General features: G+C 45.3%; 1 protein-coding gene across 1 annotated transcript; it reads left to right on the forward strand.

Moving 5' to 3' along the window:
- The first annotated feature begins 10,434 nt into the window (after nt 1-10,434).
- OLFM4 (olfactomedin 4) lies at nt 10,435-35,945 on the forward strand. Its single transcript, XM_003482903.5, has 5 exons — nt 10,435-10,614; nt 16,637-16,789; nt 22,933-23,145; nt 24,839-24,995; nt 33,859-35,945. The coding sequence occupies exons 1-5, from the start codon at nt 10,468-10,470 to the stop codon at nt 34,653-34,655; spliced, it is 1,467 nt and encodes a 488-aa protein (XP_003482951.3). The 5' UTR covers nt 10,435-10,467; the 3' UTR covers nt 34,656-35,945.
- The last annotated feature ends 35,916 nt before the right edge of the window (nt 35,946-71,861 follow it).

A 71,861-nucleotide genomic window follows, 5' to 3' on the forward strand; every position in this document is an offset into this window, starting at 1 on the left:
CTTCTCTACTCTACATCTTTACTCCAATGTCCTCCTCCTCTATCTCTACATCTTCATTCAAATGTCTTCCCACTGAGCCCTTCCCTGACCATCCTACTTAAACACACCCCCCCCAATTTCCCTGTTCCCTTTTCCTACTATATTTTTTTCTCCAAAGCACTTAACTTCATCTAAATTACTACATATTTTACATATTTATATTGTTTATTGTCTGTCTCATATTAAATTGTTAAATCCAAGATTTAACAATCTTGGCATCTAGAAATGTGCCTAACATATAGGACACAGGTATTAGAGATTTGTAAATAAATGAATGGTCTTACGAACTAAGCATTACTGTGATTTTTCTCCCTTCTGTGAATGAAAGAATTGGGAGCTCAATAAGACCCAAAGTGACACCAAGTTATGCATGCACACCTATAGATACCTACGAAACAAAACTAAACTAAGCACAAATATAACATAACACAAACTTCCTTGGGCGTTGGACCCAAGGAAGAGTGGGGGGCACAGGGTCAGGATTATGCAGAGACTACTTATATTTGGTAATGGTGGGTCTGGTCACCAGAATCTTGTAACTAAGCAATACACTGGAAGAAGTTCGGGTTAATGTTTTATAAATGTTACTTATTTTTAAAATAGTCTTGGAAGCTTTTCATTAAATATTAATGTTCATGAAGACATCAAAGTCACCATCATTCTAACTCTTAAGCTTTGCATCCTAAGCAAAGTTGAAACTGTAAAATGTCATTATACAGCAACCCGAGTGCGAAATTCTTAAAAGCAAGACCAAATTAGAGAAGGCTCAGTTCCTCTCATCACGATAGTGCTGGCTCCTTCAAGTTCCAGTTGCTGGTTGCCAATTGCCACTTGATAGACACAGAGGAGAGTTCAAAGTGTACCTCTTCTACCCTGATGCAGCAAAGCCCATTTTTTTTTGTTTTTGTTTTTGATGATGCAGATTAGAAAGTAAGATTGCAAGTCTCATTTTGGAATTTTACCTCTTGTAGAAAGACTTTCTTTCCTTTCTTTTCCTCTCCTCTCCTTGCCCCTCTTCTCCTTTCCTTTCCTCCCTCCCTCCCTTCCTTCTTTCTTTTTTTTGAATTTTGTGGGCTGCACCTGCATCCATGGCATATGGTAGTTCCCAGGCTAGGAGTCAAATCGGAGCTGCAGTTGCCAGTCTACATTACAGCCACAGCTTTGGGAGAATGAGCCACATCTGCAAACTATGCTGCAGCTTTTGGTAACACCAGACCCTTAACCAACTAAGCAAACCCAGGGATTGAACATGCATTCTCATGAATACTAGCTGGATTCATTACCACTGAGCCACAACAGGAACTCCTCTTTCTTTCTTTCTTTCTTTCTTTCTTTCTTTCTTTCTTTCTTTCTTTCTTTCTTTCTTTCTTTCTTTCTTTCTTTCTTTCTTTCTTTCTTTCTTTCTTTCTTTTCTTTTGGCTACACTTGTGGCATGTGGAAGTTCCTGGGCCAGGGATCGAACTCAGGCCACAGCAGTGACCTAAACCATAGCAGTGACGGTGCTGGATCCTTAACCCACTATGGCACCAGGGAATTCTAGGAAGACTTTCTTAACCCTCTCGAATTGGTTAGATGTCCCATAGTCAAGGCTGGCTTCATGAGCATGTACCCTGTGTGGTTCCATAGGGCCCCCTACTTAGAAGAGTGTTACAGGCAGTTTCATGCTTTGCTACCACTGTCTTACAAATTTTTTTTCCCCCTTTTTTTACCACTGTACCTGTGGCATGTGGAGGTTCACCGGCCAGGGATCAAATCTGAGCTGTAGTTTCGAACCATACAAGATCTGCAGCAATGCTGGATCCTTAGCCTGCTGTGCCACAGTGAGAGCTCCCTATTTTAATTTTTTTTTTTTTTTTTGGTCGTTTCAGGGCCACATCTGTGGCATATGGAGGTTCCCAGGCTAGGAGTGGAACTGGAGCTGCAGCTGCCGGCCTACACCACAGCCACAGCCACATGGGATCTGAGCCACATCTGTAACCTATACCACAGCTCACAGCCAGTGAGCGAGGCCAGGGATTGAACCTGTATCCTCACGGATACTAGTTGGGTTTGTTCACTGCTGAGCCACAAGGGAGACTCCAAAATTTTTTAATCACTTTTGAACAAGGGGCTCACATTTTCATTTTGCACCGGGCCCACATGGGCCAAGCTTCCCTGACAAGTCGTAGCAGAGCTGGGGAGGGAGTGACAAGTGAGGATCAGGAAGGACATGGCAAGAGCCAACTTCAAGTATGTTGAAAGCATCATCGATGAGGTTGGGTTATTTGATAGTTTTGTGATCATATTTGCATAAATTTTCTGCACATGTTTGGCTATTGCTTCCTTTTATGATTCATTAAATGTTGTTCTCTTTAAATTGCAGTTTCGAAATTTGTTCCATTGTGTTCTGAGAGTTTTCCCAAACTCATAAATCTAAGTTTAGTGATATGGCATGTAATCTTTGGTAATACATTTTAACGTGAGGCTGTTCTGATGAAATAGGAGAAATGCAATATCCCAATTGCCATGTTCTATTTTTTTTTTTTTTGAGGAGATTTTCTTTGCCTCTGAAAAGCTGGTTTTTCAAATTTGAAATCGTTAGCACAATAACTGCATATCCAAAAGGCCTATAAAGGCTGGAGAGGTCACACACATAAAGGAAATTGAGCAGGTGTGAATGATAGGAACACGGCCAACTGGGGAGAGTAGGTGTGTGGTTTAAAGGGGCACCTGCTCACAGCTCCAGCTCAGATAAGGGGCATGCAGGTCTGTCCTTCCCAGAACTTTCTTTTACCCACAGAGGAACTCCAAACCTAGCAATTTATGTGAAATCTCTTGGCTTTTAACAGTATGAGCTTGGAATTCCCATTGTGGCTCAGGGGTAATGAACTCAACTAGTATCCATGAGGATGCAGGTTTGATCCCTGGCTTTGCTCAGTAGGTTAAGGATCCAGTGTTGCCAGGAGCTGTGGTATAGGTCACAGGTATGGCTCCCATCTTGCGTTGCTGTGACTGTGACATAGGCTGGCGGTTACAGCTCCAATTTGACCCCTAGCCTGGGAACCTCTATATGCCACAGGTGTGGCCCTAAAATGACAAAATAAAATAAAACAAAAATTAAACTGTGGGCTCAAATAAAACACCATGTGACCCTTCTTACAGAGGTAATTCTCAACACGATTCCCTCATTTTATACCAAAGAGCTCTGAAATATTTTCCTTTCTCCTACCTGATGAACCTTTAAAGATAAAGGAAGGAAAACTGTAATTTCATTGGGAGGTTCTTTAGAGAGAATTTCTATAACATTCGACACTTAGGAAGAAATGTGAAGCTTGAAATACAATGACAGCAACCCACCTGCTTAGCTAAACACCAGTCAGTGGGAAGGGCCCTTTGATGGAACATCTGATGTCTCAGTCTCCTCCAGAAGCTTATCCATCGTAGCTAACAACACTGTAGGTTCCACCATAGTGCTATGCAATAGAAATATAATGTAAGCCCCATGCGTAAAATTTTTCTAAGAGTGACATTAGAAAAACATAAAGAGAGACAGGTGAAATTATGATATAATGAATGTATATCGAAATATAAATATATAATAATGTTAATATATTAATATTATAATTATATATTTTAATTAATTCCATAAATCTAAAACCATAAAACAGGCGATCAAGATAAAAACAAGTAAGAAGATATTTAACCTTCTTTTATACTAAGTCTTTGAAATTCAGTATGTATTTTCTTTTTTCTTTTTCTTTTTAGGGGCCTGTGTGTATTTTATACTTATAACATGCTTTGGTTTACACCAGCCATGTATCAGTTGCTCAACAGACACAGGTGGCTAGTGGCTACCATGTTGGAAAGCTCAGGTTTGACTCGTCCTGCTGTGCTTACCTGTTCAATGTCATTCAGCTAGGATGTTGGCAGATCCCATAGTTTTTCTCCGTATTTTGGACTCCTTTTGCTACATGGCCTTTAAGTGCACAATTCTGATACCTGGCCCAGGCTTGGCATTTGTAGGGTTTGAGAAGATTCAGGCAGGGAAGGAATGGAAACAGAAAAATGAAAGATGAGACTAAATCTGAAAATGCTGCAGGAGTAGCAGGGGATCACATTTAGAATTTCCAGGTGACAGATTTTCAAAGGAGCAGAAATGTGCCTCTTTCTCAGAGAGAGGTGTTACGAGGCTACAAGTAACGATGGGGAAAAGGAGCCTTGCGGAGAAGGCTGGTATTTGTTTCTTTGCTTGTTTTTGTTTTTGCTTTTTAGGGCGGCACCTGCAGCATATGGAAGTTCCCAGGCTAGGGGTCCAGTCAGAGCTACAGCTGCTGGCCTATACCACAGCCACAGCAATGCAAGATCTGAGCCACGTCTGTGACCTACACCACAGCTCATGGCCACACCAGATTCTTAACCCACTGAGTGTGGCCAGGGATCGAACCTTCGTCCTCAGGTATGCTAGTCAGGTTTGTTACTGCTGAGCCATGATGGGAACTCCAAAGGCTGGTGTTATACTTCAGGTGATTTGGATGTGAGGCAGGCAGAGCTCCTGCAAGGGGGCAGATAAGCAAGAGGCAGAAGCACCTTCATCTCTCCTTGGGAAAATCAACTAACCTGGCTCTTTGAAGGATGACTGGGTGATTTACAATATCCAACTGCTGTGGGGAACTCAGGTATTGCTGTGGGATGTGGTGGGCCTCAAGGCAGTGATCAGGAGACAGCAAGAGGAAATTGATGGGGTATACCTTAATCCTAAGTTCAAGAGTCTGTCTGGAGGGGGTCCAGAGATCAACTCGAGTCCATCAGCCCCTGATGGTTGTGGGTGTTTGCAGATGGTACCCTGACATCCAGAGAGAAATCGTTTTGAGCACTCTTGTGGCTCATTCATCCAAGCCTTCTCTTAGAGGAGGTAGAGTTTCTCTTTTTTTCCTAAAAAAATGAGCATATGTTACCTTTCAACACATTTTGGGGGCGGGGGTGGTTGTTTTTGCTTATCAGCATTTGCAAAGAACTTGGGACCAATTTCCATTCGTTGCACTTTTGACAAGTTTGATGTGGCCTTTTGTCAACATTGATGATTCTGCTACAGATTGAAAACAGAAGTATTTGGTTGAAAAGTCTATATTTTGGAGTTGGAGTCTCCTAAACCATGAGGGCTAAATCTGCATCATTCCTGATACAGGAGAGATGTAGGGAAGTAGAAGTAGCATTTGAGTCAGACCAAGGAACACCCTTAGGAATTCTGATCTGAGGGTGGGTGGCTAGGGTGACCACAAGAGATTGCCTGGCATGGGCAACATTATGACCCTGGAGAGAATTCAGGGAGCCTGATTTCTTGTACTCACATAATTTCTCTTGCTGGGAACTCACTTCCTTTTCTCCAACAGTTTTGAAAATTCACAGTTTTTCACCATTCTTATTGCATCAACACATTCATCCATTCATTCACTCGTATCATTGTTTTTTTTTGTGTGTGTGTGTTTGTTGTTGTTGTTGTTGTTGCTATTTCTTGGGCCGCTCCTGCGGCATATGGAGGTTCCCAGGCTAGGGGTTGAATCGGAGCTGTAGCCACCAGCCTATGCCAGAGCCACAGCAACGCGGGATCTGAGCCGCGTCTGCGACCTACTCCACAGCTCACGGCAACGCCGGATCGTTAACCCACTGAGCAAGGGCAGGGAACGAACCCGCAACCTCATGGTTCCTAGTCGGATTCGTTAACCACTGCGCCATGACGGGAACTCCAACTCGTATCATTGTTAAATATGTCCCTTCAGGGTGCAAATGTTTCCTGGGCACCAGGTGTCGGGCACCAGGTGTCAAGCACCAGGCTAAGTGGTGGAGGTTCAAAACCATCAGGGCCTTTGTCTCCATTCTTAAGAAACCCAACAGGTGGCAAATTCTTCCCACATCCACCCACCCAGACTGGGTCGCCATCGTCCATCCAATCATTTCTCGGTATTCGTGTAACTGGCTTTGGGTCCAATTTGTTGTTTTCATTTGTAGGAGATTCTCTGAAGTGGCCTGCCTCCCCTCAGTGACCAGACACATTTTTCTTAGCAAGAGTTATGCTGTCTTCTTTCCATTTTTTTTTTTTTTTTGGTCTTTTTGCCATTTCTTGGGCCACTCCTGCGGCATAAGAAGGTTCCCACACCACAGCCACAACCACGAGGGATCTGAGCCACATCTTTGACCTACACCACAGCTCAGGGCAACGCTGGATCCTTAACCCACTGAGCAAGGCCAGGGATCGAACCCGCAACCTCATAGTTCCTAGTCAGATTCGTTAACCACTGAGCTACGACGGGAATTCCGCTTTCTTCTTTCTTTGTAACTCTTCTCAGGGCCTGATACTCAATACAGAAGGTCGCCTGATACACATGGCTAATGAAGGCCTATACACATCCTTAAGCTTCTTTCCAGGGTACCTTAATGAGGTCAGTTGATTATTCTTTTTACATGTCTAGGATTGCTAAGAGTAATTTGAGGTTACCGGGGGTGGGGGCAACAGACGTAGGAAGGGTCACCCCAACACAGCTTGTATAGGCAGCCTGCTGACTCAGCCTGGCCTCTGTTGTCCTTTCATAGCCTGGATACACTAAAGACACTGTCTTCGGAAAATCCCATGATGTGCTGGGCACTGGTTTTTAATGACAGGGGAATTAAATTAAGGCTTTATCTACAAGGGCATCTTTCCCCTGTGTTGCAACTGTTTGAGCAGTCCAGCTCTAGGGAGTTCCCCTCATTCCATGCACACACAGGACCGCTTCAGTGAGGAATGCAGTGTTTGTCGAGTGAATTTCCGTGACCTCTGACTCTAGAGGGAGCCCGGTGCCGGAGCAAATTTTTATAAATAATACACTGTTTGCTTTGCGGTGCTGATCCTGTCTGCCAGTCTTTCAGGCTGTCAAATAACCAGGAGGCTTGTTGTTTCTTAGGACAAAGGTATTTGCAGAGGAACCGGTGCCACTATTATTATTAATAATCTCATTACTGAGTCATCACCAATTGCTTTTGTGCCTTTGCTGCTACCAAGTTGCATGAAATCTATGGGGGCACACGGGGAACAAAGCCGCTTCTGAGCACAGCGGTGGGGGGTGTCTTTCCTGCCTACGGCACACTTGTGTTTCAGAGAATTGCCACCTCATTCCTGCAGGAATGCAAGCCCTCTGGAAAGAGATCTCCTAAAGGATTGGTCATAGGAGCCCCTGAAGGTAGTCATGACTACAGGCTACCATTGTTAATGAGATTTTTTTTTTTTTTTTTTCTGACAAGGGCACTGACATGCTCCTTGGAAAAAGGAACAAGGAAAGCTCATTATAGCCACAGACAGAGGTTATGAGCAAACACGAAGAGATTTCGCCCTTTGCTTTGGTGGGAAGCAGGAGGAAGAAGGAAATTGCGATGGGGATGGGGTGAGAGTAGAGAAAAGCTCTCTTTATCCACATTCATAGCGCTAATCTCAGGATAATGGATTCGGTGCCAATTTCCATTCTCCTACATGCCCTCTGCTTTTCCTGCCTTGAGCCAGGCATCCGAGTGGCTGGAACATCCCACCAAAGAGGCTGAGGATGAATTGCTTCTCACAGGGTACGGTGGGCTTCAGCGCTCCCACCGTTTCCCAGGAGGTCCTGCCCAGCTGGAGCAAGCAGCCTTCAGGGGTTGGGTCCCCTGCCAAAGAGCAGGATGTCCAGACCAAGTCAAAGGTTTAATAAGCCACCTATAATTATTTTAGCATATGTATGTCCCAAACATGGCCTGGGACATTCATATACTAAAAAATGATTTGTTGGTGTTCCCACTGTGGCACAATAGGGTTGGAGGTGTCTCGGGAGTGCTGGGACACAGGTTTGATCCTTGGGCTGGCACAGTGGGTTAAGGATCTAGTGTTGCCACAGTGGTGGCATAGGTTACAACTGCATCTAAGATCTGATCCCTAGCCCAGGAACTCCCTATATTGTGGGTAAGCCAAAAAAAGAAAAAAAAAAAAGATTATTTACCTGAAATTCAGTTGGACTCAGGCTTTCTTTTCCTGTTTTTTGTTTGCTGAATCTGACAACCCACCAGAGGGCAGGTTATGAGAAATGAGGGCTTCATAATACTCTTCCTACCCCCTCTGTCCCTGAAGATTCAAGTGACTCAATCTTCACTGCACATTGTCTTGGGGCACATAATGTAGGGAGACCCCACTGCTTCCAGGAAGCTCCTGGGAAAATGCTCCTGATCTGACTACCTGGGTCTGTTCTATCTGTCTCTGATCTCCTTGTCACATGAATGTGGGTATAAGGTTGGCCTGAGAAGGCACCCTGTGTGGTTCAACAAGTGTGTTTCAATGGGGAAGCAGCAACGACAACTTGGATGGCTGGGACAATATGGACCCTAAAGTTGGGGCGGGACTGGTGTGAGTAGGGTGTCCACTCAGTGCACTAGGTCAGGGGATGCTGGACCGGGGATAGCATTGGGGTGCCTTGGGGGTACGCTTTCCCTCCCTGTCTCTTCTCCTTTCCTCACTCTTCACTCATTCATTCATTCATTCATTCATTCATATTTTTCTCGCCGGTCCCATCTGCTGCATATCTGAATAGCGTGCCAAGGGTTTGAGGCTCTGTTTCTTTCTTTTCTTTTTGTCTTTTCTAGGGCCACTCCTGAGGGGTATGGAGGTTCCCAAGCTAGGGGTCGAATCGGAGCTGCAGCTGTTGGCCTACGCCAGAGCCACAGTAACGCAGGATCTGAGCCGCATCTGTGACCTACACCACAGCTCATGGCAACGCCGGATCCTTAGCCCACTGAGCAAGGCCAGGGATCGAACCCACAACCTTATGGTTCCTAGTCAGATTCGTTAACCACTGCGCCACGACGGGAACTCTGAGGCTCTGTTTCTCAAACAGGCACAGTGTTCGTTCTGAGAGTTCGTGCAGCCTGTGAAGTAAATAGAGTCTTCAGACCAGGTCTTCTGAAGTGCTCCTGGGATGGGGCTGGGGATGGAGTGAGGCAGGGGCCTTCTTTCCCTGTTTGGAACCCAACAACTTTACACATTGAGCCAAGCTTTAGGAAATGAAAACTGAAAAAAAAAAAGCACAAATGATCTGACACTTGGAGTCCCCGTCATGGCTCAGCAGAAATGAGTCTGACTAGTATCCATGAGGACGCAAGTTGGATCCCTGGCCTTACTCACTGGGTTAAGGATCCGGTGTAGCCATGAACTGTGGTGTAGGTTGCAGATGTGGCTCAGATCCCGCGTGGCTGTGGCTGTGGTTTAGGCCAGTGGCTACAGCTCCAATTTGACCCCTAGTCTGGGAATCTCCATAGGCTGCAGGTGCAGCCCTAAAAAGACAAAAAAAAAAAAAAAAAAGATCTGACATTTTGTAGAGCCCTTCAAATCTTATAAGCATCTTCTTGTACAATATTTCATTTAATTCGGACCATTTAGGAATTGTTACAATCCTAGGGGGCTCAGTGATTTGCCTGAGGCCACTGGCTAATGAGAAAGCTGGTTTTTAATATTCAGGCCAACACCTTTTTCACCCCGCAGGAGGAAGGCAGAGGTCACGGAGGTGTGTGGAATGGTGGCGAGGTGTCAGTGGGGCCAGAAGACCATCGTTACCTGTAGGTTTCACAGACAGCTCCTTGAGCTCTTGAACGCTTGACAGGATCTGGGACAAGGTCAAGATAGAACCTTCTAGAAACTGCTCAGTGGGAGCGGGGGCGGGGAGGGTGGTGTCTCCCCTCTCTAGACAGGGTCTGGGGCAGCCTCCTGCTTGGGTTCTTTCTCCTATGTCAAGCTCACAGTGGTGTGGCGCGTGCTTGATGGCGCAGGACCCTGAGTTTCCAGGGCTGACACACTTGTGTCTCCTTCCAAGTCGGGGCTGTGGAGAGACCTCGGTCTAGAAGCAGACCCTGCAAGAAGGTAGAGGTCAAAGGCAGCCGGGGCAGTAGCTGGGAATTCCTGGGGAGGGGGGCCCAGTCTCTAGATGAAGGGCCCTAACTTTTTCTGGAGGGCAGCACTCAGGACAATGGGGACTTGGGGGGACAACTAGAGATGGCTTCAGGGCCAAGGACTGAGGGTTGCTTTTCCTTCCCACCCTCGCCCCACCTCATACCCCAACCCCCCAGCTCTGCTTCGTCCACAAAGACTACTTTCATCTCTCTCAAGGAAGTGTCAAGTCAGAAACCAGATATTGGGCGTGAAAAGGCACACTTGAGTTAATATTTGGCAGGACATCCCCAGAAGCTAATGGCAGTTGGCAGAGTGGGGCTCGGAGCCCTGGTGTGCAGGTGACTCAGGTTTCCCGGTATTGTCGCCCTCCTGGCTGGTCACGTGCCCCTCAAGGGGCTTCCTCTTTCCCTAAAAACTGCCCTGATGGGGAAGTCCCCACTGGGCACTATAAGAAGCCCCCTGGGGCTCAGGGCTCCTGCAGAGAAGCCAGCGGCTCCAGCCTAGAGCACAAGATGTGGCTGGGTTTCCTCTGCCTGCTGGCCCTTCTGGACCTCCACTCTGCGGCTTTGAGCACCACCCCGAGATACTTCCCCACGTCCTATCTCAGCCGCAGCCCCACGTCCATCTCTAACTGGTCCAGCTCCAGCGCCGAATCCCAGGTGAGGAGGCCCCCAGAGTCTGAGACATGCGTTCCTTCCCTTCCTCTGGCTTTTTGGGGACCTGAATATAATTTCACGGATGGCTAGGCCTGAGCACGCGCAAAGATTTACGACTCCCTTTGTTAACGGCAGGCGCCCTGGAAATGAATTAAAACCCGCATAAAGTAATTAAATTGTTAGCAAGAGAGACGGCTTTTTGCTTCTGCGGCTGGGGGCTTTAGAGAAAGAGGCTAAGCTTTCAAGAGGTTCTCAAACCTGGGAGGACCTTAGAAATGGGGCGGGGTGGAGGGGACTCTTGAGAGAGTGGAGATGAGATGCTTGGCTTCTCTCCTGGATGGATGAGAATGGTTGTGGGGGGGGTACTTGCCACTGGAATCCAAAAAGTTGCCTAATCAATGTGCTGCCCATTAGAGACCCATAATGCTCTGGTTGGAAGCCTGGCAGTTTCTCTGAGCCTTGTTTGTAAGGAGTTGGGGGGCAGAAGAAGGGGGAAGAAGTCACTGGTCTTTAGGAAAGTGCTATTACGCATGCGTGTTTCTCCGTGCAAGGAGTTAACTCTTCATTTACACTCTGAAAATATAGAAAGCTCCATGGAGAGAGATAGTGAAAAGCATGGACAACTAAGTCTGAGCTGTATAACAGGCTAGTTTAGGGACTTCAAGCCAATGACATCACCTCATTAAGCCTCTATTTTCCCATCTCTACAATGGGAGCATTAATCTTCCTTACCTCTGAAGGTTCAGTGAGATAATATGTGTTAGGCACTCAACATCGTCCTGGCATTTATAAGGCACTCAATGAACATGATAGTTGCCCTTTCTTTTTTTCTTTCTTTCCTTGGTCTTTGTAGGGCTGCACCTGCAGCATATGGAGGTTCCCAGGCTAGGGATCAAATGAGAGCTGTAGCTGCCTACCCCATAGCCACAGCAACGCCAGATCTGAGCCATGGCTGTGATCTACACCATAGCTCCTGGCAATGCTGGATCCTTAACCCACTGAGGGAGGCCAGGGATCAAACCTGTATCCTCACGGATACTAGTTGTGTTTATTAACTGCTGAGCCACAGCAGGAACTCCGATTGTTGCCGTTTCTATCTGAGCCCTAGCCAAACCAACTAATTGTCATTGCTGTTGTAGTTCTGATGGGGAAATGAATACAACACACAAAAGCCTTTTCCTTCTCTTCTCCCATTGGCCCTTCCATTCAGATGATCACATAAGCAGAGATCTACCTGTGAGTAGAAATCACAGGGGTGCAGAGGACAGGCTCTGGGGTTAAGAATCCCTCACCCCAAGTCATACCTCAATAATATGGTATAATTTTCCTAAGTCACACCTAGACTTAGGAAAGTCGAGGTTTTGCAGAGCAGGATGGCTACAGAAAGTCCCAGAGCTGACGTGACAGAGGTGAAGGGAGGCTCCGCTTCCTGCCCCCTAACCTCTCACCCCTCCATACCTCTTCCCAGTGCCTCAAAGGAGATCCAAAGAGAACTCATCCCATAGGGGAGTTCCCTGGTGGTCTAACGGTTAAGGACTTGGCATAGTCATTGCTGTGGCTCAGGTCGCTACTATGACACAGGTTCAGTCTTTGGCCTGGGAACTTCTATATGCTGCAGGCATGGCCCAAATTAATTAATTAAAGAACAAAACAAAGAAGACTCATCCCCTAAAGAACTAGGCTCGTGGAGTTCCCGCTGCGGATCAGTGGTTAACGAATCCGACTAGGAACCATGAGGGTTCGATCCCTGGCCTTGCTCAGTGGGTGAAGGATCCGGTGTTGCTGGAGCTGTGGTGTAGGTTGCAGACGTGGCTCAGATCCCTCGTTGCTGTGGCTCTGGCGTAGGCCAGTGGCTAGAGCTCTGATTCGACCTGTAGCCTGGGAACCTCCATATGCCATGGTTGTGGCCCTAGAAAAGACAAAAAAGACAAAAAAAAAAAAAAAAAAAAAAAGAACTAGGCTCGCTATGCATTCTAGGGATGTAGGATAGCTAGACCAGTCCCTTTCTAATGCATGCATTGTTTTTCACTTATTTGTTTTTATGTCACTACTGATATTGTCATTTTAAACTGGAAATGGCTTTTAGGCTTCCTTAGAAAGATTGAAAAAGAGTTCCCATTGTGGCTCAGTGGGTTAAGAACCCAACTAGCATCCATGAAGGTGTGGGTTGGGTTCTATCCCTGGCCTTATTCAATGGGTTAAAGATCCAGCATTGCCATGAGCTGCAGCATGCACTGCAGACATGGCTTGGATCCTGTGTTGCTGTGGCTGTGGCACAGGCCAACAGCTGCAGCTCTGATTCAACCCCGGGGCTGGCAACTTCCAAACGCTACAGGTGTGGCCCTAAAAAAAAAAAAAAAAAAAAAAAAAAAAGAGAAGAAAAAAAAAAAAAAGATTGAAAGTGCTTATTCTGAAAAGGAGAATGGTTTGGGAATCATGAACATGCACCAAGATTCTTTGTAGCCAGAAATCAGGCATATCATTTTATTCCATGATACTAAATGATTTCTGGGGACAATTAGCCCTGGTTAGGACTTTTTTAAAAATAAGGTTAACCGTCATAATATATTTTGCAGCCTTATCACCAACCAGAAACTGGCTTCTGGGTAACATGATGAGTTAAAATAATAGAAAATAAAATATAGGTCAAGACACAGAGAAACCCAAATTGTCTCTCGTCTAGTAAGTATAAAAATATTTAAAAGTCAATAAGGAATGGTCGTTAAATTACACTTAGAAGCTTTCATTTCCTTCCTGGTTTACTTATCTCCCTCTGGTGAGTTAGTACCACGACTACAGCTTCTTCTTTTTTTTTTATAGCAGCCTAGGTGTCACTTCCACCATAAACCCAATTTTCTAGGGCTGGCTGTCAGCTTGATGAGCTCTTTGGAAAGTGGTAGAAAACCCCTCTATAACTGTCATTGAGCGAGTTCCAAACGTATCATTTTCTGTACTTTGCAAATGTTGAGTACCATTATTTGATGCCTTGAATCTTTACAGGCACTTAGACTTGGCTGCTAATTAGAGCCAAGTGCAACCTGAAATCACAAATGGGAGTCACGCCTTCTGCTGGAGTGCTCAGAGCCTGCCGCATGCCTCAGAGTCACCCTCCAAAAAGCGGGCTGCTCTCAGGGTCCTCATTTCACAGCAAAAGCTCCATGCTTCACCCCACACAGCAACTAGTCAGAAGCACGAGTCACGTGCTTTTTTTTTTTTTTTTTTTTGGATTTGTCTTTTTAGGCCCACATCCGAGGCATATGGAGGTTGCCAGGCTAGGGGTCGAATCGGAGCTGTAGCTTCGTGTCTATACCACAGCCAGAGCAATGCAGGATCCAACCCGAGTCTTCGACGTACATGGCAGCTCATGGCAACTCCACATCCTTAACCCACTGAGCGAGGCCAGGGATCGAACCTGCATCCTCATGGATGCCAGTCGGGTTGTTAGCCACTGAGCCATGACGGGAACTCCAGGTCGTGTCGTTTTGTCACCAGGCTAAGAGGACTGTTGAGAACAAAGACACTCAGGCTTTCATAATGACAATAGGCCTGATTCACTGGGAAAGAAGCAGTTCTTATGTGTCTCCCTGATGCCAGAGCCTGGCAGTGGTAGACACCAGTAAAATTTAATTGAACACAGGCTGAGTGAGAATCTATCAGAGGAAAGTGTCCGTGGGGGGTGGTGAACAGGGTCCTACTTGCCCTTCAGAAGGGGGATCACAAACCCTTCCAAAGGCCAAGGGGACAAGCACTCATTTTTTGTCTCCCATTCCCCACCTCGTACTCACATAGAGATTAAGAATTCGCCGCGGAGAGAGACCCATCACCATTAGTTTCATCGTCTTTGAATGCGAGGAGCAGAAATATCTCTAATGGGAAACACTGATCAAACTTATGGACCATTTTGATGTCAGCTGAGCACGCTGGGCTGATGATAAGCAGGACGGGAGTGGGGGAGTCCACAGTGTTAGGACAGAGATGTTCAATGGAAGACAGGAGAATGGCTGTCAGCAGGGCTCGTAATTATTTGCCTGCCTTTCAGGTGAACTTCAGGACCAAAAGTTGTTAGCTAGTAGTTTCTAGTTGATTGTCAAGAGACTGATGATCTCTACAGTTTTGGGAGGTGACAGAGCTTTTTAGAGAACTCTAAGAATGGTCCAACGCTGTCTTGGGCAGCTAATTGAACTCCCTTTGTCAAAATGTAATGCAAGACTCTTGGTTGGTTTTTTTTTGGTAGATAGTTATTATAATAAGGTATGTCTTCAGAAGCCCATGATGTATTGGACCTCCTGCAAAAGCCTTGCCATGCTTGAGCTGGAGTCTTTCTACTTTCAGGGGGAGTGATGAAGCTGGTGCCCAGGGGAGCTGGCCTCTCTGACAGGTTCTTGGTATGGCTTGTCCAGTCCTCATTTGTGCCTGGCAAAGACCCTCCTCTTACCCACTCCCAGCCTTGGTGTTCAACATAAATCTGCTTGTCCTTCCTCCTTACTCCCAATTCTTGCAGGTGTGAGGTGTGATGAGCAAAGAAAGTTGAGGCCAATGTCAAGAATTGACCTGGTATAGAGAGTTTGGGGTATACGTGTTTATACTTGCCCATCTTAAAGTGGATTAGGTTAAAGTAACAAGCTGCACAAGCCTGAATGAACTGGTCCAGATGTCCCTGATGGACTAAGTCTTGATTATAGAAGCATTCAGGTTCAGCTTGTTCAGGAATCATGGAAGCCGGTAGATATTAAGTCACAGAGCACACAACCTCAGCTACAACCAGCTGACCTCTGAAACTTTGAAAGTAGAGCCCGCATCTCTTCAAACTCTGCAAACCATTGCTCTCCCCTTGGTAGTTTTCGAAAGAGATTTCCTTCGGGCTGATGTTCCACAGGTGAGCTTTGGGTTGGCCACTGGATAAGATCATTGAAAGGCACAGCTGGTTGGCTGCCAAGAGTTACTCTGTCAGGCAATGGTAGTAATAAGAAAATGTTAATTGTGCCAGGATCCCCTTGGGGAAGTTCAAAGGGGACAAATGGAGAAAAAAAAAAAAAAGGGATCTTTCAAACCCGTCATTTTAAAATATGCAGTGGCACCAAAGTGTGAGCCTGAATATATTAAAGAAACATCAAATGTTTTAAAATGACTTTTCTGCAAGTGGTAAGCTGGAAAAAATTTTTTTAAAAAAAAATTTGCACAAAACCTTCAAACGCATCCCTTGTGCAGTTTTTAACAAATGGCTGGTTTGTTGCCATTTTGAAGGATGTTCATTACACAATTTCTCAGGTGAAGAGAGGACGTGGAATTGACCCTGGATAGCCCTCTGTAACCCACAGCCTTGATGTATTCCTCCTTTTCCCGAAAGGCATGGGGTTGGGATTGGGCTGGAGGTATAGGAAAGAAAATGAGTAGGGAGAAGGAACAGGGCAATGACATTTGCTGATCACTTCCTATGTGCCAGGGACTTGGTTTGCATCACTTGGTTCCTCCTGGGGACAGCCTATGAAGTAGATTTTCTCTACGCGACAGATGGGGAAACGGAAACTTAAGGAGAATTCAGGTCCAGTAAGCAGTAGAATTGGAATTCAAACTTAGGACTCTCACCACTTCTTTGTTTCTTTTTCCTTACATGGGGACAGTGATAATTCTCTTTAAGACTCTTCCAGAAGGTAATGTGAGAAAAGGAATGCATATCCGTATGTATGTCTGGGTCCCTTTACTGTACAGCAGAAACATTGTAAATCAACTATAACAGAAAAAAAAATCGTTAAAAAAAATTAACAGAAGAAAAAAAAAAAGATCCTTCCAGAAGGGAGAATCAGATGGGTTGCCTAATAGGTGAAGGTGGCTGAGCACTGAGTGAGTTCCTCCTGTGAGACACGGCCGCTGCCATGGTGTGTTTCTACGATTCCATTCATTTATGTATTGGATGCCACTAGCTGGCCGCTAAGCGCTCTTCTGACGAGCCAATTTCTGTCACTCCCCTTGCCAAAAAGCTCATTTCCCGGCTTATCACTGATGTTGAACGTATTTTTATTTACAGTCGGTTTCCAATTTCACTGGCTCCGTGGATGACCGTGGGACCTGCCAGTGCTCCGTTATCCTGCCAGACACCACCTTTCCCGTGGAGAGAGTGGAGCGCTTGGAAATCACAGCTCAAACTATCTCCAAGAAGTTCGAGAAAGAGCTTTCTAAAGTAAGCTGTTTATTCTTTTCTCCTCTTCCAACAATATCTTGATGAGAACAAACAAGGTCCTTTACATTTAGGGCATTATCAGCAGCCACACTTCATTGTATCAAAGAGCACATTTGCATCGAATGGAAACTGGAGCATTTATTTTCTAGCACTCTATGGAGTGCTTTATAGCAGTAAGAGTGAGAGCCCAGGAAGAAGATGGGATCAAGATGATTCCTTCAACATCCTGGTGCTCATGCAGCAGGAAAGAAATTTTGAGTTCTCCTTGTAAATTTCAACTCCACCATCTTTATTTGATTTTGTGGTTTCTTCTTCCTTTTGGGCATCTTCCTGGTCATTCCTCCAGCTTTGCCTTCTTTTTCTTATTCTCTTTGGTCCTCTTTATAATCTATCTTCCTGCCCTTGCATTTTTTCATGCTACTCCTAGTCCCTTCCTCCTTTCCTTTGTTTCTCTTGCTTCAACCCTTCCCGTATCCATCCCTCCTAATTTTCCTTTCCCTTGTCTTCTTTCTTTTTTTCTTTTTCTTTTTCTTTTCTTTTCTTTTTTTTTTTTTTTGTCTTTTTTGTCTTTTCAGGGCCATACCTGAGGTATATAGAGGTTCCTAGGCTAAGGGTCTAATCAGAGCTGTAGCTACCAGCCTACACCACAGCCACAGCAATGCAGGATCCGAGCTGCATCTGTGACCTACACCACTGCTCATGGCAACGCCAGATCCTTCACCCAGGGATCGAACCTGCAACCTCATGATTCCTAGTTGGATTCGTTTGTGCTGCTCCATGATGGGAACTCCTCCCTTTCCTTCTTGTTTTGTTCTTGGCTTTGGTTTTTCACTCTTTTCAGTCTTCTCTTGCTTTTGGTCTTTCCTCATCTTTCTCCCACAGCTCCCTCTTATCTCCCTTCCTTTCTTCCCTTCCTCCTATTTTCTCTTCCCAACTCACACTCTCTTCTTCCCTCTCTCTTTCTGAGTGTTAGCCTCTATTGTCTCAGCAGGGACATCACGTGGGATGCATCTAGCATGAGAACAAAACTGAAGGCTTCCTTGGGAATTTGAATCAAGACTAATAGCTTCCTCAGCCTTAGTAAAAACCCTGACTTGACCCCCTGATTACTGCTTACTGCAGCCAGAGGCAGTTATATCTCACAGGGTTGATAGCCAGTGCTCTTCTCTGAGCTGGCTGGAGCAATGTGACTTGGCATTACAATTTTGACCCCTTTAACCTTTTGAGCCAAGTTAAAAATCAATTAGAAGGGCTCTATTTTCTGCACTGGTGAAGTCCAGGCTAGGCTATAATCACATTATGTATTATTTAATACCACGCTATTAATTTACAGGGAGTTCTGGCTTTCCCACAAGATTCAAAATAAGTTTTGCCCAGAAATTTCAGCTTAGCTCCCTCAACATGCAGCATCGTTATCTCTTAAGACCAAAAAAAAAAAAAAAAAAAAATTTATGATGAGGTTGAGCCCCTGCTTTTCAACCTGAATGGGTAGATAAATATTCTAAGTTTAAGTGGGTGTCCAGGAAAGTGTGTTTGACGACTCCAGGAACCTAGCTTCTTAAGAAATAAAATGTCCTTGAATTTATCAGCAGAAAAGGCACAGCACTAAATTATAAATTCCAGCCATTAATATTCATAGTCTTGTTCCAGCATAATCAAGTACAGATAAGAAGTTATGCATAAAAACATAACAAGCGAAGGAAAATCCTAGGTAAAGATCTTTTCTGTTAGAGTCATTTGCTTTGAAAGAGTGGAAGCTGCTGATTTGCCTGTCCTCTTGGCTGGCAGGAATGTGAAAGGCAGTTTGAAACCCCGTGCCACTCCAGGGAAGGGCTTGTGAGTCTGGGACATTTCATTCCAATCCTGTAAGGGGGGCAGGTGGCCTCTACCTTGCTAATAATTGGCAGGGAAGGGGTGTGGAGTAGGTGGAAAAACGTTCAGTTCTGAAAGTGTCAGGAGCTGATCCTTAAAAAAAAATTCATGATGAAGCCTAAGAAAGGAATTGACCTGCCAGCTGAGATTTGCATAGTGGATTCAGGATGTGACAGGGAAAGGAGAAAAAAAAAAAAAAAAAGCAAAAACCAGTAAGAGCTTCCCTTTGTGCTTTTATTTTCTTCTTCTTCTTCTTTGGTCTTTTTAAGACTGTACCCACGGCATGTGGGTGGTTCCCAGGCTAGGGGTCCAATCGGAGCTGTAGCCGCCAGCCTATGCCACCGCCACAGCAGCGCTGGATCCGAGCTGTGTCTTCAACCTTCAGCTCATGGCAACGCCAGATCCTTAACCCACTGAGCAAGGCCAGGGATCAAACCCACACATCCTCATGGATGCCATTTGGGTTGCTTAACCACTGAGCCATGATGGGAACTCCGCCTTTGTGCTTTTCTAAATGCTTCCAGTTCCACTCTCAAGGCAGAGAGGCCAGTGTCCTTCCCCTCCTTTTAGGGATGGGGACACTGAGGTTCATAAGGGTAAAGAGACATCACGGAAAGGTTGATCTTCTCTTGGCTGGTTAAGCCAGGTCAGGAGTCTGGGTCTTCGGAATCTGGTCTTGGGAATCTGGGTCCCAGTTCTTTTTCCTCTTGGCTGAGATGCCGTAGGTCCGTAACACCTTCCATCCAAAATCGCCTCTTCAGCTGAGGGCTTCTGAGTTTCCAGGTGAATTATTATCGCTGTTCCTAGGTTGCCTTGGAAATCACCGTTTATCTGGAGGCCTGGGGGAACGCCCGCTGGGGGAGGCTGGTAGAAAAGGATTTTGATTGTCTCACAATGATTCATTATCTGTCAGTACATGGAAAAGACCGAGTCTGCCTCTCCACGCGATGCTGAAAGCATTTTATGCTTTCCTGTTGTGTATGAGATGTCCCCTTATGACTGTGCTTAGGAAGGAGATAACACAAAAGGCAGCTCTGAAATTTTGTCGTTATTGTTGTTCTCTAGAGGGTTATGGTCTTTGGGGCGAGTTATTTCTTATGACACTTTTGCTAATAGTTCCTCCTGCATGAGAAGGTTGAGGCAGCCTGGGAGACATTTGGGCAAAGCATAAACAAACAACAATCGATTGAGCGAGGTTTGGGGCAGTGAAATATGAGAAATTAAAAGGTCAGATTGAAAAAAAAAAAACCCTGAAATCACTGGTTCTCTAATTATTGGTGTCATTTGTAGGGCATCCATTACACCCGGCATTAAATATGCATTCTCTCTAGTGTCTCCAATTGTCTGATAAGCTTGATACCGTTACCCCCAGTCTATAGGATGAAATTAAGGCTTAGACAAATTAAGTGATTTGCCCACTAAGCACTGGAGTCTGGGTTGAGCTTAGGTGGGCCTAGCTCTGAAGTGCTTCACAGGACTTAATGGCTAATTCAAGCCCAGTTCATCTTGTTGTTAAAAATCTATCAAAATGACAGTATGTGGCAAAGTACCTTTATTTATTTCAAATGTTCTGGCTATGGTTGTGATCACAGGTTTTGAGGAACTGGCAGAAACATGAGCCAGGCTAATTCTTCAGCTTAACAGCCAGATGTACTGCATCCTTGTCTATTGCAAGACCACACTTACTGTACAGAACAACAACAAAGCCTCAAACAGATGGATGCCTAGAACCCATTCATGACAAGATATGTGCATAACAAACAAAAGAGTGGAAGCTCCGAATGAAGGGCTGGTTTGAAGACCAGCATCGCAGCGTCTTCTAAAACTCAAATTGGTCGTGATGGGGAACCTTGCAAAGTGTTGACACAGGAAGGTATCTGCTTAGGGTTAGATCCATATTCTTGCTACACAGCCCTGGGGAAGTTGGGCTGCCTCTGAGCTGGGATGTTTCCAGAATTGTCCCTGCTGACACAATGCTAGAGATCCCATACATATGAAGGATTCAGACGACCTCTTTAAATTAGTAAAGTTCAGACCATGAAGTCTTTCTGGTTCTTTCTCAAATCCTTTCTTGTCCTCTCTAACTTCATGGATGATTCCAATGTTCCTGAACATTCTTGAGATTTTTTTTCTCCCTGCTCCTTTTAGGACCACACCCACATCAGATGGAAGTTCTCAGGCCAGGGGCTGAATTGGAATCGGAGCTGTAGCTACTGGTCTACACCACAGCCACAGCAACTCGAGATCTGAGCCGTGTCTGCGAGCTACACCACAGTTCACAGCAATGCTGGATCCTTAACCCACTGAGCAAGGCCAGGGATCGAACCTGCATCCTCATGGATGCTAGTCAAATTCATTTCTGCTGAGCCACGACGGGAACTTCCCTCTTGAGCTATTCTTGAAATATCAATGGGAAAAAACTTCAAGATTTCCTCCAAACAGATCTTTAAAGACCCTTCATTTTGTGGCTGAACCAGGGCAGGCACCCCACATGCTCTCCCAGCGCGCTGACTCCAGGGTAACGCCTTGGTTTTTAGTGAGAATCTGGGAGAGCCACATTTTATTCCACAGAAACAACAGTTGAATCACTCATTTTTATAGAACAACAGCTGTGATATGCCACCAAAATGTTCCAGGAAAGCTGAGGGTGTCTCATTTGTTCCAAGAGCTGGCAAAGCCAAATGCCAACACGAATATTCATTTCACAAACTCCATTGCTGCAGTGAGTTGGCACTTCATTATTATTAGTTATTTCTTTTTTTTTTTTTTTATCATTGCCAAGGTTTTATGCCTGATTTTTGTATCAATTGAAACCTGGCTACCTTATATCTGTATTTGTACTTTTGAGGGGGACTTGCTAAGTATTGTGTGTGTGTGTGTGTGTGTGTGTGTGTGTGTGTGTGTACCTCCTTATCCACCAAAATGTCACTAGCCTTATCAGCCTCATCTGACGGCAGAGAGTATCAGTCGCCTGAGGAGATACTCTTGCAACGCCAAGGGCTGCATTTTCAACTTTCATTAAAACCCTTTTTGCCGGAAGCCCTAGCCCTTTAGGTCCGCGGCCTATGAATCTGCTCTAATTTGTACAGTGGGGTTAAGTGGAAGGGCTAAAATGACAGAAGTCAGGACTGCCTTTGGTATTAGAAGGATTAGACGCCAACATCCGGCTCGGCATTCATCCAGCCCCTGTGGATCAGTTACCCGCCATCAGCACCGTTTGGGGGGAAAAGTATTACTTCTCTTCAGATTTTTAAAAAGAATGGCAAACCAGCAACTTTTAATGAGCTGGTCCTTAAAAAAAGCCGTGGCATTTCCTTCAGAGATCAGCTACAGAAAGAAGCACCAACTGTGTTTATTGAAATATCCATTTGGAGAGTCCAATTATACCCTGAGCCACCATGGGAATTTTTGGAAGTATTTTAACTTAATGATTAGACATTCAAATATATGCAACAAATGTGTAATTTAAAGGTCTGATTGCAATAATCAGTTCCTGGGATAAACTTGGAATAAATACGCGGGTGCCCTTAATGAAATGTGCACTTGACAGTTGCACATGCCTTCAGGTATTGTGGAGTAAGTTGGGTCTTTATGTCACTTTGTAGAAGGCAGAGGGACTCACAATTCATTGCGTATGGTGATCAAAGAAGGAATTCTTCTCAGCATTTCTCCCTCTTCTAGAAAACATTTAGAGCACTGGTTCTAAAAGAAGGAAAGTGATGGGGGTGATTTTGCCCCCGGGGAACATTTAGCAATGTCACAGCTGGGGGCTGGGAGGGTGCTATTAGCATATGGAGGCCAGGGGTGCTGCCAAACATCCTATAATACACAAGAAAGCCCCCCTACAAGAAAGGACCATCTAGCCCCCATTGTCAATAGTGCTGAAGTTGGTATAAACCCTGATTTCAAGCTTGTGCATTGAGGGGAGGGGGGACAGGCCAGAGACTGATTCAAACCCATTTCATTTGGAGAGCTAAAGTCTTCAAACATTAAAATGGAGATGAAAATGTTCTTGCCAATGACGATTCGGAAGCAAAATTATTTTTAGTCCAGGCAAGTGCAAAATCCACCCGCTTCCCCATTGTAATAATAAATGCTTTTTCTTTTGTATTTGGATAGATTAAAAAAAAAAAACTAGCCACATATATTTTTGATCCATTTCTTTACTTAAAAAAAGACAGCCATCAAATAGTCCCTGAGGACTTGGTGGTGGATGAAGGCTCTGTGCCATCGCTCTGGGAATTGACTTGAGCTGTTTGATTTTCCTTCAGGTGAGGGAGTATGTGCAATTAATCAGCATATATGAAAAGAAACTCTTAAACCTCACCGTCCGCATAGAGAAAATAGAGCAAGATACCATTTCTTACACGGAACTAGACTTTGAGCTGATCAAGATAGAAGTCAGGGAGATGGAGAAACTGATCCAGCAGCTGAAGGTCGGTTTTGTGGGCAGCACGGTGATCATTGACCAGCTGGAAGTGGAGGTAAGGAATGAAATTCCTTCTCATGGATTAATAATAAAGTCTCTTTGGGGAGCCAGTGCCAGGCTCTCTCCTCCGACGTCTAATTCCATAAACCCTCGTGACCACGTGGCAGGTCCCGTGTTCTGCTTAAGTGCTGGCCTGTCTTTGAATAGTAAGTTACACACATCGGGGACTTGCTTTTTTTTAAGGCCGCACCTGCGGCATATGGACGAAGACTAGGGCTCAAATCAGCTGCCGGTCTACACCACTGCCACAGCAATGTGATGTCCGAGGTGCGTCATCGACCTACACCACAACTTAAGGCAACGCCAGATCCTTAAGCCACTGAGTGGGGCCAGGGATCGGACCTGTGTCCTCATGGATACTAGTTGGGTTCATTACCGCTGAGCCACAGTGGGAACTCCCCATCAAGGACTTGCTGATTGAAAAATAGGTACCTAATGGTCAGAGTGTTGCCCCCAAACCAGATGGCCTTGAATGATTCTAGAAAGGAGATGATATAAGTGTGAACAAGCTAGATCAGGAGGTCTTCTCTTTTTTGGATTTGTCCTCCTGGGACCTGAAAACCACAATTTACCTGATTTTGGACAATGCCAGGTCTGTTTCTTCTTTTGAATGATCCCGTAATCCTTGATTCCTCTCGGAACTCTTCTCCACTTCCTGACAGGCCTCTTTAAAGGAGTTTCTTTCTTTTCTTTTCTTTTTTTTTTTTTTTTTTTTTTTTTGTCTTTTTGCCTTTTCTTGAGCCGCTCCCGCACCATATGGAGGTTCCCAGGCTAGGGGTCTAATCAGAGCTGTAGCCACTGGCCTATGCCAGAGCCATAGCAACGTGGGATCCGAGTCTTGTCTGTGACCCACACCACAGCTCATGGCAACGCCGGATCCTTAACCCACCGAGCAAGGCCAGGGATCGAACCTGCAACCTCATGGTTCCTAGTCTGATTCATTAACCACTGCGCCACGACGGGAACTCCTAAAGGAGTTTCTTGTGACTGTGTTTTAGTGATGCCTTCGAAGCTCTGTGGATAAGGACCGTCACATTAATATTATGCTTGGGTCATTTACCTCAACAGTGAATTGACAGGCACAGACATGACATGGGCTACCATTGAGAATTCCAGTTCCATATCTTAGAATTGAAGCTTTCTTCTTAGTTATAGGCGTTCCTGTTGTGGCGCAGTGGAAACGAATCCCACTAGTATCCACGAGGATGTGGAATTGATCCCTGGCCTTGCTCAGTGGATTACAGTGTTGCTGTCGCTGTGGTGTGGGCTGGCAGCTGTAGCTCCGATTTGACCCCTAGCCTGGGAACTTCCATATGCTGCCAGTGCAGCCCTAAAAAGAAAAAAGAAACTTAATTATAATACAACACGAGATGAGTAAACACCAGCTTATGGGAGAAGGTTATTGGGGATGAACTTGAATGGACATTTGTGGATGCTCAGACCGAGCTGTGCTCTATCATCAAAGCTGTTAAAATCGTTGCCACATTCCTCTTGTCACACACATCTGCCAGCGATCTGACAGGCGTTCACGCCACCCCAGGAAATGTACTCTTCCAAATGAAAGCGTTCGGAGGAATCTCGAGTGTATTCTCTGGCAATGTTTCCCTAAGTGACAAATTCAGCCCTGGAATGTTTATGAAAGCAATTGCACAATCATCTGAAGTCACTCTGAATTTTTATTTCCTTAGATAAGGAATATGACTCTCCTGGTAGAGAAGCTCGAGACGCTAGACAAAAACAATGTCCTAAACATTCGCCGACAAATCCTGGCTCTGAAGAACAAGCTCAAGGAATGTGAGACCTCCAAACTCGAGGATCCTGCCAGACCCCCTCCACCGGCGCCAGGTAAGGACGCCCCATTTGAACCAGGCCGGTGGCGAAGGAGCGGCAGGTGCGGTGGGGGGAGGGGCTCTGGGATTGCGGAGGAGAAGGATGCGAGGTGTGCAGCTCTGAGTGGACTCTTCCCGGGTCTGAAATCTCCTCCCCTCTGCACAGTATCACATTCTGGGGCGCACAGAGGCAAGGCAATGACCATGAGTTGATTTCAAACAAAATCCACACGGTACATGCAACCGCCTTGCGTTTACTAACAGGAAAAACGTCTCGATAGTGATGCGCTCAGGGGGGCCGGGTGATAGCCACTGGCATCTGTGTGGCATCACCTCCGCGCTGTCTCGTGGGTTGCAAGGGCGGACTGGTTCATGTATCTGATGAGCTGGGTTATGCCCTGAATTCTCCCTCCTTCCACCTCTTTATTTCCCCTTCATGCTTTCCTTAAATGCACGTGGAGCACCTGCTGCGTAGTGTGTCCTAGGGTTCGGTGAGGATTTCACGGATGGCCCCTCATGTCCGGCGCCTGTGGGCGTGTCCTGCCATCCCTCCTGGACTGTGACTTCCCGGAGGGCAGGGCTGGCGAGTTGCTGTCTAAGGAATCATCCTTGGAGGCAGTTAGGTATAGTATAGAGGTGGGTGCCCTTAGCGACCTCCTGGAACCAGACGTCGGAGTGCAGGGATCAGGGGCGTGGCTCTGGGACCGCAAAGGGGTGTGGCCATAGCCAAAGGATCCTTAATCCCTCGCTGGTAAATGGGAGAACGGTGGTACCTACCTTGCAGGATTGCTGTGAAGATTAAGGAAACGAGGCTTGGGAAGCTCAGAGCTCTGTGATGGGCATTTATACACCGGTGATTGTTATTGTTATGAATGAGGATGGTTGAAGCAAACACCTTGCTGGCAACAAAAGCAGTTGCTGGGGCCGTGTGTGCTTGAGCAGATCCCTCCAGGCGAACCTTATAAAGACAGCTTCTCAGCTGCAGCAGCATCTAGCCTTGGAGGCGGGTTCTCAGGGATGCTTTGCCTGTTCTGAGAATCTCAGCCTGAAAGGGGACTGTATCTAGTCATCAAATCATACAGCTCTTGTTATTTTCATTAATTCCTTTGTCACAACCTGCTTCCCTTTTAGACCCTGTGCTTCTTGGATCCGGGTCAGGGTAACTGGTTTCTTTAAGGCTTTAATTAAATGCGGCCATCATTCTAAGACTCTCGGGGGTGTTGAGGGCACTTTCTTCCCTCCCTTTGCAGTTGGGCATCTGTCACTGTGTAACACGCAGAGGAGCATTGGGACAAAGGCTGAGCTCTGTCCTCTGTAATAAACTAGGCTAAATTTGGTCTGAGATCAGTGGTGTCAACCGGGTCAGAAATGAGAGCTCCTTCTGTGGGGCCATGGAGGGCTTCTGAGGGCAGGAATCATGCAATGACCATTCCTGATGATACCTGAGCAAGTCTTTCCTCCTAGCCTCTTCTCTTCCTTTTTTCTTTTGTTCTCTCTCTCTCTTTCTTTCTTTCTTTTTTTTTTTTTTTTTGTCTTTTTGCCATTTCTTGGGCCGCTCCCGCGGCATATGGAGGTTCCCAGGCTAGGGGTCTAATCCGAGCTGTAGCCACCGGCCTACGCCAGAGCCACAGCAACGCAGGATCCGAGCCGCGTCTGCAACCTACACCACAGCTCACGGCAACGCCGGATCGTTAACCCACTGAGCAAGGGCAGGGACCGAACCCGCAACCTCATGGTTCCTAGTTGGACTCGTTAACCACTGCGCCACGACGGGAACTCCCTCTCTCTCTCTCTTTCTAAACCTCAACAAATTTTCCTCGGGGAATAGCTTGTTGAGGTGGAGTTTTCTACGCATCCTTTGGAATGAGGACGATTTCGAGCAGGGAAGGTTCAGGACTGTCATGTCTTAGAGGAGGGGACTTAGTAGTGAGGATCCTGATTTTTCCTGAAGCCACACAAGCAGCTGGTGGCAGAGCCGAGGCTGAAAGACAGGGTCTCTTACTCCCTGTCATCTCAGGACCTAGAGAGTCAGGAGCCAGCAACTCCAGGATGATGGTAGGGGAGGAAGTACACTGCTTAGTATCTAAGAAAGAAAACAAGTCAGTGCATTGGATTACTTTTATTAGCTTTTATTTTATTTTTTTTCTCGAACTTTCCCCCAGGTCCTCACACTCAGACCCTTGTGAGCCATTCCAGCCCAACTGTGTTGTTTAAACAAATTGGATCCAGATTTCCTCTCACTTTCCCACAACCTTGGCTGGACCTGGATCCCTGCCAAGCCACTTGGCCCTCCTCCAGCTCTGTTCATATTATATTTATGATGTTTATATTAAACTGACTTTTTGTCATGTTTGGAAATCAATTTCTTTCACTTGCTCTCTTTCTGTTTGGATTGGCTGATAATGCAGAATTGGAAAATCCCCAGGCACCACAAAGTTGTGAGCCTGTGGAGACTTTAATTAAAGTTACTCACTATTATGGGACTTTAAAATCTGGCCTGTCTGCCCCCCCCCCCTTTTTTTTTCCACTGCAGTGCTGCACAGAACAAAAAAGACTCTATGCAAGTTCCAGCTATAAAGTCATTCTGTGCACTCTTGGCCCCTCTGGGCAGCTGCAGTTCACTTATCCCTGAGGTCAGCTTGATTTTAGAACCAGTACATAGAGTTAGGGTTCCATAAAACACACTTGATAGCTGGCTTATGCTGCAAGTGGCACCCTTTTTCTGCTTCATTTCATAGAACTCTCTAAACTAATTGGTCTTACGCTCATTAACTGTTTCTCCTGAAAACAACTGACTTCAGTTTCTCTCTCTTCTCCCCTGAATCTAAATGACTGCAGATGGGAAAATGGGACGAGAATGCCCAGTGGTCCTCACCGCTGTGCTTGGAGAGGCAGGGCTCTGTGTTGGTGCATAGTAGGTATGCGGTAAATGGTCGATGAAAGATGTAGGGTGACCTGCCGAAAGCCCAAGCCTAGAGAGGAACAGAATATTGGGTTGCATGGATCCAATAACTCAGAGTCAATTTTATCTGAATCGTTTTATCATCCTGGCCATTTTAATGACCTAATTCTCACAAGTCAATTGTGTTCTCCTCTTGGCTCAAAAAAGTTTAGTTGCCGAGGTGAGAGAGGGCATTGCCAGATCCAAGATTAAGTTTCCTCTGCTGGTATATAATCGTTAGCTTTAAAAAAAAAAAAAAATTCCCCTAACCATGAGACTTTGAAAACCCAAGATAGGAGTTCCCTTTGTGGCTCAGCTGGTTAAAAACCCGACATAGGGTCTCTGAGGATGTGGGTTCGATCCCTGGTCTTGCTCAGTGGGTTAAGGATCCAGCATTGCCGTGAGCTGTGGTGTAGGTTGCTGATGTGGCTTGGATACCTTGTTGCTGTGGCTGTTGCCGTTCCCTGGTCTGGGAACATACCTATGCTGTGGGTGTGGCCATAAAAAGACAACAAAAGCCAAGTTAGTGTATTTTATTACCATTATTATTATTTTAATCTTGGCATGCGGAAATTCTAGGGGCATGGGTAGAACCTAAGCTACAGCAGTGGCACCACCAGATCCCTAACCCACTGCACTATCTGGGAACTCCCGAGTTAGAGTATTTGAACGTCTCACCATGTGGCCTCCCAGCATATTTTCAGAGCATCTAATAAATTGTATGATGAAGAAGAGATTGATAATCAGGTTATCTGGTCCAGAGGTTCCTCACATGAAATTCTGTGGAACGAATTCAGGCTTTTGGAAAAATTCAGATATGCAACAGCGTAGAGAGCTAGTGTTTTACAGATAAGGTAGGTTTAATCAGTTTTCCATTCCTTTATTTCACAAACATCATTTGGCGCCAGGCTGATCCTGTTCTGGGTCCTGGGGTTCTCAGGATGGGTACAGAAAATTCCAGAAAGCACTGTCTTAGGAAGGAAACGGTCATGAAAACCTTCAGTTGTAACGCGTGATTTTAATGCTGCTCATTATCATTTATTGAGTTACAAGCTCACGCCTTCTGTCTACTCATCCTACCAGTTCTGCAGAGTAGGTGTTCTTAGTTTGCTTTTTTTGGTTTGTTTGCTTGTTTTAGGGCCACACCCGAGGTAGGTGGAAGACCCCAGGCCGGGAGTCCAATTGGAGCTGCAGCCTCTGGCCTAAACCACAGCCACAGCAACTGGGGATCCGAGCCACATCTGTGACCTACACCACAGCTCACGGCAACGCCAGATCGTTAACCCACTGAGTGAGGCCAGGGATGGAACCTGTGTCATCATGGTTACTAGTTGGGTTCATTACCACTGTACCACAATGGGAACTCCCTATTTTGCCTTTAACGTAAGGGCGCTGAGCCTCAGGAAGGTTAAAGCACTTTCTCAAGGATACAGAATTCATAAGTGTTGGAGTCAGGATTTGCACTGGAATCTGCCCGGCAATGTTTTCCCTCTACCAGGCTGCCTCCTATAGATGCTCTAATAGAAAGAGAGCTGCCCCTATGATTCCTGGAGTGACAAGAGGCTTCCAGCAACAACACACCAGCCTGATTCACACCAAAGTGTCTTGGCTTCCTTGCTTGTGGAGTAGCTGAAAGCGTCCTCTTGCTCTCAGGTCTATGGGGGGTTCTTTTCCTCCAGAAAATGCAAGAGGATATGCTGGTCTTTCACAATTCTTAATGGGGCTGTGGGTTGTTCCAGTGGCAGGATAGAGTTGAGAGAAGGAAGGAAGGAATGGAGTAGCTCTATGACCTGGAAATGCAGGGAGGGGCTGGGAAGGGGTATGAGATGAGGAAGGGCTGGGAGAAGCTTGGTGTACAGGGGCTGGGGGGGCTGGGGTCTCTGGTTGAGCCAGATGAGCAGTGGGCACAGGGTTGTTGGTTTCCATATTGTCGTAGGATGGTTTGCTGCCAAGAGCTGAAGAAGCTCACCATAGCCTTGTCACTGGTCTGTCACTGCTTGTAGTCACATTTGTAGCGTTGTTAACAATGCTTAGTTCTCTTCCTACTTCCACTGCTTTTGACCAGGGCCAGAGCTCTAAAAATTGTCCAAAGGAGATAGTGGATAAAGGAGGGATAACAAAAAAAAAAGGATAGGACAGCCTTTAGAAATGGTTGTGGGGTGAGAAAAAAAAGATGGGAATTTCAGGGAGTTCCCATTGTGGCTCAGGGGGTTAAGAATTGACACAGTGTCTGTGAGGATTCCCGTTCAATCCCTGGCCTCACTCAGTGGGTTAATGATCTGGCTTTGCCGTGAGCTGTGGTGTAGACTGGAGCTGTGGCTCGGATCTGGCATGACTGTGGCTGTGGCATAGGCCTGCAGGTGCAGCTCCCATGGGACCCCTAGCCTGGGACATGCCACAGGTGCCGCCTTAAAAAAAAAAAAAAAAGAAAGAAAATTCATACAATTTTAATATTTATATCAGATACAATTTTAATCTCCTGGCCAACTTGTGAAATGATGAGACAATATAATTATCTTTTTATTATTATTAGCAGTTGTAGTGGTAACGGTAATTTTTAAAAGGAGTTTATTTTTGGAAGCTGCGGCTCAGCAGGTTATGAACCTGTGAACAGTGGTGTAGGGGACAGATGAGGCTTGGATCTGGCATTGCCATGGCTAGTGTAGGCTGGCAGCTGCAGCTCCGATTGGATCCCTAGTCTGGGAACCTCCATGTGCCTCAGGTGTGGCCCTAAAAAAAAAAGCAAAAAAAAAAAAAGTTTATTTTGGTTCCTTCATATCTAATGATTTCCGTATATAAGACAGAATAGTTTATTATCTTTGATCCCATAATCCCATGGTAAAGTGCTTGACTATGTTATATGCCTCATAAGTTTTCCTTCAATATTTTGTTGCTGTTGGTTTGCGATATTTCCTTTACAGGAAGGCAAGATTCAATTAAGCAAACAATACCTATGTTTTCTCACCTGCAAGAAAAAAGTGACTTTCTTTCATTTCTTCTGAGTGAAATGCGGTTGAATAAATAGGTTCTTGGGAAGATACTTTAACTAGAAAATCCAGTTGGTAGCATATGGAAACTCAAACAGTTTTTGTTATCATTAAACTGAACACACCGCTAACTTCATTTTAATAATTCATGCATTGTTTCATAAACAAAAGCAAACAAGCATTCATCTGAGAGATCACTTTTAGAAGAGGAAATAATAATTTATAATTTTATTTATTATTTCTTTAGTGGAGAGCAGTCTCTTGGCTGAACACACGTTTTTTTATTTATGAAATGGCACATGCATTATTAAAATAAACCTGTGACTGTGTTCTGCTTAATGATATGCAAAATTATTTGAAGTTGGGTACAGAGCAGTTTCATTTTCTCTACCTGTTGTATGGTTGGCTGGCTTTCCCACCAACGGCCGATTTATGAGAGCATTTAAAGAGCATGTATTTAATTCCGGGACCAAAAAGCCCCAGCAGATTGGAAAAAAATAAAAGCAGGATTTCTAGTAATGGTTTCACCTCTGAGCAGTCCTTGAGTGAGGAGGGGAGAAAGAGGAGGCATTTCCCACGGAAAGAAATGGGTCTTTCTGAATCGGTCAGAGGCAGAGATTCAGAGGCAAAAGCTTTGCCCCCCTGGCCTCCCCGACAATGTTCATCTCAGGCAATTCTTTGGAGCTCTGCTTTTGGCTCAAGTTCACCTCATGTGCTCTCTATGGCTCCCCAATTCCCTCCAAGCATTTAAAGCCAGGTTGGTCCCCTCCTCCCTCACCTGCTCTGTTCATTTGAGAGAAAATGACCTCAAATGCACTTGAAGTTGACTCTTCTTTGCTACTCCGAGAAAAATTTCTGACAGTTTTTTTTTTTTTAAGGGTATTCATTAAGATCTCGGGAAATGTGTGTTCAAGTCTTTAGATAGCCATTATAAAAATACTGGAGGAACTTTATTTTATTTTTTATAGCTCATAAACGGTCTGGGTTGGCAGGCGTTTCAGAGGAAGGCTGTGCAAAGGGCCAACTGCCCAGCCTGAATCATTTACCCAAGCGTTAGAAGGAATGTAGATTCAGTGGACTGGTGAGCCTGGTCCCATGGATGGTACACATTGTGACAATGACAGCATCAGAAAGGCAAAGATGAAGTGCTGTCTGTCATTCAAGTTGTCAACAGCAAGAGCCACCTTGTAACTCTGGGGTGCGATGGTCCCCCAGTGGTCTCTGTGATGGGCTATACTTTGGGCTTCCATGGCTTCTTAAGGTTGAGATCCCACCATTAGAAGGCTATCTTTCTGTATTTTTTTTTTTTTTTTTTTTTTTTTTTTGGTCTGTTTGCCTTTTCTAGGCCCGCTCAGGCGGCATATGGATATTCTCAGGCTAGGGGTCTAATCAGAGCTGTAGCCACTGGCCTACGCTACAGCCACAGCAACAAGGGATTCGAGCCGCGTCTGCAACCTACACTACAGCTCACGGCAGCACTGGATCCTTAACCCACTGAGCAAGGCCAGGAATCGAACCTGCAACCTCATGGTTCCTAGTCAGATCCATTAACCCCTATGCCATGACGGGAACTCCTGTATCTTTTTAAAAAATATATATTTTATTGAAGTAGAATTGATTTACGATGTTGTGTTAATTTCTGCTGTACAGCACAGTGATTCGGTTACACGTATATTATATATGCAACCTTTTTCATATTCTTTCCCATTACGGTTTATCACAGGATATTGAATATAGTTCCCTGCATGAGACAGTAGGACCTTGTTGTTTATCCATCCTATATGTAATAGTTTGCATTCTTGCATTCCTGTATTTTGTTTTTGTTTTTGTTTTTTAGGGCTGCACCTACGGCATAAGGAAATTCCCAGGCTAGGGGTCGAATTGGAGCTGTAGCTACTGGCCACAGCCACAGTCACAACAACGCTAGATCCAAGCCGTGTCTTTGACCTATACTGCAGCTCATGGCAATGCTTGATCCTCGACTCACTGATCAAGTCCAGGAAAAGAATCTGCAACCTCATGGATACTAGTCAGATTCATTTCCTCTGAGCCACGCTGGGAACTCCCTGTATCTTTAAAATATCATGTTTAAAACACCATGCTTTAAAACTTCCTCTTCTGAGAGTAGCTCAGAGCAGCATTGATACTTGGTGTGAATATGCCCTTGGGGTCCCAGGGAAGGACAGAAGGGGGAAGGGAAAAAAGATGTGCCTAGGACAAACTTCATCACAATTCCCCCGACTCTGGTGAATAAGACCTTCTCATTTTATGAAAATGGGTAGCATTCTCACGTGATCTTGCTCTCTTGAATTCTCTATAACAAAAATTAAAATGAAAAATAATATTGGTGAAAAGCTTTCTTTTTCTTTTTCTTTTTTCTTTTCAGGGCTACACCTGTGGCATGTGGAGGTTCCCAGTCTACAGGTCGAATAGGAGCTAGAGCAGCTGGCTGACCCCATAGCCACAGCAACTCAGGATCTGAGCCAAGCCTGTGACCTACACTGCAGCTCATAGCAACGCTGGATCCTTAACCTACTGAGTGAGGTCAGGGATCAAACCTGCAACCTCATGGATACCAGTGGGCTTCGTTACCACTGAGCCACAATGGGAACTCCTTGAAAAGCTTTCTCCTGGAGGAAAATATATTAAATTCACCAAGTCCTCCTTTCTTCTTCCTGGGCCCACAATCCATTTTAAGATGGCTTTGGGTGGTTCATGGTCCCCGTTTTCCAGATTGAAAGCCCATCCACGTACATAGAAGATCATTCTCTCTTAAAACGGACAGTGGGTTTGCTTTGACAATGAAACCAAGCGTAGGTTTTATCTCAGTTGTCATTGAACGTTGACTAGAAAAGTGTTTATGGATTCCTTTGGTTCTTAGGATAGTAAACTCTTTGTATCTTGTCATTCGTTTTCTCTAAGGATGTCCTCTTATGTGTTTGTTCTTCCAGGGAGCTGTACTCACGGCGGTGTGGTGAATGTCAGCAAACCGGCTATTGTTCAACTCAACTGGCTAGGGTTTTCCTATAAGTATGGCGCCTGGGGTCGGGATTATTCTCCCCAGCTTCCGGGCAAAGGGCTGTACTGGGTGGCACCTTTGAATACAAATGGGAGAACTTTGCAAAATTATAGACTCTACAATACCCTGGATGATCTGCTGCTGTACAGGTATAACCAGGACTATTATATTTCCTATGGCCAAGGCAGTGGCATAGCAGTTTATAATAACAACATGTATGTCAACTGGTATAACACCAGGAACATTGCCAGAGTTAACCTGGCCACCAACAGGGTTGAGGTGACACAAACACTCCCTCAGGCTGCCTATAATAACCGCTTTTCATATGCTAATGTTGGCTGGCAAGACATAGACTTGGCTGTGGATGAGAATGGATTGTGGGTGATTTACGCAACTGAAGCCAGCACTGGTAACATAGTGATTAGTAAACTCAATGACACCACACTTGCGGTGCTAAACACTTGGCATACCAAGCAGTACAAACCATCTGTTTCTAACGCCTTCATGGTGTGCGGGGTTCTGTACGCCACCCGTACTTTGAGCACCAGAGCTGAAGAGATTTTCTACTACTTTGACACAAACACAGGGCAAGAGGGCAGACTGGCCATTGTCATGCAGAAGGTGCAAGAAACCTTGCAGAGCATCAACTACCACCCTTATGAGCAGAAACTTTTTGTCTATAATGATGGTTACCTTCTGAATTATGACCTTTTCTTCCAACCCCAGTAAACCTTGATGTGTCAGGGTGAGAGAGAAATGAAATTTTCATTGGAAAAACATGGTCTTTTCACTTGTTTAGATCTCTGCGGAGGGGTAGGAGGAGGCAAAAGGGTCATCTGCTTAGTAGTAATATTTGGGAACATAGCTTTGCCACACCAGGTACTTAGGACTTTGCCCTGATTGGATAAGTGTTCTGGGAAGCCCTCTTCCTCTTGGGTTGCGTTTCTCAACTGAAATAAGGTCCTTCCAGGGTGGGTGGGATTATCCTGGAGTATTATGGTTTTAAGGAAGCCTTCCCTGAGGTGACATCTGGAAATTAAGGAACTCAGAGACAACCCTGTATGGCTTTTGTGGATTCCTTGTACAGGGGAGAGGACTCAAGGATGGGTTCTCGCTCCATATTGCCTAGCTAATTTCTTCCATCCCTGAAAGAAACCTGGGCTTACTTAGGCAGATTAATACCTAGGACTCCTTGAGGGTCTGAATCTCCAATTTTTTCTTACTGGCACCTGGAACGATGTTTTGTATGTAGCAGGAAATTAAATTTAACGTGCTTCTGTTATGTCTGTAAAATGCTCTGAATTTTCTGGAGAAAGGTCCTTTTAGGCATTAAATTGTCTCATCAGTCTCAGATCTGCAGATGAGGCACTTGGTTGTCCTTTTCTCCTGGTGTCTATCTTCATAAGAGTCAGTAGAAGATTCCTACCTTAAACTTCCTTTCAAAGGCAGCTCAGAAGATAAGAACCACATTTACCCATCAATTCCTCTCACCCCCTCCCAACCTCCTACTTACCCCCCCAAAATAGTTTTTTAATGGAACAGATATAAACACAATGAATTTTCTTTAGTCTCATCATGCAATTTTATTTACATGACTCTAAGACTATAAGAAAAGCAAATGACAGTGATAGCATGATAACCTATCTGGCTGTATAATAAAGCCCTTGGAACACATAAAGTCCTTGGAAGACATAAAGCCCTTGGGCTTGTATGAAGTCATAGCCATTGCTTCATGCAATTTTTGTCTTTAAGCCCGAAACTTGTAAGAAAATGAAATTTCAACTTTTGTCAAGGAAGTAATGTTCAAAAAAAAAAAAAAAAAAAAAACACCATTGAATATAGGTGGTAAATCAGCACAATTTAAAGACCTGGCAGGTGTGTGTGCGTCTCTGCTTACGGATGCCTTTGTAATCTGATCTTGGTCTATTTTCTTTTGATGTTCAGGAGTCCTAGTTTATAGACTCCTTAAATGCTGTACTCTTTCCCTTTTAATAAATGATTAAAATGGATTCTGAAAAAGTGCTGTCTTTGGGTTTTTTGACTTTTTTATTTATTATAACCTCCCCCCCCCCTTCCTAGGGTAGTCCACACTTTGCAGTGAGGGAGAGAATGGCTACCTCCCAAATGCCAGTCCAACTAACAGTAGATAACATCAATAGCTATTTAAGACACCAAAGTCAGGGCTGGCTCTGTAGTTTCATTTCCCTTTAAAATCCATTCTTTCTGGTAGCTTTTGTTGTGTGAGACTGCGCTCCTTTCTTTGGGGATATGACCTTATGTACTTATTAATTTGCAGGCCTGATCTGATTATTTCCAAAGTTAGACTGTATTTGCGTGGCTTATGTTCCTTTTCCAATTGGGCTATTAACACGGGTCAGAAGCCTCTGGATCTTCTACAAACAGGAGGTCTTGGATAGAAAGCAAAGGGACTAACTGGCTACACTGGGGAGAGAAATGCTTTACCAAAAAGAAACGTGTTGGGGCATGAGTGACCTAGAGCTGAAAGGACAGATTGGGTAGGCTAGTGAGGTTAGTCTCACTGAAATGCTCATTTTTAATCCATGCCAAGTTTTTCGAGTATTTTTAGCAAGACCCCACCCCCACCGCATCTTTCCAGGCTAAGCAAAGAGACAGGTATGGCCTTCAAAATGCAACAAGATATGAAGATAAAGACAGGTATGTCACGTGAGATAGAAGTTAAAAACAGTGATGTTGTATTTAATCTGGCTCTAGGCAATTTTCCAGATGAATGTTTCTACCAAGTACATGGTATGACCTCTGAAGATTCGGGAAGGGAGGCAGGAAGCCAAAGTAACCCTGGCAATCAGCTCCTTATTTAAACTGCTAGAGAAACATTTGCATGAAAATTCCCTTCAAAGCCTCCTTGTCTCTGGACTTGGTGTATGAGCCTGCAGTGGCTGCCTGCAGGAGATCTCCCGCTGGGAAGGTTGAACAACCAAGGGATTCTGCTTCAAGGGTTTGCTGCAATGCAGCTACACAATGGAAATTTCAGCTCAAGATTCATCAGCTAGCACTCTTCTGGGTGGAAAAAAGGTGTATATATATTTATTTAAAAATTTTTTTGTATTATAGTTTTATAGTTGACTTAGGATGTTCTGTCAATTTCTAGCTGTATAGTAAAGTGACCCAGTTATACAGACATATATATACACACACACACACACCTTTTTTTTTTTAGGGCCGCAGGTGCAGCATATAGAAGTTCCCAGGCTAGGGGGTCGAATCTGAGCTACAGCTCCCAGCCTGTGCCACAGCCACAGCAACGTGGGATCCAAGCTGTGTCTGTGACCTGAACCACAGCTCATGGCAATGCCCGATCCTTAACCCAATGAGCGAGGCCAGGGATCGTACCTCATCCTCATGGATACTAGTGAGGTTCATTTCCACTGAGCCACAATGGGAACTCCTATATATACATTCTTTTTCCCGTATTATCTTCTATCATGTTCTATTACAAGTGATTGGATATAGTTCCCTGTGCTGCACAGCAGGACCTCAGTTGCTTACCCATTTAAATGTAATAGTTTGTATCTACTAACCCCAAACTCCCAGTCCATCCCACTTCCCACTCCCAGCCCGACCCCTTGGCAACAACAGGTCTGCTCTCCATGTCTTCGAGTCTGTTTCTGTTCTGCAGACTGAGGTGTAATTTACATGTGGTAAAGTGCATGATTAAATGAGTTTTGACAAATGTAGAGTTAGGTAAAGGTTATGATCATTACGATATAAAACCTTACCATCACCCCCCCCTTTTGTGCCCTTTTGTAATCAACCCCTCCCCGCATCGCCTAGCCCTTGGCAACCACTGATGTGTTTTCTCTCTCTATGCAATCATGCTGTATGAAGCCTTTCTTTCTTTTCTTTTTCTTTCTTTTTTTTTTTTTTTTTTTTGTTGTTGTTGTTGTTATTTCTTGGGCCGCTCCCTCGGCATATGGAGGTTCCCAGGCTAGGGGTCGAATCGGAGCTGTAGCCACCGGCCTACACCAGAGCCACAGCAACGCGGGATCCGAGCCGCATCTGCAACCTACACCACAGCTCACGGCAACGCCGGATCGTTAACCCACTGAGCAAGGGCAGGGACCGAACCCGCAACCTCATGGTTCCTAGTCGGATTCGTTAACCACTGCACCACGACGGGAGCTCCTCATTTTCTATATACTGGGCTAAAACCACCTACCTCAGAGTCCTGTTGGGTGGATTAAAAGAAACCAAGTATAGAAAGCTTTCGGTTCAGTTTTTGGCACATGGTCTGCCCTCAGCCATGAGTTATTATCCCTGTTTCTCATCTTGAATTTTAGATTCAGAATGGTCATTGGGTGGACAGGATATAAAGCTCATTGGGATCAGCGTTTGGTTTGCATCTTCTCCACTATCAGACTTGAGGCAAGGGGTAACTCTTGAAGCAGGTGCATCTGGCTGGAAACTGTTCCAGCCGCTGGGACACCCTCTCTTTGTCCTCAGCTGGAATGTTGGTCCTCAGAGCTGATGGTTTCTATCTTCTGACTCCAAGAGATGGACTGACATGAGCAGCCCAAAGTGAGGCTGCTTCATTTTTTGAGCCACTGAAAACCTAAATGAAGGCTGGCTTTCATCAAGCCCCACGATGGGACCCAAATAGATGTACATGTTCTCCAGCTTGCTTTGCCATAGTCAACAAGCACATCCATCTTCTCAGAACACAAATGGGTATTTATTTGGAGCTCCATTCTTAGCAAAATATATTTATCTTTGGGGGGTTGTTTTCATTGCTGGCTTTAGGGCCGTGTTTTCCTCTCTTCTTGATTCGTGAACCACTGGAAGAGAAACGACAATGGGTGGACTGAGGGTGTCTGTATGGCCGCCTTCAGGATGATGCAGGGAGGTTCTGAGCTTGAGTCCTCTGTCATCTCGAGCAGATGTCTCCTGTGCTCCAGAATGTTCCGGAACAACGAAAGGGTAAATTGTGACACATCAGAAAATGACAGGCAGGCACGTTTCTGAGGCCTGTTCCCAGCCAGTGGAACAGACCAGCTGGCCTGGCTCATCCGAGAGAGATGCTATTTGAGTCATCACTTTAGTTGCCAGGCCTCACATCTGTAGCTTTGGATGCACCCCACTTGTCTCTGAGATCCGCATCTGCCCCTGGAACCTGTTCAAAGGGAACGGCCCTTGGAATCAAGGTCCACTGTGGAGAAGATGGCCTTCAGCCTGTCCATGGTGGTGTGTGTGTGGGGGGGGGTCCTTCCTGGGCATCGTCCCTGGACTCCTGGGAACCTGGAGCTCTGCTGTGAGGATGATTTCCCAGACCTCGACTCATCAGGAATGTTAAAGAAAGACCTACGGTTTATTTGGGGGCTTCTCTGTATTTTGTCTTGAGCTCAGAGCATGTGTGGGTGACGGAGGATGAGGATGGAAGGATGGACAGAGGCCGGGGTTTGTATGACATCAAAGGAATTTCATTCCTGAGCTTCCACTCAGGAACTTTGTTCTGACTTCAAGTCTCTTTTTTCAGTTGGATGCTGCCAGCACATGTTTTTTGTTTGTTTTTGCCTTTTTTTTTCACTGTGACCTATAATGTTTTCATGTCAGTCTTATCAGGGACTTACTCTAACTTTCACCCAAGAGGCTGTTATCAATTAGAGTCTAGTGCAGAAATAGAAAAGCTTTAACTGGGGTGCAGTTAAAGCCATTTTATTTTATTTTATTTTATTTTACTTTATTTTATTTTATTTTGCTTCTTAGGGCTGTACCTGCATCATACGGAAGTTCCCAGGTTAGGGGTCGCATTGGAGTTACAGCTGCCGGCCTACACCACAGCTCACGGCAGCGCCAGATCCCCAACCCACTGAGTGAGGCTAGGGATGGCACCTACATCCTCATGGACACTAGTCAGATTTGTTTATTCTGCACCACAGCGGGAACTCTCTGTTAATGCCATTTTAGATAAACCTCACCCATCCCAGGAACTCGGCACAAGAGCAGATTTCTCCCTTGCTTTGGCAACCACTGCTCTCACCATTTTGTCCTTGGTTCTTATATCTGGGACGTATTCCTCCTCTACAGCACTCTTTTTCTCCCTCACACACTACTTGCGGTTTTGGCCTGTTGCCACCCTGATGGGATAGAGCTTCTCTTCCAAGTTGACGCTCTTCCAGTGATTCAGGGACCCAGACTCATTTCATTCCATCCTGTGGCTCTACCATCTCCACCCATAGCTTCCAAGGTCATTGTTCTGGTCTGTGTCAGACAAGTAGAAGGGAGCAGAGTATGGAGGACCTTAGGTGGTGGTTGTTCAGCTCAGGTCTGAAAGAGCTGTCTAGTTGTGATGGATTGTGATGGCTCACCACCCATTGACTTGGGGCCACACCCAACTGCAAGGGAGTCTGGGAAACATAGAGTCCAGGTGGGTACAGAGGAGAAAAAAAAAATGGGTTGCAGAGCAGCCAGCCAGGCTGCCTCATCATTCTAGGTATTGCAAGGAGAAAAGGACTTAGGTGATTTACAGATTCACTGGAAAGGCTGGAGACATGGCAGCCAGAGGCCGCCATGTAATATTTGTTTTTGAGGTCACACCCCTATCAAACACCCCAAAATTGAGAAACTGCATTTGCTACTATCACTGGTGTCAGGCCCACCTCCTTCAGACTGGTTCCAGACATTGCCACATGGAGTCCACTTGCTGCCAACTCTAACTTCTGCTGGAGCCCACTTATCCACCTGCACACCTGGAAAGCCTTCTGCCTTCCAAAGTGGATCTCGATCACTGAGCCTAAATAAACCCAGAACTGTATCTATACAAGAGGCTGGGAAATTTAGTTTTATTCTTCCTTCACCTGTGATACAGGGAAGATGATAGAAATGCTTGGAAATTAATGTATTGCCAATATCTGCACAGCCAACCTCATCAGGTGGCCGCTGGTTTCACCATTACTGCTGCTCCGATTTGGTCTCTGGGGATGGCTTCTTTTAACACATCCTTCATCCCCTGGCCATTCGTCACTATTATTTATTTACTTATTATGCTCACATTCACCCTGAGCTTTGGCTGATGTTGCCATAATGGGCGAGTTTCTCCTCCAGCAGCTCACTTTGAATGAGCTTATGAAGGGGAGCTGACTTTTATAACTCGATAGCCCCTCAGCCAGTCTTCATCAGAGACACTGGAATGGAAACCCATGGTGAATCCCTCTTGGGGAGCCAGCAGTGCCTTAAAAAAGCCTTAGACTCTGGAGTTCTCATTGTGCCTTAGTAGTAACAAACCCAACTAGTATCCATGAGGATGGTGGGTCAATCCCTGGCCTCACTCCGTGGGTTAAGGATCCAGTGTTGCCGTGAGCTACAGTGTAGGCTGTGATGTGGCTTGGATCTAGTGTTGCTGTGGCTGTGGTGTAGGCTGGCGGCTACCCCTTCAATTTAATCCCTAGCTTGGGAACTTCCACATGCCATGGGTGAGGCCCTTAAAAAAAAAAAAAAAAAAAGGCTTAGGCTTTTCAATTCCCTTTTGAGAATAAGAATCTCTACTATTTCTGGAACCATCCAGAAACTTCCAGAATGGGGGATAAACCCATGTCCCTCATTTTCGCTTGTTCACCTCTGAAGTATTGGCAGGCCTAGAGGATCCTTGGGCTGAAAAGCTGCCTTTGGGAGGTGATGTATTACCTGGAACTTCTGAGGCGACAGTGCAGACAGGGACACCCCAGAGCCTTCTGTAGGCTCTGATCTGCTCCTGAAGAAAATCCCATTAAGTGTGAATACATTAGCTTGGTTTTCCTTCTAACGCTATCACACAGTTTGTAGCTTTTCTCAGACCCATCCTGGAAGGGGCTGCCCCAATACGAGTGTCACAGTTCCCTCGAGAGCATCTGCTGCTTGCTGGAGCCCAGGCGGCAGATTTTCTAGCGGGATCTCAGAAGTCAATGCGTGAAGGCAGAACTGCCCTGGAGAGGAGGAATTCTGGCAGCTTCAGCTCAGGGAATTAGTTTGGGAAAGAAAGTTTATAATAACAGTGTTCCAGCTCCTGCTGAATAAAACATTTGGAGAGCTTTTCTTCTCCCAGCAGAAAAATAAAATACTCTGGTGGCAATAGAAGTGTTATACTTTTTAAATGCTGTTTTTAATAAAATTCAGATGGTTGCTGTCATTCGCCCCCTACACGGCCCTCCCTCCTGACCCCGTCCCGGGGATCGTGTGGGAACACATGGGACCCCATGGCCCGGGGCTGTATCGCGCTCTCTCCTATAAGCAGATGGGGACACAGCCATTTCCACGCATGGGGCATGAGCCCAGAGAAGGTACAACCAGCTGCAAACAGACCGGTAAATATGGTTGTTACACATCTGGTGGGTAGTTCTGTAGCGACTCAGCTTAATGGTGCTGGTATTTAAATGGCGATTAGTAGAACTCTGGATTCCATGCACCCAATTAAGAAGTATCCTGGAAGCTCTCTCTTGGTGCTGTTCCACTGTCATTTGGCTGCAGACCGGGCCAGCAGCAGAACTCCCGTTTGCCTGGCTGTCATCACTGCCTGCAGGGAGAGAAACTTCATTTTTACCAACAGAAGAGAGGAGAGGCTAGAGGAGGTCGTTCTCTGATGGAGCATCTCAGAGGTGACACTTCTTAGAGGTGATACATTCCCTGGCCCTCTCCAGCCTGGCATAGTATGCGTGCCCAGCGCCTGTACCCATTACCCCTGAATCAACAAAACCCAAAGCCAGTTCATCCCAGGGATTCAGTACCCAGGAGGGCCATGTTATTCCTTTTAAACCCTCTGGCAAAGCGAAGAAGAGGAGGTGTATTTTTATTCTGAATGTACCTCACCTGTCTGGCGACTCTTGGCCTTAGGGATTTGTTCTTGGTTAAAATGCAAATGCAGAGGTCCCGTCGTCGTGGTGCAGCAGAAACAAATCTGACTAGGAACCATGAGGTTTCAGGTTCGCTCCCTGGCCTTGCTCAGTGGGTTAAGGATCCAGTGTTGCTGTGAGCTGTGGTGTAAGTGGCAGATGCGGCTCAGATCTGGCATGGCTGTGACTGTGGTGTAGGCCGACAGCTGTAGCTCTGATTTGACCCCTAGCCTGGGAACCTCCATATGTCGTGGATGTGGCCCTTAAAAGCAAAAAAAAAAAGAAAGACAAAATGTAAACTCCTGGGCCAAGAGAATATATTCAGAGTAATTTGTTTGGAGTTCCCTGGTGGCTCAGTGGGTTAAGGATCTGCTGTTGTCAGTGCTTTGGCTCAGGTCATGGCTGTAGTGTGGGTTTGATTCCTGGCCCAGGAATTTCTGCAAGCCATGGGCATGTCCAAAAAAAAAAAAAAAAAGGGAGAGAATAGTTTGTGTTTTCACACCTTGCTTGATAAGTTTGAATAACAGAGAGCTGAAAGACTTTAAAGGTGTACATATGGGAATATCGGACAGTTTACAGGATGGGGGAAGGAGAGAGCGGCAGAAAACATATGCTTAACCTATCTTTGCTAGCCCCACCCCAAACTCCTGCTTTTTTTCCTCTTCTTTATTTTTCATCTTTTTAGGGCCAGACCTGCAGCATAGGCAAGCTCCCAGGCTAGGGGTCAATTGGAGCTGCAGCGGTTGGCCTACCCCACAGCCACAGCAATGCCAGATTCAAGCCGCATCTGTGACCCCCACCACAGCTCACAGCAACTCCGGATCCTTAACCCACTAAGTGAGGCCAGGGATTGAACCGTGTCCTCATAGATACTAGTTGGGTTTGCTAATGCTGAGCCATGGTGGGAACGCCTCTTCTTGGTTTTTATAGGTGGTATTAAAAGCAATCACTGTCACTCTGAGCACCTCCCAATATGCCCCGTGCTGCACAGACGAGAGTGGAGATCTGGACCCTGTTCACTGAGACCTACATTCTGCCTGCTCATCTGGTTTCTCCTGGCCAGTGGGTTTACGCTTGGTGCCAGGCAGTCATTGTGAAGAGTGGGCCGCCTTTCACTCTCAGAAGGATCTAGTTTGAACAGTCATATAGCCAACCTCTCTGTAGGCATCTCATAGGAAAATTATCACTCGTTTTATCTCTTTTGTTTAATCTCTTCATTTACTTTTTTTTTTTTTTTAACTTATTTGGGGACACAGCAAGGAGATGCATGCTTCTACTTTCACAGCAATTTAGGTGACAAGCAGAAATGTGAGTTGATTGTGATGGATGATACCAAGGCCAGCCTAAAGGAAATCAAGCTTTATTTTGACCCTTTTCATAGCTGAGTAGTATTTCACTGTATACATTTCCTACATCTTCTTCTTTTTTTCTTTTTTCTTTTTTTTATGGCCAAAATCATGGCATATGGAAGTTTCCAGGCTAGGGGTTGAATTGGAGCTGCAGCTGCTGGCCTACACCACAGCCATGGCAATGCTGATCCAAGCCACATCTGTGACCTATGCTGCAGCTTGTGGCAACACTGGATCCTTAACCCACTGAGGGAGGCCAGGGATCAAACCCACATCCTCACACAGATGATGTCAATCCTTAACAGGCTGATCCACCACGGGAAATCCATACCACATCTTCTTTATCCATGCATGTTGATGGGCATTTAGGTTGCTTGTGAGTAGTGCCATCTTGGCTCTTGTGAATAGTGTTGCTGAAACCATAGAGCTGCGTGTATCTTTTTGACTTACGGTTTTGTCCGGATATATGCCCAGAAGTAGGATTGCTGGATCAGGAACATGGATGGACCTAGAGAGTCTCATACTAAGTGAAGTAAGTCAGAAAGAGAAAGATAAATACCATATGATATCACTTACATGTGGAATCTAAGATATGACACAAAATGAAACAGAAACTGACTCATAGACATAGAGAACAGACTTGTGGTTGCCAAGGGGGAGAGGGGTAGGGGAGGGATGGTTTGTGAGTTTGGGGTTACTGGATGTAAACTATTGCGTATAGAGTGGATAAACAATAAGGTCCTACTGTGTAGCACAGGGAACTGTATTCCATATCCTGGAATAAACCATAATGGAAAAGAATATTAAAAAGAATGTATATATGTGTATAACTGAGTTACTTTGCTACACAACAGAAGTTAACACAACACTGTACATCAACCATACTTCAATTAAAAAATAAATTAAAAAAAAAAAAGAAATCAGGATTACCTGTCACGGTTTAGCAGTAATGAACCTGACTTGTATCCATGAGTTGTGGGTTCGATCTCTGGCCTTGCTCAGTGGGTTTAGGATCCGGTGCTGCCGTGAGCTGTGGTGTAGGTTGCAGACGCAGCTTGGATCCCGCGTTGCTGTGGTTCTGGTGTCGGCTGGTGGCTACAGCTCCGATTGCACCCCTAGCCTGGGAACCTCCATGTGCCGCCGGAGCGGCCCTAGAAAATGGCAAAAAAAAAAAAAAAAAAAAAAAAAAAAAAAAAAAAAGGAAAATAAGAAACTTTAATTTGAATAAACAACAAGGACCTAATGTATAGCACAGGGAACTATATTCAATGTCTTGATAATCTACCATGGAAAAGAATCTGAAAAAGAATATATCTATATACGTATATATATATATCTATACAGTATAGTTCTAAACTATATAGTATACATACCTATATATGCAGTATACTATAGATATAGTATATACTAAAGTATGTAGATATATGGCATAGCTATAGATATAGATGAATATAGACATATACTCTAGATATGGATATAAATAGATATAGATGTATATACATCACGGACATATAGTAAGTATACACTATACGGTATATAGATATAAAAGTACACATACTATAATACTATATATATACAAGTATTCTACAGATATAGTATATTCCACTATACTATAGATAGCTATATTTATCTATAGTTTGTTATCTATATATCTATCTAGTTATAGATATGTATAGTTATAGTTATATCTATAGTAGGTATTTATGTGTATATATCTACAGTAGTTATGTATTATATCTATATAGTTATCTATAGCATAATGATTCCTTATCTATATACGGAATCACTTTACTGTACACCTGAAACTAACACACAACATTGTAAACCAACTATACTTCAGTTAAAGAAAAAAAAAAACCTTTAAGTTGAGCAGGAGAGGCTTGCGGGAGAGGCTTGCAGAGGAGGAAAGTGTGCTTGTCTGGTTAAGGGAGTTTGCCCATAGTCAATCCTTGATTTCGTTGCAACTCACCTGACTTCATACATTGCATTGGGCCAGTGGGCCTGCCCCTGGCTGCTCCGTGGGTCGTTATTGCTGCTGAATGAGGGAATGACACCGGGGAGGGAGCAGGGAGAGTGTTTGGGGTAGCAGGGACCCGTGCAGCTTAGAGTTGTGTCTTGGTGCTTTGAGGTCCCTGCGGGTGGATCCTGCAGAGATTTTACGAGGGTGTTTGCCTCCTCAAGTCACTGCCAAGGTCCTGCTCCTCTTTCTGGGTCCTGCTGTCTCCCGCCAATGAGGGTAACGGAATCTGTCCCCCAGAAAACAGCTTGCACTTGGCCTGCTTCTATTGTGCACCATCTGGGTTTGGCCTTGACTCTCCTGTGTTCTGTGCTGTGAGCGGAATATCAATTGGAGTGGAGGAGAAGCTAGCCAGGTGCTGCGGGCCCAGTGTCAGGAGGGAAATCACGCTCCATGCGCAGAAAACGACTTCCTTTTCTCATTTTATAAATTAGCTCCGTGATCCTGGGGATTATGAACCTTAATTCCCATAGATGGTGTTTAAAAAGGAAAAAAGGCACCCAAAAGCAAGGAAATCAGAATGCAGTGCTCTTGGCAGTTCCAGAAAAGAAGCATGGGTCCGAATGTGATCTTTAGAGCCCCCAAGAGTTCTCCACCTGCCCTGATCCCACCTTTTCGCTATAGCATCACCCCTACTTTGGCTGCGTTATCACACAAATCCTTGGTTAAGGCTTGTGATCTCAGCTGGGGCTGCCAGGCTGTGGAGAAGGGAAGAAGGGCATCCGCTTTCTTGAAGGAGGTCAAGGGATGGATTCCTGTGCTTGGTAGATACATTGCGGGTCTGTCTGTCTTTCTGTCTGTCTGTCTATCTATCTATCTATCTATCATCTATCTATCAGTCTTCTCGGAGGAAGGTCAAGGGATGGATTCCTGTGCTTGGTAGATACGTTGCTGGTTTGTCTGTCTGTCTGTCTGTCTATCTATCTATCTAGACATATATAGGTAGATATATTCCTGGCTTTTCAGATACAGGTTTATCCTCTATACTGATTTTGTCCTAGAAACATGGACAGAGCAAGAAATGAACCAAAGTGTCATCTCAACCATCTCCTTTGTTCTACAGACAAGGAAGTTGAGACCCAGAGAAGGTGACCCCCCACCGCCCCCCACCAAGTCTTTACACAGCTGTCTGGGCTGGACCCCAGGCCCAGGTGAGCCTCCTCGTGCCTTGCTTTGACTCTCAAAGAAACAGACTCAGGTTTCCCAGGGGGGAACGGGTGGCTTTTTCCCATTTCATTTCATGTCATTCCAAAGTAAAGAACAGAACATTGTGGGAGTTCCCATCGTGGCTTGGGGTAATGAACCTGACTAGTATCCATGAGGACACGGGTTCGATCCCTGGCCTTGCTCAGTGGGTTAAGGATTGATCTGGTGTTGCCGGGGGCTGTGGTGTGGGTCATAGACACAGCTGAGATCTGGTATTGTTGTGGCTGTGGCTGTGGTCTGCAGCTGTAGCTCCAGTTCGATTCCTAGCCTGGGAATTTCCATATGCCTCAGGTGTGGCCCTTAAAACAAAACAAAACAAAAAACAAAACAAAAAAACCCCCAGAACATTGTAAATCAACTATAATTAAAAAAAAATAAAACACACTCCTATTTGTTCTTAATCTACTTATAAATGCTAATGACTTGTTCTAGTGTTAACTCCAGGACATAATTTACTCCACTAGCTAATAGTTAACAAGGAAAAGTAGTTTTCTTTGACCTTTTCTAATCCAGGTTCCTCCCACCAGTCATCCATGTTTTGGTGACACTGGCTTAAAAGGTTGGGGGGAAAACCAGAGTCTGGTTCCTGGCTGGGGGGGTGGGGATGGAGGTTGGGGGTGGGGGGGTGGGGGTGGGGGTGGCATGATTTCCTCTACTCAACTCCCTCTACTCCCTTATACAGTAAAATGCAGAAGGAAAAAATAAGTATTTTTTTGGGGGGCCACACCAGTGGCATTCAGAAGTTCCCAGGCCAGGGATCGAATCTCCCTACAGCAGTGACCATGCTGGACCCTTAACCTTTAGGCTTCCAGGGAACTCCAAGATGGATAGCTTTTAGTTAAAAGCATTACTCACACCTATTTATTTGCTGATCATAGAGGTAATGAATGTGGTCAATTCGTGTAGGGAGATTGGAGCCCAGGGGTCTAAGCCTTGTCTCCACTGGCTCTTGGTTGGATACCTTTGAGCAAGAGCCTCTCTCTAAGCCTCTGTCTCTGCAGCTATAATATAGGTTTGCTAAGGGTGTGTATTTTGTAGACTGATGAGGATTCAGTGGGTCGATGTCTAGGTAAAATTCTGGCACAGAGTAAGTTTTCAAGAAGTGTTATTATTATTGTTTTTTACACATCCTTGTAGAAAAATCCTCAAGTTCATAACAGTAGGAGGAAGGAAGCTGCCTCAATCTGATTCCTGAGTTTGCTCTTCTCCCCTGTGAAATCATCACAGCATCATAATGTTTGTATAATTTAGTAAGCTGTTTTTTTTTTCTTTTTCTTTTTGTCTTTTTGTCTTTTTAGGGCCACACCCATGGAATATGGAGGTTCTCAGGTTAAGGGTCGAATTGGAGCTGTACCTGCTGGCCTACACCACAGTCACAGCAACGCCAGATCCGAGCCGCGCCTGCAACCTACATCACAGCTCACAGCAATGTAAGATCCTTAACCCGCTGAGTGAGGCCAGGGATCAAACCACAATCTCATGGTTCTGTTGGATTTGTTTGCATTGCACAATGATGGGAACTCCTGTTTTTGTTTTTGTTTTTGTTTTTGTTTTTTTCATTTAGAAGTCTTTGGTGAACCTCTTCCCTTATGCTCCAAACACATGATTTTTCATGTCTACAAAATATTTGGGAAATACACACATCATCGTTTATTTAATTATTGCCCTAGTGTTGCAATTTAGTTTGTTTTCTGTCGTCTCTTCCCCCTACCTCCACTTCCCTTATAAATATTCTGGCGTCTGAATCGTTGTCTGCACATGTGATCATTCTCTTAGACTAGATTTGCGAAGTAAAATTTTGGGGTCCACATATAAGCGCATGTCAGAATCTTGATACGAACGGCCAGATGGCTTTGTGAAAAAGAAGCAGCGATTTATTTTGTAAAGCTCATTCTTCTAAGCTACCCTTGTTGATGTTTCCCATGGGGCTGATCCTGTGAGTGGGGCAGTCAATTACCGAAGTCACACCCTTCGTCAATCAAGAGTCTGTTTTCTCCTTCTTCTGCCCCTGGGCTGCATATGGAACTGTTGAAAATGTCCCCAGTTTGGAGTTCCTTTGGAATTTCCTCCTGGGGGAGCACTGTGTGTGTGCCCCAATTTAGATAGTCACCCAAACCCCAGCAGATCCGAGCCAGACTTCTGACCATTGGAATGAATGGCACCTGCCATCTTTTGTGTGTGTGTGTGTCTTTTTGCCATTTCTTGGGCCGCACTCACGGCTAGGGGTCCAATTGGAGCTGTAGCTGCAGGCCTATGCCAGAGCCACAGCAACGCGGGATCCGAGCCCATCTGTAACCTACACCACAGCTCACTGCAACACCAGATCCTTAACCCATTGAGCAAGGCCAGGGATCGAACCTGCAACCTCATGGTTCTTAGTCGGATTCGTTAACCACTGCACCACGACGGGAACTCCAAGCACCCGCCATCTTTAAAAGCTTTCAGGGACTTCCCTGGTGGCCTAGCAGTTAGGATTTTACACGTCCACTGCTATGGCCCCAGGTTCAATCCCTGGTCCAGGAACTTCTGCAAGCTGCAGGAGCAGCCGCCGACAACAAAATAAAACACCAAACTTTCAGAATAGCAAGCCCATGGGTTGTTTGCTTAGTCTATTCGTCACTGGATAACACTTCTCATGTGGTAGAAAGTTACTGCTTAAGGTTACCTCCCTTGACTAGTTTGGTCCTATTAAGCAGAGCGCTGAAGGTAGACAGCTTCTCTCCACAGCCTGGGGATGGCCATCACGTCACAGGGTCACAGGTGTGCTTGGCTGCGACCTCTCTGGGTCCAGCACAGGGAATGCTTGCCACTGGGCTTCATTATTGCAGCTTCTCTTCCCTAGATTCAGAATCATTATCTTTCCTGGAATTGCCTTTCTGTTCTCACTGCCGCTCCCTCCAATCCTGGGCACCCGTTCTTCGTGCCTCAGGGCCTGCATCCTTACCTAATTGGTCTCTCTGCTGCCAACCTCTTCCTCCTCCAGCCTGTCCCACTCACAGTCACCAGATTAATCTTCCTTATGCCTAGTTCTGGGGGGAGTTCCCATCGTGGCTCAGTGGAAACGAATCTGACTAGCAGTTTTGATCCTTGGCCTTGCTCGGTGTGTTAAGGATCTGGCCTTGCCGTGAGCTGTGGTGTAGGTCGCAGACGTGGCTTGGATCCTGCGTTGCTGTGGCTGTGGTGTGGGCTGGCAGATACAGCTCTGATTGGACCCCTAGCCTGGGAACCTCCATATGCTGCGGGTGTGGCCCTAAAAAAAAAAGGCAAAAAAAACCCTGTAGTTCTGAGGCTGCCACTCTTTACTGACCAGATCAAGCACACTCTCAAGGCCATTCATGGTGTAGACTCTGTTTCCTAATTTCCTGGTGGCCCCATAACACTTTTCAGCCAAACTGCATTTCTCACTGTTCCTGAATGGATAGGGAATGGATTTAGTCCTTGTCAGATTCATTATTTTCTATTTGCTTTATTTATCTTTTTATCTGTGCCCATGGCATGTGGAAGTTCCCAGGCCAGGGCTTGATCCCGTGTCACAGCAGCGATCTAAACCACAGCTGCATCAAGGTTGGACCCTTAACCAGCTGAGCCACCAGGGAACTCCTTCCCTTTACTTGAACTGCCCTTCCTTTTCCCATGCCTTTCCTTTTTTTCTTTTTTTCCCCCCACTTATTCACCTCATTTATTCATTTAACAAGTATCTATTGCCTACTATGCACCAAGCACCGTTCTAGGTCCCATGCCTTTCTTGAAATTTCATCTCTCAGTGCCCATCCCAAACACCCGTATGGGAAGCCTATCGTAACACCCTTTCATCAGAATGAAAGCTCCCCCACCACGAACACCTGTGCACATTACTTTCCTTTTCTCAGTTTCTTTCCTTACACAATCATTTCTAATCTTCCCTTTGTCCCAGTCTTGGTAGATAATAAAGATTACCTACCTTTATTACGTATCTTTTATCATCTAGTCTTCCCTTTGTCCCAATCTCCATAGATAATAAACTCCCAGAAGGCAAGATGGCGCCCGCCCCCTCTCTGCCCCCTTATATCCCCATTGCAGAGAGTTTTGTACATGCTGGACCCTCATGTTCTGAGGCAGACCTTCTCTGACACAGCCTGGTTCTCATGCTGCTTCAGAGTGGGAGCTGCACAGCTGCCTGGATTTATTGCTTTTCCCTGGAGAGGCAATTATAATGCTTTATCTTCCCCCTTTGGCTTTCAGCCAATGGCTCTGCACCTAATCTCTAATTTTCTTTTGTTTAAAGGGATGTTCTGTCTACTTAGTCAAAGCAAAAGGATGACGGCCACGAGAGTTGCTGTTGTGTATCAAAAGCCTACTGTGTGCTGGACACTGTGTTTTACACGTAAGATCTCAGTAATCTTCATAAAAATCTTAGAAATTAGATATTACTATTGGACTTTATGGGCGAGAAAATTGAAGCTCAGGTTAAAAAAAAAACCCTGCACCTTGAGCCCAAAACACGTAGATCAGAGGTGGAGTCAAGCATTGAACCCAGATCTATTGGCCTAAGTCCTTTCCAGAAAGTCCCACTGGAAAGGGTGAATTAAGGGTGGGGTGGATGCAAGACTCTGACTCAATGCTCCTGGAGCCAATACCCTGGAGGAAGTGCATATTTCTACTGGGTTTCCTTTTGCTAAGCACTGGTTTCTCTTGATGCCCTTGCAGGACCTAGGAAAGGACAGGGAAATGGAGGGACACCCCTCCTTGGATCTGACTACCTTTGGTGAGCAGCACATATTTCATAGGGATCCAAAGATCTTGGACCTCTGTGCTACTTCCAGAAATCTCCAGAGCTCCCAGACCCATGGGTGCAGTAGGAAAAATGATCTCTTAACACTAAATTGTGGGAAACCTGACCATTGCTACACTCTCCAGATCGTCTGCTTGCTGGGGGAAAGATGGCCTAGTCTATGCCAAGAGTAAGACAATTTCAAATGTCTTACTTCAGGTATCAAAACTGGGTAGATTGGGATAATTCACTGCTAATTTTTAAAGAGCTCTAGAAAATATCATCCCAGCATAGTGCTTGAAGCACGATAGTTTGAAAATAGATATTAATTGAATCAGTGAGTGAATGACTTCAAGAATATAGGAATGAATGAGAGTATTTGCAGTACTGCTTTTTCAAGCCAAGGGGAGTCGTGGGAAAAATGGTCTCTTCCAGTTATTAGTAGTATGACTTTGGGTAGTTTATTCTCTCTGAGGCTCAGTTTGGTCATGTGTAAAATGGTGATGCTAATACTGCTGTCAAGAACCATGAAAAGTCTAAAACTTTACCTACTTCCAGATAACATGCTAGCGGCCCATGGTTTCAAAGATGCTGGCAGAAGACACGGACTTCTGAGTCGGATACACTGACTTCTTTACTTATGGCAACATAAGTAAACATGAACATTCTCATATTTGCCCAAGTTTCCCTTGCAAATGTCTCAGATGGATGCCTGCACACAGTGAGCTGTGTTATAGGAAAGGAACCTCAGGCTTGGGGATCCTGAATTTATAATGGACAGGAAACCCATGAGCTCATCTCTGCCTTTCCAGGCTGTTTGCTATACACATGTCCTTGAGAAGATATTCTGGAACAAAGGGAGCTATTGCTTTGTTGGTGAGACATGCAGAAATGTATGAGCCCCAAGAAGAACCATCTCCCAACACATTCTCTTAGATTTTTTTTTTTTAATGAGGATTCAATGAACTATCATATTGCATTAGTCAGGACAGTCCAGGTAACAAATGAATCCCCAAGTTTCAGTGCCTTAAGTTCTCCAAAGATGCATTTTTTTTTTTTTGCAATTGAGTTATAGTTGATTTACAATGTTGTGTTAGTTTCTACTGTACAGAAAAGTGATTCAGTTATACAATATTATTTTTCATTTTCTTTTCTATTATGGGTTATTACCAGAATTGAATACAGTTCTCTGTGCTATACGATAGGATTTTTTGGTGAACTACTTTCTATATGGTTGTTTATCTCTGCTAATTCCAAACTCCTAATTTATCCTTCCCTCCCACTTTCCCCTTTGGCACCACAGTTTCTTGTCTATGTCTGTGAGTCTGTTTCTGTTTCATAAATAAGTTCATCTGTGTCGTGTCATACTTTATATTCTGCAAATAAGTGAGATCATGTGGCATTTGTCTTTCTCTTTCTGATTTATTTTGCTTGGTCTGATTATCTCTCGTTCCATCCATGTGGCTGCAAATGATGATATTTTTCATTCAAAAATATATTTTTTGCTAATGTCACTCACTCGGGGTGGGGGCGGGGGAAGGGGGGGATCAGCGGGGACCTCTGTCCCAGGTCATTCTCACTCTGGGTCCCAGGCTGGAGGAGGCTTCGTGATGGGGCACATGGCCTCGCAGAGGAAAAGTGAGTGTGCAAAACAGCAGGCTGGCTCTTAGAACTTCATCCTAGAAGTGATGTGCATGGCCTCTGCTCACTTGTTCTTGTCCAAAGCAAGTCCCGTGGCTAAACCCACTTTGAGGGAGAAGAGAAGAAGAACCTGAAATATGTGTCTGGTGGGCTGCAAGAAATACTGTGATACAAATGCTAAGTTCTTGCACAGGCCTAATACATGAAAAATTGTAGTGTTGCATCTTTCTTTCTATTCCTGGAGCCATGAGATTGGGCAAGGGTCAGAAACGTGGGTCTCTGGTTCAGGAGAAACTCACAGTGGTCATGCATTCAGATGGTTCTCTGGCTAGCTATGGCTGTGGTCAAGACAATTTGCAGAATTCCCAGCTTGAATTTATCTGCCCAAACTTGTCAATCAAGTTAATCAATAGGGATCATTAACGTATATTCAAGTCCACAAGTTGGTTGGTCAACGTTAAAAAAGAAGGAACACAGGACTTCTCCCAATCCCCAATTATTGCACGGAGATAAGTCCATTGAGAAAGAAAAGAAGAAATATCAATTTATTTTTTATTTATTTTATTTTATTTTTATTTTTATTTTTGGTCTCTTGGCCTTTTCTAGGGCCGCTTCCCACTGCATATGGAGGTTCCCAGGCTAGGGGTCCAATCGGAGCTGTAGCCACCGGCCTACGCCAGAGCCACAGCCACGCGGGATCCGAGCCGCGTCTGCAACCTACACCACAGCCCACGGCAACGCCGGATCCCTAACCCACTGAGCAAGGCCAGGGATCGAACCCGCAACCTCATGGTTCCTAGTCAGATTCATTAACCACTGCGCCACGATGGGAACTCCTGATTTATTTTTTATTTATGATACACTGCAATCACGGGCTCAGTAGCTGAAATACTTCCTGACTTGAATTGGTCCCCTGAAACTGACTAGAAATCATGAAATGTCATAGAGTGAAATCAATATTACAGATCATCACGGCCTCCATGCTTTAGAGCTAAAATATGCAAGACAGGTCTTAATTCATTTTTTTTAGGAAATAGTCATCAGAAACCTCCAATCTGTGTTAAGGATTGAGTACAGAGTGAGGAACAAAACAAATGCAATTCCTGACTCCGTGGAGCTTAGAGTCTAGAGGGGAAAAAAAAATCAAAGCGAAAGCTAACTCTTATTCCTGGCTTGCTTACTAAGGATTAGACAAAGGGCTGTGCAATAGGTTAGCAGGTTATAGTGCTTTATTATTTATATTAACCGTTAGTGGGAACCACAGCTTTGACCTGGTGTAGTCAAAGCTGAGAAAAGTAATTTGGCATATTCCGGGGGGGGGGGGGGGACCAGACTTGCCAGGACAGAATTCAGATCTTAGGAGCCCGGTTAATAGATGCATTGCCCCCGAGACATTTTTACTAATCTGCATCACTGGAACCAGACTTGTTCACAGGCTATGGATTCCCTGTCTCCAGGATGAATCCTCTCTTAGTTAATATTCCATTGACGATGAATGAATTATGCAAAGAAATTACCGCACACCTATCAGGTGCCAGGCACTGTGCACCTGCAATTATCTTCCTATAATTATCTGCAAAGATAGGAAGGACTAGCATCACTTTGCAGGTGAAGAAATTGAGAATCAGAAAACAAGAGACTAGCTTGTTATCACAGGGCTCCAAACTGGTAGAGGGAGCCTGGCTTCAACCCACAACGCCTGAGCCAGACGTCCTCCCAGGCGCATGAAGCTGCCCCTTCTGACCACCTGCAGGCCTGGTCAGTGGGTGCTCCCAGACCTATAACCAGGGCTCCTGCCCGACATCCCTAAATCCCCCTGCAATAATGCCGGGTTATGAAATCCAGGCAGCTCTGGCAGAAAGAGACTTGCTGGGGGAAGCCCCACCTCTTGCAGCTTCTACTCACCTTTTTGGACGAACTCTGCAAACACTGACTGAACGACTTCAAAGACGCAGGACCCAAAGGCTAACAGGGTGAGCCCCGTGCCACCCTGCCCTCTAAGGGCTTGAAATCAAGAGCTCGAAAGAAACATCTAATCATAGCAACGATCATGCAAGTAGATTTAATTTAGGTTTATTTCAAATAAAGCCCACCGGGAGGGCAAGGAGAGGGAGACACAAACAGCCCTACTGGGGAATCTCCGAGGCTTTGGGTGGGTGAGGAGAGGGGGCAGTGAGATTTGTCAGGGTCTTCAAGGATGGGTGAGAGACTCAAGTGCTAGAGACAGGCAGGGAGGGGTGTGGAGGGAAAGAGTGAGTTTGAAGGTACCAATTCAGGCAGGCAGAAGGAGGTGCCGTGGCTTCTAGAAACTAGTAAGCTGGAGGAGGAGAAGTTTTTCCAGAACTTGCAGGGTCTGACCCATTTTAGAGGCCCTAGGGAGGAGCAGCTTGGAGGAGGCAGGTGTCGAGGGAGGGGCTGCTTCAGGGTGAGTGGCGGCGAAAGGATGCTGTGGACACTTGGAAAGTCTTATCTGAAAGGGTGCCATCTGGTGCTGAGTACCAAGGGAACTCTGTTTTCTCCAGGTTTCTGCTGCGGTGTCTGATTTGCTGTCCCCCGGGGGGGGGGACTCTGTGAGGGTGGAGGGACCCGCATTGGCCCCCAAGGCTTGTGAAGGGCTGCTTCTCTTGCCTGAAGCCTGACTGGTCCCAGCTTCTGTCACCTCGGCAGAGACTGGTCCCCGTGGTGGGCTGATGAGCTGACAGCTGTCTCTACAGGAGCCCCCTGGGTCTCACCGCTTCTGTGTGCCTGTCCCCTTGCGGGAGAAGCATGGTAGGTTTTTAATCCTGACCAGTTACATCTGGGGAAAACAATCCAAATGTTAATCCATCTGGAGAGGGAATGAATCCATATCTTCTTCTGCTCCCTGTACCTTTTGCTTTTCATCTCCGGATCTCTAAATCTCATTATAAAGCCAGAACGAACCCCCTGCAAGCCTGTCTCTTACCCTTCAGGCAGCCTTTTTACACATTTCTTTGTGCTCCGTCTCCTTCTGCTCCTCACTAACAGAGCTTCTTTCATCTGGATGTAGCACAGCTCTCGAAATAGCTAAACAAAGCCTCACTACACCCCCATGAGGAAAGAGGTGGTCATAACTCGCTTTCCTCCGGCCAGAGAAGAGAGGCGTGAACGGTGCAGGGACTTGGTTAAGGCGCGCCCCCAATCACCCTGAACCAAGGGGAGCGCACTCAACGACCTGCGATCCTGTGCTTCCGCAGGGATGGACTCAAAATGCAACTTGGTGTATTTCTTCCGAAAGCGGCTCCTCCTGCTCCTCTGTGCCCTGTTTGGGAAGATGGCATCAACCAAACCCCCAAGCCTGGAAACTTGAACTCTTCTAGGCTTCAGGGATTTAGCAGATGTCCCAGTGTTCACACCTGTTTCACCTCTAATCTCGCTCTCTCGGAGCTCCCTTCGTGGCGCAGAGGAAGCGAAGCCGACTAGGAACCATGAGGTTGCAGGTTCGGTCCCTGGCCTTGCTCAGTGGGTTAAGGATCTGGCCTTGCTGTGAGCTGTGCTGTAGGTCGCAGAAGTGGCTAGGATCTGGCGTTGCTGTGGCTCTGGCATAGGCTGGCAGCAACAGCTTGGATTCGACCCCTAGCCTGGGAACCTCCATATGCTGCAGGTGTGGCCCTAAAAAGATAAAAAGACATGCACACACAATATAAATAATCTCGCTCTCTCCAACACGTTAGGGCACCCCGTTTGCCTGGACTGCAGCTTGCTCTCTGCCTTCCCTGTTCCTACTGTGTTTTCCTCCTAATCCAGCCTTTGGGCTGCTGCGGAGTAATCTTTCTAAAATATGCACTTAGTTAGGTCATGCCTTTGCTTAAAACCCCTCTCCTACAAGATATTTCAACTCTTTAGCCTGGCATAAAAACTCCATGGAGTTCCCGTCGTGGCTCAGTGGTTAACGAATCCGACTAGGAACCATGAGGCTGCGGGTCCCATTCCTGGCCTCGCTCAGTGGGTTAACGATCCGGCGTTGCCTTGAGCTGTGGTGCGGGTTGCAGACTAGGCTTGGATCCCGCGTTGCTGTGGCTCTGGCGTAGGCCGGTGGCTGCAGCTCCGATTCGACCCCTGGCCTGGGAATCTCCATATGCCATGGGAGCGGCCCAAGAAATGGCAAAAAGACCATCAAAACCTGGGGCAAAAATGATCTTCGCTCTGCACACCAGATAGAACGCTTGCTTCTTTGAGTCACGTTGTATCTCCACTGGTTTTCTGTTAGAGCACATAGTAAGGGATCATGCTTATTATCATTTTTTTAATGATTTATTTAATGATTTATTATAGCTGGTTGACAGCATGCTGTCAATTTTCTACTGTAATGCTTGTTATTTGCTGATGGACTTCCTCCTCTGCCTCCAAATCGTCTGTGTGTTCCTTCTCCACTAGTGGTGTGTCTTCCTCATCTTAGCCTTGCCGGTACCTGGTCCAGGGCCTTGCAAATAGTTATTCAATAAAGTTTGTTGAATGAGTAGTCATTGTATCGGTTCATGGGAAAAGCAGAGCTAGCAGGGAAACTGAAGCCAAGGGAAGTTAAATGATTTCCCAGACTCATGCTGTTAATTTAAGTAGCCATGTAATGACTAACACCCAAATCTTCTGGTTTCTAGGTCAGGACAGCTTTCCAGCCACTCACACTAACAAATCTAGCAAGCTGCTTTAGGACAGATTTTGTTTTCCTCTACCTGTTAAAGATAACTGTCGTTCATGTATTCAACCAGTATTTTTGAGTATTTCTCATAAACCAGGCACCATACTAGATATGGAGATTACAGGAGAGCATATGAGACAGAAAGATATTCTTTTTCCACCACAAACATTCTACTGGAAAGACATACAAAAATCACCTAAGGGAGTAAATAAATAAGATATGAGGTAAGCAGATCAGGTAGAAGCTTGGATGCCATCAATAGGAAGCCTGGATTTTATTCTAAGAACAACCACTGCCTTTTCCAGGCAGGGAATTTGATGGCTATGGGGACAAGGGTTTGGAATAGAGTGGATACAGGGAGATGTATTAAGTTAGTGCACTATTCCTGGAGAGATACAATTATGGCTTGGACCAGTATGGTGGGAGTGGTGATAGGAAAAAGAAGGGTGATTAGTTTTGGAGGAAGCCTCTCATTACTTGGCAGTGGTTGGCTGTGGTCAGACTCTTTGGCCTGGAAGAATGGTCCTAAGTCACTGCTGTCATGGGCCTGTATCAAGTTGATGACTTCAGAGTCAGTATGTTAGGATTCTTGAGTCACTGAGAGATTTGAGAATTTGGTCATTGCTAGCTGTTTCTGTGAAGCACCCCAGAATACTTAATTATGTGAAAAAAATTATCAAACCCTACTTCAGTGGTCAGATTTTTTCTCATACCTCCTAAGGCCAAGGATAAATGGTAAAAGACCCTGGCCATGGACCAGTCTGACTTTGCATGTGGCCTTTGACTCTTGCCTTTTGGGGCTTGATATGAGGGCCAGCATGATGTAAGAAGTATGTAGGTTTCAAAGAATGCTGTGGTTGATTGGTGATGTCTGCCATGAGCAGCCTAGGGAGGACAGGAAGCATGTTGGCTACAAATTGACCATCTCTGGTGTGAAATTCACAAGATTCATCTAGGATGGCAAGAGCTAAATGTGACCTCCACCACAAGGAGACAGTAGGATGTTCAGGCAAGGAGGTGTCCCTATAGGTTCCGCATACTAAAGATGGATAAACTGTGTGGTATAAACCAGGTGATCTGGCTGCCTGTATTTTTTGGTCATTGATTTATCTTTTTTTTTGCTTTTTTAGGGCCGCACCCACAGCTTACGGAAGTTCCCAGGCTAGGGGTCCAATTGGAGCTACAGTTGCCGGCCTACACCACAGCCACAGCAATGCCAGATCTGAGCCATGTCTGCGACCCACACCCCAGCTCCCGGCAACACCGGATCCTTAACCCACTGAGCAAGGGCCAGGGATGGAACCCACAATCTCATGGTTCCTAGTCGGATTTGTTTCTCCTACCCCACGATGGGAACTCCTATTTTATTTTTCTTAAAAAAAAAAAAACCAAAACTTTATTGAGGTATTACTGACATTTAAAAGCTGTATATATTTAGTGTATACAAACTCAATTAATTTGGGGATAAATATACATCCGTGGAACCATCACTACCGTCAAGGCCATAAACATCTTCATCACCTCCCAAAGTTTCCTTCCACTTCCAACATCATGGTCATCATCATTAGCGATAGGAATTTTTTTTTTTTTTTTTTTTTGTCTTTTTGCTATTTCTTGGGCCGCTCCCTCGGCATATGGAGGTTCCCAGGCTAGGGGTCGAATCGGAGCTGTAGCCACCCGCCTTCGCCAGAGCCACAGCAACGCGGGATCCAAGCCGCATCTGCAACCTACACCACAGCTCATGGCAACGCCGGATCGTTAACCCACTGAGCAAGGGCAGGGACCGAACCTGCAACCTCATGGTTCCTAGTCGGATTCGTTAACCACTGCGCTACGACGGGAACTCCCTAGGAATATTTTTATCTCACAATTATCCTAGGAGGTAAATACTACTGTCACCATCTAATCAGTGATGAAACAGACGTTCAGGGAGCTTCAGGAACAGGCCTTAAGTGTCAAGTTCAGCCAAAGGCAGAGCCATCCCCCCCGACTCCTGGGCATGCCAGCCCCCAGGGTGCATGCTCCTCGGCCCCACCGTGCGGCTTGGCCATACAAGACTGTGGGGTTTGTGGTCTGGATGGAGCCTTCTGAGGAGAGTAGGACCAGTGAGGGCAGAACCAGGCAGTGGGGCATCTGGGCCAACCAGACAGGCCTGGGATAGATACCCTGTGTTCTGTGAGCAAGGAAGAGCGCCTTCCCTGCGGAGAGGGGGCGCTGTGGACCAGGTGCCCACAGGGAAATTAGCATCCCAACAAGACTGTGTTGGGGGGTGCCCTCCAGGCTTCTGTCCCTGCCACTGCGCTAAAAATACTTTTAACCATAAGATTGGCTCCATGGAGTTTTAGTAATAAAAATTTCAAAGCATGGCATTAGGTGTTAGCTATGGGGCTCTCCCTGAGTTTGAATGGGAATTGTGCAGCGAAATCCCCTAGTCATGCGTCCTTGTGCGAATGTTAGGGGGTGGGCGGTGGAGCGACATGATTTGACTTGATGTCGCTGTGAATATTTTTAGAGACCTTTGAATCCTCTGTAATTACACTATCTGTGCTTTGGGCCGAGCGTTATTGTTCAGTTGACAAAATACTCCTTGCTAATTACCATAAACAAAGAATTTCATTTCTCTAAAAAAAAGGATTCGAAAGCTTCTCTTTGCTTGTAGCAGCTCAAAATACCTACTCAGATTTTTAAAAATAAATGGCTAAGACAGGCACACCCAAGACAATTTTTAATCACAATTCTATCTGCATTGCTTGCAAACAAGGAAGACTTTCTTCACACCTTTCGTCTGAATGTGGCGATAGAGATGAAGGCTTTTGTGTGCAAAGTTTCAACTGAACCCTGGCATTTGTGTAGCTAAAGAGCCATGCTTATGCCAACATTATTCTCTTCTGGTTTTAGTGTCCCCTGTAGATGGAATGCTGGGAATTTTTCTATGAGTTAGTGGAATAGGAGTTGAGATTTGCAGCCTGCCATTTCACAGATGAGGGAGCAGAGGAGAGAGAAAGCCCTCGCCCGTGAAATTTTAGCTCTGCTGTGTGCTGTGTGACCTGTGGCAAGTTACCTTCCCTCTCTGAGCCTGTCTGCCAAATGGAGAAGACTACGAGTACCTCCCCTCCAGCGTTGGTGGAAATGGATGGAAAACACTCAGCGCCATGTGCAAAGGCGGAGTGTTTATACACAGTGAGCTATTAGTTTTCAGATGTGCTTTATAAATACATGGTGAATGAAAAATATTTCTTCTGATCACAAGGTGCTTCAGGCAATGTTTTCAATTTTAAGTCATGCCAGGAAGAAAGCCTCCCCTAGGAACCTGGTCACTTCTGATGGTCCCCAGAAAGGATGGTTGCTACTCTTTCCCATTTGACTGTGGCCATCTGCACTTTGCAGCAGCCAGAAGCTTTGACTGGAGCTGTGTGGAATTAGAACCAGGTTGACAGAGCGGGTCCCCAGAGGGGCTGGTGAGCACTTCCCAAGCTATATATAGCTTATGCTCATTGAACTCTTGCCACCAGGCATTGTTCTAAGTGCTTTATGCTTAGAACAACAACCCTACCCACAGGTGCTATTATTAACCCCCATTTTACGGAGGAAAAACTGGGACAGACAAGTTCTCTTAGGAAGTCTCTGAAGTCCCCCAGCTTCTAAGCGACAGAACTGGGATCTGAGCCCAGAGCTCCGACTCCAGCTTTGCCTCAGACCACTGTGCTCGATGGCCTCCCCAGAGCCTGAAAATCTAAGGGTACCCTGAATTTGATGGATATGATGAGGTGGGATGCGAAGTGGGAAGGGGCTATTGCTTTTTCTGGTCCACAGAAGCCCTGCTAAGAAAGGGACCCAGAGGGCGTTCCTGATGTGGCTCATCGGAAATGATCTCCACTAGTATCCATGAGGATGTGGGTTGCATCCCTGGCCTCCCTCAGTGGGTTAACAATCCAGCATCACCACAGGCTGCAGTGTAGGTAGCAGACATGGCTGGGATCCCGTGTTGCTGTGGCTATGACACAGGTCAGCAACTGTGGCTCCCATTCGACTCCTAGCCTGGGAACTTCCACATGCTGCAGGGGCAGCTCTAAAAAAGCAAAAAAAAAAAAAAAAAAAAAGGCAAAAAAAAGAGAAATGGACCCAGAGTATAAAATCCAACTGGGTGCCTGGCACTGGCCTCATTGAAATCTTCTACGTGCATGGCATACACCTACATGCACGCGTGTGCACGCACATGTGCACACACACAGGTCTGTAGGTCTTCCTAAGCATTTCATGAGCTTAGACAGGCAGGTGAGAAATAGCATGGGGGCCACAGGAGGACTGACACATTGTCGCTGAATTAAGGGATCTGAAAGACAAGAGAAGAAATATACCAATACCTTGTGCTTGCTAGCAGGTGCTCACAGATTCATCTTATTTCCATTTACCCTTAAACATTTTTCAGGCTTGCCTATCTGGGCATAAGATAAAGTGACATTCCTTCCTAATGTGTCCACCTCCCCTGGGAATGCTCTCCCCGCTTTAGACGGGGACAGCTGACAGTCACAGAGCAGGTGGTAGTGGCGGCGGACGGTGGCTCATGCCCTGGTCCATATCCTGCTGCCTTTCCTCCTGGGAGTGTAAGAAGGTGGACATCTGCTTTGAGGAGAATTTAGCGATTCAGGAAGCTGACCCCTAGGTGATTGCTCCATCCCCAGGGGCTGCCAAACCTTTTGAGCCACGAATCTCTATGTTCAAACAAAATCCCACCTAGACACCCAGTGAGTGAGGTAGCTGCTCTGCTAGAAGCCAGGGCTCCCAGAGCCCTGCCCACCTCCCATGATGAGACCCTGGCTTCAAAGCCCCAATGAGCAGCCTTCAGCTTCCCTTTTTAATCTGAAGACCTGCTTGTCCCTCCGAGGTCCTCTGTTCTTCTCATCCTCTGGGTGACTGTGAGTCATTGGTTACAAACAGCCACAGCTAGAGTGCTGAGATCAAAAGGCAGTTTGGAGGGGCCATATGGAGGTTGCCAGGCTAGGAGTCGAATTGGAGCTGTAGCCGCCGGCCTATGCCAAAGCCACAGCAACGCGGAATCAGAGCCATGGCAACGCGGGATCCGAGCCACATCTGTAACCTACACCACAGCTCACGGCAACGCCGGATCCTTAACCCACTGAGCAAGGCCAGGGATGGAACCCTCAACCTCGTGGTTCCTAGTCAGATTCGTAAACCACTGCGCCACGACGGGAACTCCTAAGTAATCTTTTCTATATTTTCTTGAATGAATGCCAGTGTGTTCTAAGGTAGCCTAAGGTGTAAATGACAGACTTTCTGATAAGCAGACTTTTCTTTTCTTTTTTTTTTTTTTAAGAGGAGAAAGAGCAGAGCCATAACAGAAGGAAGAGAAGTGGTGAAGCAGAGCAGAAAAATCACAGAAAAGGAATTCCAGTCTTCGGAAAACAGGATCCCGGCCCTTCACCCCCATCAGCATCCCAGACCAATGGCGACAGGGTCTTGAGCAACTGAAGAAACAGGACAACTGAACCTTTTATCTTATGCATACTGCAGGGAACAGAAAGACTCATTGGAATTTTCCATACCGGTTTTGTTTTATGAACCAGCATGACTTCCCCCAACCATTTTATAGTAAGTCATTTTCTTTTTCTTTTCTTTTTTTCTTTTCTTTTTTTTTTTTTTTTGTCTTTTTTGCCATTTCTTGAGCCGTTCCCACGGCATATGGAGGGTCCCAGGCTAGGGGTCGAATTGGAGCTGTAGCTGCCAGCCTACACCACAGCCACAGCAACGGCGGGATCCGAGCCACGTCTGCAACCTACACCACAGCTCATGGCAACACTGGATCCTTAACCCACTGAGCAAGGGCAGGGACTGAACCCGCAATCTCATGGTTCCTAGTCGGATTCGTTAACCACTGAGCCACGACGGGAACTCCCTCATTTTCTTTCTCTTGCTTTTGGAGGTGGATTCCCCTTTACTCTGGGAAGTGCTGAAATACTGTGAGATACTTTAGGCCCTGTAGCCTTGCTGCAGGTACTGGGCCAGGGCCAAGTCACATGTTCTGGCTGGAAGACATCCTGAGGGGTTGAAGACAGCTGTAGGGCAGGAATGCTAGGTTACTCTGCGAATCAGCTAGCTTGCTAAATATAACAGGTGATTAGGCAGTTATTCCATTGATTTTTTTTTTCTTCTAATCACAGTTTACTGGAGGCCTTAACCTTTAGAGTTCTTAACAGCAGGAGGGCTGGAAAAACTGTTCTGGTATCTTTTTACAGTGAACATCTCTGAAGAATAATTAAGGCATCGTACTGGTACCTCGATTTCACAGAACCAAGCCCAGAGTGTAACTGCTCAGTGTCCAAAGCTCAGGGGGACAGGAGATAAACAGACTTCAGCTGAGCCGAAGCAAGGGCATAGGTACCCCCCAGGAATGTGGAGTCCAAGTGGGAGGCACCACAGGTATAAGGAAGTTGGATTAGGAGATGCTGCTCTTTGATTCTCTTGTTTTGGGTTTTTTGTTTGTTTGTTTGCTTTTTAGGGCTGAACCTGCAGCACATGGAAGTTCCCAGGCTATGGGTTGAATCGGAGCTATACTTGCCTGCCTTTGCCACAGCCACAGCAATGAGGGATCCGAGCCGAGTCTGTGACCTACACACCAGCTCACGGCAACTCTGGATCCTTAACCCACTGAGCAAGGCTAGGGATCGAACCCACATCCTCACGGACACTATGTTGGGTTCTTAACCCACTGAGCCACAACTGGGAACTCCTTTCTCTTGTTTCTTAAAAGCTGAGCTCAATAAGTTAAGTCCAACATAAATGTAACAGGATCTGGTGTTAAAATCTAAGGACGCATTGGATGTAAATAATTATAAGACAGGGAGTTCCTGTTGTGGCGCTGTGGAAATGAATCCAACTAGCATCCATGAGGATGTGGGTTCACTCCTTGGCTTCGATCAGAGCATCGGGGATCTGGCGTTGCCATAAGTGTGGCGTAGGTCGCAGATGAGGCTCGGATCCCGCATTGCTGTGGCTGTGGTGTAGGCAGGCACCTGTAGCTCCAATTCAACCCTTAGCCTGGGAACTTCCATATGCTGCAGGTGTGGCCCTCAAAAGCAAAAAAAAAAAAAAAAAAAAAAAAAAAAAAGAGTAATTCATGCTAAAGAAAATTTGGAAAATCAGGAAGATTCATTTAAAATTCATACAAATGTTACTTTCCAAGAATAAGCAATCTTTTTTTATTATTTAAGTTTCAGGTGTACAGCATTACAGTTTGACCTCTGCATACACTACAAAAGGTGTCATCATTACAAGTCTAGTTACCAGCTACCACCAACTTGACCCCAGTCCTCCAATTTGTCCACCCCCCCAACCCTCAGATAGCCACTAATCTAATCTCTTGTATCTAGGAGGTTGTATTTGTTTTCTTTCATTTACTTTGTTTATTTAGATTCCACATTTAAGTGAAATTGCATAGTATTTATCTTTCTCTGTCTGACTTATTTCTCTTAGCATATACCTTCAAGGTCCATCCCTGTCGTCAGAAATGACAGGGTTTCATTCTTGTTTTTGTTAATGACTGAGTAGCATTCCACTGTGTATTTATACACCATATCGTCTTTATCCATTTATCCATTACGACACTTAGATTGTTTCCATATGTTGGCGATTTATTGCGAATAGTGCTGCAGTGAACACAGGGATGCATAAATCTTTTTGCATTAGTGTTTTTTCGTTCTTCCAGAGTGGAATAGCTGGGTCATATGGTAATTCTCTTCTCAGTATTTGAAGGAATCTCCATATTGTTTGCCATAGTAGCTGCACCAATTCACAGTTTCCAACAATCGTGTACCAGGGTTCCTTTTTCTCTAAATCCATCTCCAATAGTTGTTATTTTTTGTTTTTTCCATAGTGGACATTCTAATAGTTGTGAGATGATATCTCATTGTGGTTTTGATTTGCATTTCCCTAATAATTAGCGATGTTGAACTTCTTTTCATGTGCCTGTTGGCCTTATGCAAGTCTTCTTTGGAAAAACATCTGTTCGGGTCCTTTTCCTCTTTTTTAATCAGATTGTTTGGTTTTCTGTTGTTGCGTTGTATGAGTTCTTTTTTTTTTTCTTTTTGTATTTTTAGGGCTGCACCCGAAGCATATGGAGGTTCCCAGGCTAGGGGTCCAATTGGAGCTGTAGCTGCCACCCTATACCAGAGCCGCAGCAATGCCAGATCCGAGCTGCGTTTGTGACCTACACCACAGCTCATGGCAATGCCAGATCCTTGACCCACTGAGTGAGGCCAGGGATCAAACCTGCATCCTCATGGATGCTAGTTCACTAACCGCTGAGCCATGTCAGGAGCTCTGTGTGAGTTCTTTATATATTTTGGATATTAACTCCTTATCAGATATATGATTTGCAAATACCCTCTTCCATTAATAGGTGGCCTTTTCACTGTGATGATAGTTCCCTTTGCGGTGCAGAAGATTTTTAGTTTGATGCAGTTTCATTTGTTTATTTCTGCTTTTTCTTCCCCCCTCCCATTGGAGTCAGAGCCACAAAAACATTGTTAAGACCGTTTTCAGTTGAAGTTATTGCCTACGTTTTTGCTTAGAAATTTTATGGCTTCAGGTCTCACACTCAAATCTTTAATCTACTTTGAGCTTATTTTTGTGTATGGTGTAACATAGGAGTAATTTTTATTTTTTAATTTAGCAAATATTTGTTGACATTCTGGGCAGTTTGAGTATTGAAAGATGGAGAGTGGGGATCCAGAAATAGATGTATTTGCTTATCTTAGTTTAAGTGTAAACAAGCAATTTAGAGACGTGTACACAATATAAAGCAGCAATGAGGAAAGTGGGCTTATTTTAAAATTACTCAGGCAGGAGTTCCTGTTGTGGCTCAGCAGTAACAAACTTGACTAGTATCTATGAGGACTTGGGTTTGATCCCAGGCCTCGCTCAGTGGGTTAAAGTATCCAGTGTTGCCATGAGCTGTAGTGTAGGTTGAAGACATGGCTTGGATTCTGTGTTGCTATGGCTGTGGTGTAGGCTGGCAGCTGCATCTCCAATTTGACCCCTAGCCTGGAAACTTCCATATGCCATGGGTGCGGCTCTATAACAAACAGTCAAACAAACAAAAAAATTACTCAGGCTTATGTTTCCAGACTAGAGCACTGGGAGGGGTTCCAGGTCTACATCCCACTAGGACCTCATGGCTCATGTTGACATGTTTGCTCAGGTTTCAGGGCAGAGGACAGGTTGAGAGAGTAGGTCTAGTTAAGCCTCATCTCTTTTGGTCCATGCGGAAAATTCCACCTGGTTCTGGGAGACTTTAATCTCTGTCGGAATTTGCTGTGTTTCTGGCCACAGTCCCTGAAATAATGCACTTGTCAGCATCTTTCTTCTTTTCCCTCTGGGGGGGAGGAGATGTGCATGAAGTCAGTAAGCAGCCCCACTGCCCATTTAGCCCCTCTCAGCATTTGTGTCTGGACCGAGGCAGCCAGCTCAGGTAATTAGAGTCAGAAATCCTGATGGAGGTACTTTGTTCAAAGTTCAGGCACAGTCTGGGATGGAGAACTCTGCATGCCCACTTCCCTTGTTAATAGCTTTGCTGACCTTCTCCAAAGAAAAAGTCATTAGAATGTTGAGTTATGATCTGTTTCTTGTAAAATCATGCCAGTCCCCCTTTTATAGCCCTGTATTTCAACCAATTCTAATTACCTCTTAGAATATACTTCTCCCAGCCCTTGGAGGATATTTCAAACCCCGATCCAAGCAATCAAGCTTACTTCTTGGCTAGCAAGCTGATTGCCTCCTGATGCACACAAGTCTCAATGAAAAACCCTTTCCCCTTTCCCCTCAACCACATAATCCTGATCTCCAGGGCTCCTAAGAGCTGGTCTTTTGGTTTCTTAACCTTGGAAGATGACCTTTTGTGGTGGAGGCTGGTTTGTCAGGAAGCTAATGAGGACCAGCAAAAAATTTTTGTCTTCTGTAATCATTTATTGCATCTCTCCAGGGATGATTGTCCCTTCCCTTGCATTAAGGAACATCCTTTGAAGTCACTGGCCATCTTCTTCCTTCTCCTATGGAGAGTAGGCTGGTTCAGTTCAGAGTTCATGGGGGGCAGGGGGTCCCAGGTAATGGAGTTCTTGCATCACTTTTGCTTTATTCCTACAAAATGCCTGCAAGGTTAAAAAAAAAAAAAAGTCTTTGTTTGCTTATGAAGTCAAGAGCTTCTTGGTACATCTTGAACTTGGCTGTGTCCAGTGGATTTTTTCCCTCCTTCTACCTTTTATTATATGTTAGCCTCTATCATTTCAGGCAATTCAAGCAACTCAAAGATTTTTGGAGCTCTATGCTTTGAATGAGACTAAACGCACCGGCACTGCTGAGAGGAAACATTTTTATAGACTTTCTAAATCTCTCCACTGCTGAGAAGAATTAAAAAAAAAAAGAAGAAGAAGCATTTCTCTTGTCTCTTTATTTCTAATCACTTTTTCCTTCTAACGGGACCGAAGCACCATGAGAAATGGTGCTCTTTTACGGCAAGGGTTCATTTGCCCATAACGAACACTGAGTACAAAAGCAAATTAAAAAAAAACCAACCCTATGCTTAGAGAGACCATTAGGAACGATTTGACATTTATTGAACAACAGATGGCGATTAAAAGCATAAAAGCTAGATTGCCTTGCTGGAAACAAAGGGTAGTTCTACGAAGGAAGTCTAACGTTTCAATTAAAATACCTCTCAATGTCAATTAAATCATATGAAGATAAGACTGAAAATGGTTTCTAGCTGCACTATAATCAATAGTGCAGTTAAAATCCTCATCAAGAAGCACCCAAGTTTTTAGCTTGACAGTTTGCTAAAAGATTAGCCAAAGCTTCAGGAAACCATTTCCTTCAGCGTGGGGTTCAAAAGGTAAACATTTAACCAGGAGTGCTTCATACGTATTAAATAGATTTATTCCGAAGATGAGAAGGCAGCCTCACTGCCTTTGCTTTGTTTCAAATCCCATCCACTTTTCAGTATGAGTGAAACCTTAGTGAGGGGTGGAAATATAACGGCATTATTTCTACCGGGAGGATCTTGCTTTAATGACGTTCCTCTTGCGTTGGGAAATAGCAAGTTGGAGAGGAGAGAGCAGTGGTTTGATGGTAAGACAGACCCGGGTTTGAATGGCAGCTCAGTCAATTTCGCCAGGTGTCTTAATTGTTCACAATATGTTTTCTCATTTGTGACGTCGTCATTCCAACATCACGTTTCCTCGACATCCTGGTGCATTCTGGGGTCTCAGTGAACCAGGGCCCCTATCTTTATCCCCCTTTTGGAAGAACCTCATGACTTAGAATCTGTTCTAGCAGATCTCCCCAAAAGTGAATTCAGTGTGACCCTTGTGTGGCTACATGTCCCATGCCAAGAGGTCCCTGGGTGTTATGGGTGAATTGTGTCCTTCTAAAATTCACAGTTGAAGTCTTAACCCCTAGTACCTCAGAATGTGACTTTATTTTGAAATAGGATTGTTGCAGATGTAACCAGTCAAGTTAGGAGGGGATCATACTTTAGCAGGGTGAGCCCTAATCCAATATGACTAGTGTCTTTGCAAAAAGGGGACATATGGAGACAGACAGCCACACAGCAGGAAGGCCATGTGAACATGAAGGCAGAGATGGGAGAGATTTTACAAGCCAAAGAATGTCAGAGAGAGCCTGCAAATGACCAGAAGCCAGGCAGAGTCTTTAGAGAGCTATTTCCTCACAGTCTTCAGAAGGAACCAAGCCTGCTGACGCCTTGATCTTGAACTTTTAGCCTCCAAAACCACTAGGAAATAAATTTATGTTGTTTAAACCTCCTTGTTTGGGGTTTTTTTGTTGGCTTTTTGTTGTTGTTCTTTTATTTTTGTATTTTTATTTTTTTGCTTTTTAGGGCCGAACCAGCAGCATATGGAATTTCCCAGGCTAGGGGTCCAATCGGAGCTGCAGCTGCTGGCCTACGCCACAGCCACAGCAATGCCAGATCCCTGACCCACTGAGTGAGGCTAGGGATTGAACCTGCATGCTCATGAATGCTATTCGGATTCGTTTCTGCTGAGCTACAACCGGAACTCCCTAAGCCACCTTGTTTGTGATACTGTGCTACCGCTGCTCTAGAAAACGAATACACTATGTCAAATACAGTTGGTAAACATTGCTACAGCATCTGCTTTTGAAATTTCATGAAACAGTTTACGAGCGTCAAGTCTGAGAAATCCTGCCCTAGGAATTATCTCTACCTTTATTTAATCTAGCCTTTTCCAAATATCTGGCCATTGGAGACTTTCTGGCTTACATAGATACCTATTTATATTCTTTGGAACTCTGCTGGGGAAAATGCTTGCCTTTAACCCCACTGCCTAGCTCATATCACCACCATCCCTTCATCTCAGCCCCAGAGCTTTCCCTTCAGGTCTTGCTTGCTCACCAGCCACAAGCAGTTACCTCACTGTGAGTTCGGCACCACCCAGAATGACGCCATCCCTTATACATCACTGCATCCCGAGGCAACCTTCCCTGGCAATCCCTCCTCCTTTTCCCCATTTCTGCTCTGCTGGTGTCAGGTGTTGTTTGAGAAGGTAAAGAAGCTGTGTTGAATGATGAATTTGGATTGGGGGCCGTGAAACGTAGAACATCTCAAGCCGAGTCTCCACCACCGTTGACCAGACACCTTCATTTTCTTGCATTGCTTCTCTATTACTTGTGTGCCTTCCGTCATGTCTGTGCTCCTTTACCTTCTAGCATGTGACCCATGATAAGCCAATCCCTATGCTTTTTACCAGGGAGGGAGGGGAGCAAGGGCAGGCGTGGATGAGACCCTCCCAACTGCTGATGGTCTAGCAGAAGAGGTAAACTAATGCTATGAGAGGAAAAGCATTCATAGAAGTAGTTCCGAGTTGAACAGGAAAAGGAATAAAGACTGAACAAGAGTATGCCAGCCAAAGGTGGGAGAGTATATTTCAGGCAGAAGGAATAGCAGATGCATTCAGGAAATTTCAAGTTCTGGTCAGATGTAAGGTTACTAACTGGGGGAGAATAGAATGTGAAGCTAGGAAGTAGACAGGGTTAAAAATATTGTATGCATTTGCCCTTTATCCTGTAGGGAAGGGGAAGCCATTGACAACTGTAACTAGATCCAAGTTTTCATTTAAGAAACCTCCCTGTGGCATTGTAAGTGATGTTCATTTTCTTCTTTGCCTTATTTTTTGGTATTTTCAAAATATTTTTCCTGTTTTGATTTTTGGAAATATCACATGTAATGCATGATTTTTTTTTTAATAAAAAGACTTAAAAAATTCAGACATTTACAGAAAACATCTTGGGTTTTCTTACCACTCTACCTATTAACTCATATTCCCTCCCAATAAGTTTGGTTTATTTTCTAGGTCCCTCATTTATTTTCCCATGCATCTGTGTATATATACATGTACACACATGTATACATATGTACATCCATAAAA

Source organism: Sus scrofa, chromosome 11, assembly GCF_054392235.1.
Source record: "Sus scrofa isolate SSC_HxYL_T2T_F1_AM1 chromosome 11, Sscrofa_HxYL_maternal_Yorkshire_Landrace_v2.0, whole genome shotgun sequence".
NCBI classification, from domain to species: Eukaryota; Metazoa; Chordata; class Mammalia; order Artiodactyla; family Suidae; genus Sus; species Sus scrofa.

What these genes read in the sequence shown, in the direction of transcription:
- OLFM4 (XM_003482903.5), top strand. Translation starts at nt 10,468, where the DNA reads ATGTGGCTGGGTTTCCTCTGCCTGCTGGCCCTTCTGGACCTCCACTCT. An exon ending in TTGACCAGCTGGAAGTGGAG is followed by an intron (nt 23,146 to 24,838) that starts GTAAGGAATGAA and finishes TTATTTCCTTAG; the next exon opens with ATAAGGAATATGACTCTCCT. An exon ending in ACCCCCTCCACCGGCGCCAG is followed by an intron (nt 24,996 to 33,858) that starts GTAAGGACGCCC and finishes TTGTTCTTCCAG; the next exon opens with GGAGCTGTACTCACGGCGGT.